Source organism: Microcaecilia unicolor, chromosome 1, assembly GCF_901765095.1.
Source record: "Microcaecilia unicolor chromosome 1, aMicUni1.1, whole genome shotgun sequence".
NCBI classification, from domain to species: domain Eukaryota; kingdom Metazoa; phylum Chordata; class Amphibia; order Gymnophiona; family Siphonopidae; genus Microcaecilia; species Microcaecilia unicolor.
The window spans coordinates 29,760,986-29,833,074 of record NC_044031.1 but is presented as its reverse complement, the minus strand read 5'-3'; the positions used below and the strand labels follow the sequence as shown (position 1 = coordinate 29,833,074).

General features: G+C 43.7%; 1 protein-coding gene and 1 long non-coding RNA gene across 2 annotated transcripts; both read right to left on the bottom strand.

Moving 5' to 3' along the window:
* Window positions 1–14,953: 14,953 nt before the first annotated feature.
* LOC115464267 (gastrula zinc finger protein XlCGF26.1-like) lies at window positions 14,954–66,495 on the bottom strand. The gene is made up of 4 exons (XM_030194666.1): window positions 66,417–66,495; window positions 56,755–56,881; window positions 36,984–37,100; window positions 14,954–17,920 (listed from the first exon to the last, which is right to left on the bottom strand). The coding sequence occupies exons 1-4, from the start codon at window positions 66,459–66,461 to the stop codon at window positions 16,221–16,223; spliced, it is 1,989 nt and encodes a 662-aa protein (XP_030050526.1). The 5' UTR covers window positions 66,462–66,495; the 3' UTR covers window positions 14,954–16,220.
* Window positions 49,838–50,117, bottom strand: LOC115464526. Its single transcript, XR_003941264.1, has 3 exons — window positions 50,106–50,117; window positions 49,996–50,023; window positions 49,838–49,907 (listed from the first exon to the last, which is right to left on the bottom strand). It is a non-coding gene; the product is annotated as an uncharacterized LOC115464526 (long non-coding RNA).
* Window positions 66,496–72,089: the final 5,594 nt, after the last annotated feature.

Genomic DNA, 72,089 nt, shown 5'->3' with positions numbered 1-72,089 from the left:
GGGGTGCTCCCTGCCAGCTCCTCCCCCTCGGCGAATCGACACCCCCCCAACCAGCTCCCGCAACCTACCTTTAAAAAGAATATCGGGAGGCGAGGCACAGCGCCTCGCGCCTGCTGCCCTGCACATAAAAGAAATGTGAACCATTGGGTCTTCCCTCGCTCTATCTGTCCCGCCCTCCGCTGACGCAACTTCCTATTTTCGCAAGGGCGGGACAGACAGAGCGAGAGAAGGCCCAATGGTCCATATTTCTTTTACGTGCAGGGCAGGCGTGAGGCGCTGCGCCTCGCCTCCCAATATTCTTTTTAAAGGTAGGGTGCGGGAGCTGGTCGGGGGGGTGCAACGGCAGACCGCCCCGCCCCGGGTGGCAGCCTCCCCCGCTACGCCACTGCTTGCTAAGCTAGTATTTTATAAAGATTGCTCAGCGCTGAGTGCCCTTGACAGAATATGAACAGCATGGATCATCCCAGTACCTAAGTTTTGGTGCTCGCTCTTGAACCTACACCTAAACATCATACCTGTAGCCACTTTGTTACAAAATGAAGGTTATCAATAGAAATCAAACAAAAGAAAATAAGATGATACCTTTTTTATTGGACATAACTTAATACATTTCTTGATTAGCTTTCGAAGATTGCCCTTCTTCCTCAGATCGGAAATAAGCAAATGTGCTAGCTGACAGTGTATATAAGTGAAAACATTCAAGCATTACTATGACAGTCTGACAGGGTGGGAGGAGGGGGGTGGGTAGGAAGTATGCATGGGGACATCAAAGCATATCATTGATATTCTAACAGGGTGGGTGTGGATAGGTGAGGGGAGGGTGATCAACAGAGACATACAGCTTTATGGTTTATAATGGGCTAGGAACCCCAGATCCTTGTTAAGTCCTTTCTGTTGGGTGTTAAAATATTCAATCATTCTGACTTCAAAGGTCTTACGTCCTTGTATGGTTTTAAAGTTACCTTTCAGGATTCTCACTGTGAAGTCACTGGTACAGTGTCCTGGTCCTGTAAAATGTTGACCAACAGGCGTGGGAACCCTGCTGGCACCAGTATTGTTCATATGATGTCTATGTAAATTGAATCTTGTCTTAAGCATCTGGCCTGTTTCTCCAATATAGCATCCTTCGTTACATTTTTTACACTGAATGATATATACCACAAAATGAAGAAACTGGGTGATTATACTTTATCTCATTGTAAATATAACATTTTATTTTTGAGAGATTAAGTTTGTGTAGACATAATAGCACTCATCTTCCTTTCTTTGGTCCTGTTCTGTTTAGTTTTTGTTTTATTGTTCAACATTAAAAACAATAAAAAGATTTTTACATTTTTTAAGGTAATCAATAGAAATAGAATAAATAAAACAGAGAAAAGAAAAAAAGGTATCATCTTATTTTCTTTTCTATGTTCTATTTCTATTGATCACCTTTGGAAGTGGACTAACACAGCTACCACATCTCTCTACATTTTTTAAAAAATTGCCCCCAGGCAGATCCTTCTCTCCTTGTGTTTGTTCTGCTGCTGCTTTGATAGACACATTCAATGGTTATCATATTCTCTAAATTTTTCAGGTGCTTTACCCCCTCCTCCCCAACCTCTGTGTCCCTCTAAAGTCCAGAATCCAGTCTGCTGAATCCTGTCACTTCGAGCAGAGACAAGTGGATCCACCCCATAATCCAGGAACTGGTTCTCTTATTTCTCTTCCCTGCTTTATCAGGAAACAGGGCACATTGCTGACCCTTGTACACATTTTTCTGTAATACAGATTCTTAAATTGAGTCTGGGATAGTGTGTTCAGGATCAGCTCATCTGGTATAAGTTACATTTCTGTTCTTCAGTAAATGTTTTGTCACTTTTACTTGTAAAGAAGTACAGGAGACATTTGTTACTTTTACTTTTACTGAAGTAACAATTTCACCAATTTTTACTATTTTATTGTTACATCTGATGCTTACAGTTAAAAATAAAAAGTTACAGCAGAAGCAAGATGTAAGTGATGATTCCTCAGTAAACCAAATGAAACAGCAAAGCTTGAAACAGGATTTTGCTATTACAAATCTCGTTATTGTAACCAGTATGAATGAAAAATATATTTATTTAATTACCTGGCCCCTGGGAGCTGTGGAGAAGTTCTCTAGGATGTATTTGGAGGCTGGGGGCATGTCCAAGGTGGGTCCGTTGCAAAATCGCGTTTTCACCATGATTCGCATGGTTCCGGGCTGCCAGAAAAAAGAAAGCAGCTGGTTTTGGCTGCAGGAGGCTGTCCTGGGCTTTCTGGAGACATGCTGGATGCTGGGGAATGCTGATGATGGGTGCACAACATTGAAGGACGCACTGACATCATCAGTGATGTCCGCAGCGCATGCACAGTGCCCTGAATTTGCCTGATGGCTCCGGAGTGGAAATGGAGCATCGGGGAACACTGTGCCACCAATGAAATATTAAACGTATTAAAAGGGGACTTGTTGTGACCCGTGGAAGGGTCGGATTATAAAAATAAAGTTGCTGTTGCACGCAATTGCACATGCGCGAGGCACGTGCCAATGGCGCATTTATAATTAAACTTGCTCCGATACTTCTGGGAAGTGCAGGGGGTGTTTGGAGGCATCCTTGGTTGCTAACAGGGCCGGTCTTAGCAAGTGCGGGGCCCTATGCAGACCAATTTGGTGGGACCCTATCCTAGCCCCGCCCTCACCCCACCATAGCTCCGCCCCCACCCTAGCTCCACCCCATTGAAAAGATTATTCCATTTTTAGAAAATTTTAAGTGTGACTGATGAAGTGACAGGGGAATCCCTAGTAAATTATTTATATTGAGTAACTAGGTTGTTTGTGAGACCACCTGCTGTGTAATAGTCAATTTCTTTGCAACCTATTTGCTCTCTAATGCTCTACCTCTACTAAGTGCTTCAAGAAGTAATTTACAGTAACATAGAAAAGCAAACTGTATGCCATCAAACAGAAGACTGTGAAGCATCAAAACACAGATAAAATTGCATATAACCCTTTCTAGACTCCAAGAAATGGAGCACTTGTCACATTAAGCTAAAAAAACTATCATGCACAAGCTTTGATCTTCTGTAATAGATTCCTTACAACTGATTATATTAACCTGAAAATTAAAATGGCTTACTGGGAAAAGCACGGCACCATAGTTCTGTTACAGAAAGGTTAATCGTTTGTTCTGAGTGATGAAGTTGCCATCACAAGCATAAGTCATAAGTTTCTTTATTTTTTAAGTCGCATTTGCACTGGCACCAGGTGATGGCTCACCTCTGACCATGCTGCAGCTCCTTTTCCCTTCCCGCTCAATGACTCCTGCCCGCCCTTGTGGAAACAGGAAATACCTCATCAGAAGGAGGCGGGACATTGAGCGGAAAGGCAGAAGGGAAAAGCTGGGGTGAGCCGTCGTGCCTGCAACTGTCTGCCAGGGCCATGCCGTCGCTGCAACAGTCGTCCTGGGACTGGGAGGCGGGAGCTGGGCTCAGCGGGGGTGGGGTCACCGGTGGCGGGAGGCGGGAGCAATCATGATGATGCGGTCCAGAGCGAGCGCGGGATCATGATGATGCGGTCCGAGCGAGCAGGGCTCAAAGAGGCAAAGTTGAGGCGCGCCGTGCGGGGCCCTATGTGGCCGCCTTGGTCGCCTCTGCCTAAGACCGGCCCTGGTTGCTAATGTAACATTGAAACAGCGTGAATTCTGGCACATGCGCAGTATCATTATAGGAGACCTGCACTGACACCTGAAAGTTTTAAAAGTATTAAAAATAAAATTTAAAAGTGTTTGCATGCATTTTAATAGTGGAATTCAGGTCCTGGGAGCTTATACTTGCTTGCTATGGGGTTAGATATGCTTAGATTTTATGCAAATTAGTCCGATTTTGTGAAGTTCCAGTTTGGCTATTTGGGGGCCAATTTGAATGGAATTTTTTTATAGAGTAAACATACTGTTTTTAACCTAAAATGTACAATGGACTGTCATGGAAAGCTGATATCAAAAGGAGCTTTCTGATTGGCTGCACTGCTCTAGTAAGGGACCAAACTAGTGAGAGTTGGTGAGAGAGCAACGGAAGATCTTGATGAGAGAAGACCTGCTTCTTGATGTGTCTGTATGTGAGGTCTGAAAGGAAGGAATAATTAATAAAGTTTGAGTGTAATAATAAAAGAGTGAATGAAAATAGTTTAATTGGAAGTACTGAGTTTATGAAGAGGTTTGTAATATTGTCAAGAGGTTTAGATTTCTCTTCTGAGGGAGAAAAGTTGTACTCCACAGGTTTACTCTGAATTAATAATTGATAGTATAAATGTTAAGAATAGTTGGAATACGGGAGGCGTTCCAAGATGGCGGCACGTAGTTGAGTGAGCTCTGATCTCCTCGATTTGATCGCGTCTTAAAAATTAAACTTCTTTGTTTATGCCTCATACTAAACGGAAGGGTACGGTCCGGGGTAAAGCTTCGATGCCCCGGACCTCATCCCCGCAACAGCTTTCGATCGAGCAGTTCATCTCGCGAACTTCTTCCCAAGACACCGTGAGTGTTCCCGCTGTTCCCCATAGCGGGGGAGCTATGGAGGACATGGGATTCGATGTCACTCTTTCTCCTCCGGCGCTTAGACCACCGCCCCACCCAGAAGGACGCCAGAACCAGAGAGGTTCCCTCGAATCCGAAGAGGGTGTCGATGGTGAACCCCTAATCGAAGGGGCTGGAGCGGCGATACCAGACGGGTTGCAAAGGCCTGAGGGCCTGAGCCTAGAAGGAAAGTTTTTGAAATCTGCACCTGGGTCGGTGTCGTTGGAGAACATTTGGAGTGTTCTCCAACAATTAGCGGTGAATGTGGATAAATCTACGCAAGAACTATCTTCTCTTGTAAGTACAATGAATGTCTTTTCTGAATCTCTGACTGGTATAAAAAAGGAGTTTACAGCTCAAACGCTAAAGCTCAATCAAGATGTTAAAAAACTTCAAGACCTATCTTCAGAAATGATAAAAGACAAAACTATAATAGCAAGAAAGATTGATCAAATTGAAAATTATAATCGAAGACTCAATCTGAGGATTCTGAATTTTCCAAGAGAGAAAGGAGTAACACCGTTGGATGCCTTTAAAAAATATTTAACTGAAATTTTGAAATATACCCCAGAAACTTTACCTCCAGTTAACAAAATTTACCATATAATGAATAAGATCTCCTTGGAAGCAGGATCCTTAACTGACAAACCTGTAAATTTAATGGAACAAACAAATTTAAATGTATCTGAACTGTTGGAAGCTACTATATCGGATCAATCAGAAAGAATGACTTTAATGGTTCAATTTGTTTTCTTGCAAGATGTTGAAGCTATAAAAAGGCTATACTTTCGTCGAATAAATGACTTGTTTTATGGCAAAACAGTTCGTATATTTCAGGATGTAACGAAACAAATGCAGGATATTAGGAAATCTTTTTTGAGCATGAGGAAAGAGACCCAGGAATTGGGAGCCTCTTTCTTCTTGAACTACCCAAGCAAATGTGTGGTGAAACATCAAGGTTTAAAATATATATTCTTCCAGCCAGAGCAGTTAAGAGTATTCATTGACTCTAGGAAGTTATGAATATAAATAGCCCTTCAATGGGTTGAAGTAATTGTAATAGGAATTGATATGATATTGTCTCTGACAGATATCTTCTGAGTTTCTGCTTCACTGCCGTCGCTGCGAGGAAAATACAAGCTTTATGTTTAAATCATATTTTATTATTAAACATTCTGTGAGAATAATACAGTTAACATTCGTCTCCAAGTACAACCATTTTCCACAATTTCCATATGCTAATATGTGAGTATTTTTTTGTTTTTCTTTCCCCCCCCCCTCCCCGTACCTATATCTAGTACATTTATATTCTAGTGATCAACTTGGCAGGTAGTATCATATCATAGGTATCCTATCTTCCCTCCTCAAACCCCACCCTCCCCCTTCCCCCATTTCCACCCTACTCCCTTCCTCTTACAGTGTCCTTCCTATTGGTATATGACTTTGTGCTGCCGGTGTCATTGTATTCCAGAACAGACTCCATCGTTGTTGGAATTTAATGCCCATCTATGAATCAAGGTCTTTTGTAGCTATCCGTTCCATACGAAATACATGCTTTAAAAACGTGGGGGGGGGGGGGGCAGGAAGGAACAGAGAGGAAGGCTGTCCAGGAGCTGAGGGAGGGTAGGGAGAATCACTGGACATGGATGGAAGGGGAGAGAAGAGATCGCTGGACATGGAGAGGAGGGGAGGGAAGGGGAGAGAATTGCTGGAGATGGATGGAGGGGAAGGCAGGGGAGCGAGGACAATTTCTGGACATGGATAGATGAATGGAGGGGGCAGGGGAGAGAGCAAATTTGCTGGATATGGGTGGATGGAGGAGAGGGCAGGTGAGAATGGAGAGTTGCTGGACATGGAGGGGAGAGGGCAAGGGAGAAAGGAGAATTGCTGGACCTTGATGGATGGAGGGGGCAGGGGAGAGAGGAAAATTGCTGGATATGGATGGATGGAGGAGAGGGCAGGGGAGAATGGAGAGTTACTGGACATGGATGGATGGAGGGGAGGGCAGGGGAGAGAGAGGAGAATTGCTGGACATGGATTGATGGATGGAGGGGCAGGGGAGAGAGCAAATTTACTGGATATGGGTGGATGGAGGAGAGGGCAGGGGGAAATGGAGAGCTGCTGGACATGGATGGATGAATGGGGGCAGGGGAGAGATGAATTTTGCTGGATATGGGTGGATGGAGGAGAGGGCAGGGGAGAGAGGAGAATTGGTGGACATGGATGGATGAATTGAGGGGGCAGGGGAGAGGAAATTTACTGGATATGGGTGGATGGAGGAGAGGGCAGGGGAGAATAGAGAGTTGCTGGACATGGATGGGTGGAGAGGAGGGAAGTCAGGAAGGAGATGCACATGGATGGAGGGGAGAGAAAAGAGGAGAAATGCTGGACATGGATGGAGTGGAGGGCAGGGAAGAGAGGAGAAATATTGGACAAGGATGGAGGGAAGGAAAGACAAAGGAAGGAGATGCACACGGATGGAGTGGAAGGGAGAGAGAAGAAATGCTGGACGTGGATGGAGGGGAGGGAAGACAGAGGAAGTAGATGCACATGGATGGAGGGGAGTGAGGAGAAATGCTGGATATGGATGGAGGGTAAACTGTTTAATTTAAGGGCTGGATTGGAACACTTTGAGGGCAGATACTGAAACTGGAGGAAGGATAGGGACAGGGCTACAGATGGTAGACAGGACGCATAAGGACACAGGAGGATGGTGGACATGGTGAGTGAAAAAATATCAAATGGAAAGAAGACACTGCATAAAACAGAAGACACTGGGACCAAAGTGAATAGAAAAACTAAATGATCAGACAACAAAGGTAGAGAAAAGTATTTTATTCAGAATTTATTAATTGGAATATGTCAGCTTTTGGAAATGTGCATCTGTGATATTTTGCATGTAAGTTTAAATTTTTCTAGTATTGCTGCATGCTGAGTCTGACTTCTTGAGGTAACTTTCCAGTTCAGTATTTTGCCTTCATATCTGTTGTGTCGTGTGTTTCAAGGTGCAGTATTCAGCTAGCGTGTAGTATTTGTAGTATTTGCAGCCCTTTTTATTTTTTATTTTTTTCACTAGGTTGTGTACTGGTGTTTTAGAGCCCGGTGTAATTATAGTGCTGCCTTTCCACGCATAAGGTTGTAGCCCGTCCTGTCCTTGTAATTAGTGCTGTTATGGTTTGGTAAGGTTGTGAGTGTGTTTTTGTACAAGTTTGTGTATAGTGTTTTGCAGTGGAGAGATTGTGTGTTGGCCTTACTGAGGTGGCACCAGAACATCAGAAAGGGTTTTAGAGCCTAAATCATGACACACTACCTCTTGAAGGATCTACATATAGAGCTTATGCATTTCTAAGGTCTACACTGGCATGGTATGGGAAAGGGGGTGGGAAAATACTACTGGAGAGGAAGAGGGAGTGCTGGGTAAGTAGGAAGGAAGGGAGAAAGAGCTGGCTTTTTTGGGAGTAATCATAATGAAAATGTATGAGATCATACATATTCATTATGGTTATTCCTGAAAAAGCCAGCTCTTTCTCCCTTCCTTCCTCCCTCCATATTAGCATATTCATTTGTGTGTGTGTATATATATATATATATATATATATATATGCAAATTAATATGCTAATATGCCCCGCCCCATCCTTGACCCCCCCCTCCCCCCCCACAAATGAAACAGTCAAACTATGCCCATGGCTCTGACTCCTACCTGCGGTAAACTGCTTGTTTTTTTGTCCGGGTCAGCAAGTCGTCCACTCTAATTACACGCCGCTACTGATGCAGTGCTGTGCTCTGCTGCTCTTTCTCCCATCGGTCGCGCTCTCATTACTCCCAGCGCCCCTGTGCAAGCAGTCCGGCGCCACACAGAAAAATCTATGCCGCAGCTCAGCTGCCAGGTTTCCTCCACTGTAGCTGTCTGCAGGAGAAGATGTTATGGGACCCCCAGACAGACCTCAGCTCTCCTCCACAGCCCCAAACAGGCACAGGAGCTACCACATGGAGCACAGTCTGCAGTGCTCGCTAAATCTGTATCTGCCACCATGTGCACACGAGTTTGGGAAAATCAAGCACAGCTGTCCTGGTAATATGTATAGTGAGTGTAATGCTAGTGGTGGGCTTCTGGGTGGGGGTGGGTTCTTCACTGCCTAGGGGGGAAAGGTATGTTTAATCATTAAAACCCTTTTTCCCCCTAGGCAGTGAAGAGCCCACCCACACCCACAACCCCACCAAGAATAAGTGTTACTATTTGGTGGGTTTCTGGGTGGAGGAGGGCTTAGTGCCCAGGTTAAAATTTTAAAAAGGTTGTATATGATTTTATGTTGGTGGGTTTTTAGGTGGGGATGGTCTCTGTAGTGCCCAAGTTAAAATTATTAAAAAGTTTTACATTTAAAGTGGATGGTGGGGGGGACTCTGCAGTGCTCAGGTCATTAATAAACAAAAGGTCTTATATTTAATGCTGATGTGCCTCAGGATGGGGGAGATGCCAGACTGTGGGGGGATGGGTAAGGGGTAGGACAGGGGTGACACGACTACAGGGAGGGAGGGGAGTGTAGAGAAGAGCAGGGAAGGGCTGGTGCCAGGCTGCGGGGATGGGGGTAGGGTGGAGAAGGGAAGGGCTGATGCTGGGCTATGTGGATGGATGCTGGGCTATGGGGTTGAATGGGATAGTAGGGGGTAAGGTAGAGAAGGGAAGGACTGATGTTGGGCTACAGGGATGGATGGGTGGTAGGAAGGAATGGGTAGGGCTGATGTCAGGCTACAGGGACAGATGGGGGGGGGGGGGGGGCCAAGGAAGAGTAGGGCTGATGCTGAGTTATGGACAATTTAAATGTTTTGGTCCTTTATTCTGTAATTGATGAGGGTTGGTCTGTGTTCTGCATGTGACCGAGGTGAAAGATTCTTCTGGCATGTGACTTGTGAGGAGATCTGTATCAGTCTGACTTGTTTGGCTTTTCCAATGGGACACGTATTGCTGTTGTGTATATTCACTGTTGCCTTTTTAAAGGTGCTGTTATTGATATTTGTGTGTTCAGAATTGGTGGTGTTAAGGTTTGCAACATAGCCTCCGAGTATTTATGCGGTTTATGTTGATGCAGGACACTTGTTGGGCAGACTGTTCATTAGAAATCCTTCATCAAGTGCACTCTAAGGCATTATTTAGGAGTATCCCAAGAAATACTACTCACACCTATATACATAGTGCCCACCCATACTAGCTCTGAGCCCACCCAAAATGTCAGGTCTGGCTAAGCCGCTGGCTTCTACATACTCCAATCGCTGGACCGGGAGAAGGTGGGACTTGGTGTAGTTTATGATGAACCCTAGTAAGTCCAGCACCCAAATGGTTAGGCGAATAGACTCTGTTGCTCCCTCCTGAGATGTACTCTTGACCAGCCAATCATCCAGATAGGAAACATAGACCCTTGGTGAATACCCTGCCAAATGGGAGAACACAATACTGGTAATGGTATTTCCCTATCGGAATCAGAGATACTTCCTGTAACTGGAAGTATCAAAATGTGGGAATAGGCATCCTTTAAGTCCACAGAGCATAGCAATGGGGAGAAGGGTGCCCAGGGAAATCATCCTGAACTTTTTTTTTAACCAGAAATTTGTTCATGGCCCTTAGGACTAGGATGGGATGAAATTCCGTCTTTTTGGGCACAAGGAAGTATCTGGAATAGAATCCCTTCCCTTCTTCCCCTATTGGGTTCACATTGGCCTGTAGAAGGGTGGAGATTTTCTCTACAAATACCTACTTGTGCCAAGAGCTGATGAACGATGATCTCAGTGGGCAATTTGGTGGTCTTTAACACCAATGCAGGGTGTAAGTGAGATGGACTATTTGAAGAACCCACCGGTCGGAGGTTAGAAGGGGCCACCTGTGTTGGAAAATATTCAGCCACCCCCTACCAGTAGGCTGCCTGGGGCAGTTACTTTGAGTGTGGCTATGCTCTCCTGGAGCCAGTCAAAAGCTTGTCCCTTGCTTCAACTGATGAGCTGGCTGGGACTTCTGAGGTCGGGACTGGCAAGGTTGAGAATGCTGGTCCTGGGGGTTCTGGGCAGAGTGAGAAGGCGGTGGAAACCTATGTCTTTGAGAGTAGGGTCACTACCTAGGCCCACTCGAAAACCTTTGAGATGAAGAGGTTGCAGCTGGAGGGTACCGAGAGATTTGGATGGTATCAGAATGTTTCTTTATAAGGTTGTTCCCAAAAATATTGTTTCCTTGGCAAAGCACGTCTGTCAATCTCTCTTGAACCGCTGAACCTGATTACATTGGGTGCATCTTTTGAAGCCACTGGGGGTCTTCTTGGAGATCGAGAAAAGAATCGCAGCCAAATTAACTCCTCAACTGTGACAGTAAAAAGGTACCGCGTTCAAACTGAGGTCGGTGCTCCAGCCTAAACAGGCATAGCAACCCACAAAAAAAGAAAGGAAGCTTTAAGAGCCAAAAACATTACAAAATTTAATGGAAACAAAATAAAATAAAGAGGAAGGGAAAATAACCATGAAAGGAGCAAAAATACCTGCACAGGAAGGAACTGCAAATTAGAGAAAAACATGCACTGGAAGAACACAATGACGCATCCTCCCTGCTCCGCAGAAAAGGAAAACTGAGGGACCCGCACTCACACATTAGACGGAAAGGTACCAGCACATGCATGGTGGGACACTGCTAGAAAATTCTATATTAATCTCGCTAGTCAGCATCAGCACCAAGAAGGCCAGTTGTATTCTCACAGCTGGGTGACATCATCTGACACAGACATCACCCAGCTGTGAGAACACAACTGGCCTTCTTGTCCTTGGAGAAAGATTGTATATCTGTCCAAAAGCCCGGGGGACGATACACAGCATAACATCAATAGAACTAGAAGGTACAACAGAGTCATCATGGAACCGGGAAATTAAAAATTTCCAAACCAGGGCACATTATAAAATCAACTAATTTCTGAGTGGGACATTTTTGCTAACATTTCCTTGTAGATGTTTTGTTTCACTTAGTCATCATAGTTTTCTTTTCTTTCATTCTAAGCTGCTAGAAATTTTGGTAACAAGTGAGCCCTCTGTGATTGTTAGTTAATTCCATGAGAATCCTTAACCAACTTGCCGGGAAAACTTTGAGGCATGTTTTATGTTTGTAAAATTTTCCTAATGTGTTACATTTCCTCACTGGTTCTAAAAATTGTGGGCAAAAGTTCTTAATATTTTTTTTCTTTTTTAAAACATTTCCTTTGATATTTCTGTTATTTCCATTATTCTTAAATACTTACGGAATGTAATGATTAAAGCTGTATAAAAAAATAAACTAACGTCAGATGGAAAAAAATTCTGACCTTTTGCTTTCGTAAGTTTCTTGAAACACGTTTTATTTAAGGTTCTGTTACACATGTAAGTCTCAACTTACACCACTTCATAACACTATAACACATTGACAATAATCTGAAAATTCTAGGTATAATTATAGACAAACATTTAACATTTGATACTCAAGTTTCCTCAGTAATCCCAAAATCTTTCAGGTCTCTTTGGAAACTAAAAAGGATCAGACCCTATTTCTCATCAGAAACATTCAGACTATTGGTACAATCATTAACATTATCCCAATTCGATTATTGTAATGCCATATATGCTGGCTATAAGGAGTACCTGTTAAAAAACCCAAAATCTCTCGTTTTGAAAGTGCCTCCCCTTTATTAATCAAATGACACTTGGTTCCCATCCAAGCGAGAATCACCTTCAAATTATGTACCTTTATCTTTCAAATACTAAATGGCACAGCTCCAGACTATATGGTACCATTACTAAACTTACCTCAAAGAAACACTAAATATGAGGCAAGAAACTATCTCAGACTGCAAAAAAGTGATCTACAAAACAGTCCACTCTGCAGACTTCACTTACTTAGGAACCAAATGGTGGAACTCCCAATAAGAAATATAGAATATACAGGAATATACTAGATTCCGCAAAATCCTCAAATTGTTCCTATTCAAACAAACCGTCACAAAGAGCAACATCTCAAACAACAAATTATCACCTGAATTGGTTATGTACAATTTCTCATTCATAATATATTTTCTAAATATTAATATCCATAGTTATCCCAATATGTTTACGATACTATATTGTAAAATTGGATTCTTACAACAAATTACTTTCATATGCATTATTATTAGACTTCTACAAATCTAAATTTTGTAACTGCCTTTTTAGTAATATGTAAGCCACATTGAACCTGACATACGGTGGGAAAATGTGGGATACAAATGCAATAAATAATTCTTTGTTCTATATCATATACTGTTTATTGTAAGCCACATTGAACGCCAACTTGTTTGGGATAATGTGGGATATAAATGTCACAAATAAATAAAATACCACCCCCTTCTTTCTTTTCTTATTAGGCTACATACATATTGAGGGGCATTTTCAATATCATGTCTAAATCCTATTTTGGACGTTTTACGGAAAAAGGCCAAAAATCCAGTAGTGAATATGGCCATTGGCAAACCAGAAAAACGTCCAAATTTTTGTTTCGAAAATGGCCATTTGCTAGATGTTTTTGTGCTCAATGTGTTTATCTTTTAGGACCATTTTCGGAAGAAAAAAAAACACAAATACAAGCTCTTGGGATGTATGGGGAGCCAGCATTCTTAGTAGACTGGCCACATAGACATCCCAGCAAAGCAGTAGGGCACCCTAGGGGGAATGCAGTGGACATCACAGAGAAGGTCCCAGGTACCCATCTCACTGTTGCACCCTTATATTTATTTGGATTTTGCTCACACCTTTTTTTAGTAGTAGCTGAAGGTGAGTTAAATTCAGGTACACTGGATAGTTCTCTATCCCTGGCGGGCTCACAATCTAATTTTGTACTTGAAGTAATGGAAGGTTAAGTGACTTGCCCAAGACCACAAGGAGTGGTATTGGGATTTGAACCAGCCACTTCTGGATGTCAAGACTGGTGCTGTAACCACTAGGCCACCCCTCCAAAGCCCACCAAAAAAACTACGCTATCCAACTGTACACCACCACAATAAGCCTTTATGGCTGCAGGTGTCACCTATATGTGGGTACAGTTGGTTTTTGGTGGGCTTTGGAGGTCCAGTTAGAGTGGGATATGGGCCTGGGTTCCCTTCTCCACAGTCCACTGCACCAACCACTAGGCTACTTCAGGGACCTGCTTGCTGCTCTAATAGGACAGGCCATTACATCTGAAGTTGTCATAGAAGCTGGTTTGTATCTGTTTCTTTTACATCTTTGGGAGGTTAGGAGGGGGTCAATGACCACTGGGGAAGTAAAGGGAGGGGGGACATGCCTTAATCCTTCCAGTGGTCATCTGGTCCTTTAGGACACCCTTTTGTGACTTAGTTATGATTGAAACAGGTCTAGACCAAACAGTCTAACTTTTAGCCCTGGACGTTTTTGCTTTGTTCCATTATGGCAGAAAAATGTCCAAGTTCCACCCCTTTATGATTTGCACACACGGCAGAGGAAAAGTCTCATATTCGAGTTTTGAAAATTGCAATTTGGATGTTTTTGGACACAGGATGCTGGGCTTGATGGACCTTTGGTCTGTCCCAGTACAGCAACTCTTATGTTCTTATGTTTTCATGTTATAAATGTTCAAATGCCGTTTTTGAGACTGTTTCTCTTTTGAAAATGAGCCTCATTGCCCAAAATACCTGCATAGTGTGAGAATATCGTGTGTTACTTTCCTTTCATATTAGATATTCTATATTCTTATATACACCTTGTATAAGGTTACTCTAATTATTCCAAACACATATATGCCTATTGCTTTCCTGTAATGCTACAAAACTACATATTTCTCATGCAAGTACAGTATTTCTTAAGAGGCGGGTTAACTAATACTTTTGTTTCAGCTTAGGAAACACTTACTGTCCTTATACGCTGTCCATTGTCACCTTTTCCTACATGAATGTAACCTGAAAGTTTGATGTCTTACAGTTTTCATGGACGGAGAAGTTGCTTTTGTGGAGAAGTGATCATGTAGCAAGGTGGAAAGCAGCTGCAAGTAACACTGGAGATGGTGCACAATGAATTCCATAGAATGTCCTTAGTATCTAAATCACACCGTAGTTCGCAGTTCTAATGTCATTTCAGGCCCGATCAGTTCATCAGGATGCTTATATTGTAACAAGTGATCCAGGGCGCATGGATGTTGTTCCTGTGGCCACTACAATGTCTCTGATTTCTTGTAAGGTGGATTAGGTCAGTTCAATATATGGTAGGACTGATCCACTACATCAAGAAAGCCATTTAGATAGCAATATAGCATACAATAATGAGTTTACATAACACAAGTAATGTAATAGAAAGGCATAAAACAAATAAGGAACTATACAGGTTATGGCTTTATTCATTTACTTACTTGGGTAATCTTTCCCTCTCCTGAAACCCAAAGATGCTAAGAACCCAGTTATTAATTCCTCCACCTCTTCTTCCTTTTCAGTTAAGATCTTAGCTTGTCTTTCATCTATTTCACTTTCTTGTGGTTCTAGATTTCCTCCTACAGAGGGTATAGCCCCAGCCACAATTTAACCTATGCATCACAGAACTTAATTTGACCAAGCTTTGCGGTGCAGGCTTGTGATGCCACGTACATTCTCAGAGCTAAAGACTTTTGCCCTGCCTTTGCATCAGATAAGGGTAAATAGCTGTGACCCCGATTTAACCATTTAAGAATCAGTCTGGAAGAATACAGACAACCTTGGATAACGGCTATTGCTTCTGCAGCCCGGTACCCTCTTTTTGGGGATATTTGGAGATGATGTGGGACCTAGAATCACAACAAAGAGCCCCAGCCACACACCAGGGAAATACAGACATAATCAAGAAAGGGCAGAATAAGCAAAAAGAAGAACTTTCTCAAGACATCACCTCAAGGTACCACTTCCTGCTGCTCATCCTACTACTACCGGGAAGAAGGCTCTGCTGCCATCTACAGGTCAGACATTGAAGTTCTGTGATTACATACATCCAGGTATAGTTAATGAGGCAATTGGCAGTAGGCAGCGTGTACTGAAACCATTTGATACCTAGTGATTGTCATTAGGTCTAAGTACCAGTGTTTGAAATACAAGAATTAGTATTAGGAATCTTTCCTGCTGTGTGTTATTCTTTACTATTGCTTTGTAAATGAGCCTTTATTATATGATTCTACTACTGCTACTACTACTTACCATTTCTATATTCTCCTAGTCAATCAGTTTAATTATCAGCAAGTAAGAGATTAATGAACTCAGGGACCTATAAAGGTAGCAGTACATGATCTTCTTCTTATCGGCAAGAGTCCATTGAATTGTAATTGATTCCCTTAACTTTTTCATTAATTTTTGTGGCTTCTCTCTTATTGCAATGGGTCCATGAGCAAGTCCATCACCATCAATGAGTTTAATCTGCTGCAGGGATATTTTCATCCACAGTATCTGCACTATAGCTTACACTATCATTAATCCTAGTGAGCAAGATAACAGTGGGCACATTTTTATCCTGGGTGAAATGTGGCTAGTATTTATTCTTCCTTTTCTTTCCAACCATACTCAAATTTGTAGTTTCACCTTACTTCATAAAGATGTTATACAACAGGGCTACAATAGAAGGTACTTAGCAAGATTTGAGGACAAAACTTATTTTCTCTCTATTAGAAAAGCACAATTACCTTCTACTGCTGCTGAATTTTGTGCTGCACTCCCTTTAACCTCTTTCTCCTCACCTATGTGTGAATTCTGTTTCTCTGACAAACCCATCAAACTGAAATTTTTGCCATGCTCAGTACATGTAATTGGTTTCACTCCTGTATGGATTCTCTCATGTTTTCTTAAGTATGCCCTCTGACTAAAGCTTTTACCACACTCAGTACATGTAAATGGTTTCACTCTTGTGTGTATTATCTGGTGCAAAGTGAGATCTGATTTCTGACTGAACTTTTTCTCACACTCAGTACATGCAAATGGTTTCACTCCTGTATGGATTCTCTCGTGTTTTCTTAAGTATGCCTTCTGACTAAAGCTTTTACCACAGTCAGTGCATGTAAATGGTTTCACTCCGGTGTGTATTATCTGGTGCAAAGTGAGATCTGATTTCTGACTGAACCTTTTCTCACACTCAGTACAAGCAAATGGTTTCACTCCTGTGTGTCTTCTCTGGTGCTTTGAGAGGTTTTCTCTTGAACTAAAATTATTACCACACTCAGAACATGGAAACGGTTTCACTCCTGTGTGGATTCTCTGGTGCTTTCTGAGAGCATCTGGCCGAATGAAGCTTTTGCCACACTCAGTACATGTATATGGTTTCACTCCTGTGTGGATTCTCTGGTGCACTGTGAGGCTTGCCCTCCGACTACAGCTTTTACCACACTCAGTGCATGTAAATGGTTTCACTCCTGTATGGATCCTCTGGTGTATGATTAGTTCACTTTTAAAACTAAAGTTTGTACCGCATTCGGAACATGGAAATGGTTTCACTCCTGTGTGGCTTCTCTGGTGTTTTGTTAGTTCACTTTTAAAACTAAAGTTTTTACCGCATTCAGAACATGGAAATGGTTTCACACCTGTGTGGATTCTCTGGTGTTTTGTTAGTTCACTTTTAAAACTAAAGTTTTCACCACATTCAGAACATGGAAATGGTTTCACTCCTGTGTGGATTCTCTGGTGTTTTGTTAGTTCTATTTTAAAACTAAAGTTTTTACCGCATTCAGAACATGGAAATGCTTTCACTTCAGTGTGGGTTCTCTGATGCCTTAACAGGTATGATTTCAGACTGAAGCTTTTACCACACTCTGTACATGTAAATGGTTTTACTCCCATGCAGATTCTCTGGTGTATTGTGACAGTATCTTTTCGACTAAAGTTTCTACCACACTCCATACATGGAAACAGTTTCACTCCTGTGTGGATTCTCTGGTGCATTCTAAAAGTATCTGGCCGACTGAAGCTTTTACCACACTCCGTACATGGAAACAGTTTCAGTCCTGTGTGGCTTCTCTGGTGCATCGTGACAGCATCTTTTCGACTAAACTTTTTACCGCATTCCATACATGGAAACCGTTTCACTCCTGTGTGGCTTTTCCAGTGTTTTGAGAGATCTTTTTTTGAACTAAAATTTTTACCACACTCAGAACATGGAAATGGTTTCACTCCAGTGTGGCTTCTCTGGTGCCTTAACAGGTTTGACTTCAGACTGAAGCTTTTACCACACTCCATACATGCAAATGGTTTTACTCCTGTGCAGATTCTCTGGTACATTCTGACAGCACCTTTTCGACTAAAATTTTTACTGCACTCCATACGTGGAAACAGTTTCACTCCCGTGTGGATTCTCTGGTGCGCTGTGAAGAGAGAGTGTGAGTGTTAAATAGAAGACTGTTGGGAGGGGTGTTGAGAGAGAGGGAATAGTATGGGGGTTGGGAGCCTGGGGGCATAAGAGGATAATGCTGAAGTAGTGGGGGGTTTTTGGAGGGGGTGCGTAGGGATGTATTTGTTACCCCCAGGATTACCACAACAGGAGGGGAATTCTAGGGGTAACAAGTACATCCCTGTGTATTCCCCCTCCCCCCCCCCCCCCCAAAATGGCTTTCAAGAATGAGATTAGGTGGGGCTGGGGGAGGAGGAGAAAAGGGACAGAGGATGGGGTATTTGAAACAGCTATAGGAATGCAGGGTTGGGTGGAGAGAAAATTGAAGGGCAGAGGGGCTGGAAAGGAGATGAGACAAAAAGAAAAGGGACATGTAGGAAAGAGAGAAGGTGGAAAGTTGGGAAGAAGGAGAGAGAGGTGTGGGAAGCTAACTGGAGAATGAGAGACAAAAGGGCTGGAGAGCAAGAAAAGGATGAGTGACAGAAGGAGTTGGGGTTGGTCAGGGATGAGGACTTAGGAGGCAGTAAGTGTAGCTAGTTGGAAATGGAAGACCAGATCAAGTAAAAGACAGACTGGGGGAGGAGCAGGGCTTTTTTTGAGGGGGTACTTGGAGGTACTGAGTACTGGCACCATTTCCATTGTCTGCTAAAATTGACCCATGGACCCCAAGTTTTTTTTTTATTTTTTTTTTTTATTTTATTTATAAATTTTACAATTACATTCCAAAGCTGAACTTTGTCAAGAAAAAAAAAAAAAAAGCAATTAAACTTAATAAGGAAATATAATTTGAGAGTAAATTCTCATCAAATAAGTGTCATTTTTGTAGTCCTCAACTAAGGGGGAGACTTTAATAAATCTTACAAGAGGATAAGAATATCAGGTAACATATAAATTTAAATCAAGAAAGGCGTTAGGGTTATCACTACAAAAAATAATTAAAGCCCTTACATTGAATCCTGTGGTGGTTTGGGTAACCTTGCATTTAGAAAAGATCGCAATTGCAAAACATCAAAGAAATGATATGTCTTATTTTCATAATACACTATACATTTACAGGGAAATCGAAGCTGAAACTTAGCTCCCAATTGTATAGTCTCTTGCCTCATCATCAAAAACTTTTTTCGACGCTCTTGTGTAGTCCTTGACACATCTGGGAAGATTTGAATTTTCTCTCCCAGAAAAACAACAGATGAAATTTGTCTTAAATATTGCCTCAAGATCGCTTCTTTATCAGTAAGAAATACAAAAGATACTAATAAGGTAGACCTAAATTCTACCTCTTCTTGTGACTGCTCTAATAAGGCTGAGACATCCAAATTTTCTACAGTAGTATTTTCCACACCTTTATCTTTTCCTTTAATATCTCGAGAAGGCAATAAGTAAAGTTTTTGTATGGGAGGAAAATTTGTCTCAGGATATTTAAATACATCTTTTAAGAACTTATGAAACAATTCTCTCAGTGGAATAAATTTAACAAAGGGAAAGTTCAAAAATCTCAAATTTAAGTTTCTAAATCCATTCTCTAAGTTCTCAATCTTCCTGTGCGTCAGGTCTGCATTTTGGAGCAATTTAGAGTCTTGTTCTTTTAATTGTAAGATAGAAGATTCACATTGTTTCAAATTATTCGCTTGGGAAGCCAATTCAGATTGAAGAGTTTCTGTTTTTAAAGTGTTAGTTTGCAAAGTAGAAACTAAGGAAAAACATATTTTATGCAGGGATTCCATTGCCCCCCATAAGGATTCCAACGTCACCTTTGTTGGTTTCTCCAGAGGCTGTAGTTGCACCAAAGGTTCCGACCGTTGGTCCGCCATTTCCTGAACGGACCGGTTTTCTTCCTGAATGTTAATCGGGCTACTGCTGCCTCTGGGGGTGAATGTTTGGCTCGGTTCTTGGCGGGGAGTTCCCGACTGTTGCAGCACAACGCTAAGGGAGTGCTCCTTCCCCGAAACCACAGCTTCCAACTGTAGGGCGGGACTTCCTTTCGCGTCGTCACCTGCTACTCGTGGCAAACAGGGGCTCCTTGGGCTGAGTGACAATTCACTCCCCTGATCGAGGCTCCTCTCCGCCTCAGTCTGCGGGACGCCCGGTGTAGTGAGAGAGACTGTGAAGTCCGTTATCGGAGGTTGCCGTCTAGAAGGGTCCGTAGAGGGTAAGGAGCTACCTCCCCTCGTTTTCCCCTTTCTTTTGGGCATAACGATAGGAAATAAATGGACGAAGTAAAGAAGTTCCTCCGAGATAAGACCGCACGTCTTACCCTGACGCCATCTTGAATACGTCTCAGGAACAACCTTGAATACGTCTCAGGAACAACCCGGACCCCAAGTTTTAATGAAAGAGCTCAGGCTCTTCACACCAATTTTGCCTCGTCATGGATTCTGTGACTGGTTACAGGAGACCTGGCAATTGTGGGGTAGGTCCATCAGTGATCACCCCCTGAAGAGTGACCTAGCATTTGAGTACCGGCACCTTTTTTGCTAGTAAAAACACACTGGGGAGGAGTGAGAGAAAAGAAGAAGTAGGTTGACAAAGGATTGAGAGGCAGATGCACTAAAGCTAAATGAGCCTTTAATGACTCTCCAACGAGGAAAATTTGATCCGTTGCATGCATCAAAGGGCTTTTACCGAGGAAGCCAGCAGCTAACGAAAACGGAATGGAGATGAGCAATTAGTGTGAAAACCCCATTGAAACGACATGCACTAACCTTTTCCGATTGCCTTTATGCAGGAAAAAGGCAGGAAATCTAACGAGAGGTCTGGACCACTCGTTAGGACAGCTCTGTGCCAGGAAAAATCATTAAGTGAAAAAATAAACAAACTTTGAGCCAATCCCAGCGCATTAGCAGAGCTAAAAGCGCTGTGATTGGTCCAAAGGACGTCAGAAAACACATAAATAAATAAAAATAAAAAAAGGATCGGGAGGGGGCAAGGGCGCTCATCAGGAGCGTCCTGTACGGACGGCCTTGCCCCCCCCCGCTGCTCCCCACTTTCCGCCGCTCCCCCCACCCCGAAAAAGCAAAATTCAAGCAGCCCCTGCCCCCCTCCCTTCCTCACTACTCTCTCACCTCAGCTCCGCCTCCCGACATCCTCCGTCCTGTGCCCCGCCCCCTCCCACGTAGGTTACTGACGTCAGACAGGGGCGGGCCCAGCAGGAGAAAGACGCGCCATCGAAGCTGGGCGAAGGCAGGCATCAGCTTTCTTCTTGCCCGTGCAGCGCCTTCGGACAGAGGAGAGAGGCGCTGCACGGGCCCGGTAAGAGGGAGGGGGGCCCGATGGAGGAGGGGAATGGCGGCGACGACCCCAAAAGGGGGTGGGGCACAGGACGGAGGATGTCGGGAGGCGGAGCTGAGGTGAGAGAGTAGTGAGGAAGAGAGGGGGGCAGGGGCTGCTTGAATTTTGCTTTTTCGGGGTGGGGGGAGCGGCGGAAAGTGGGGAGCAGCGGGGGGGGGGGCAAGGCCGTCCGTACAGGACGCTCCTGATGAGCGCCCTTGCCCCCTCCCGACCCTTTTTTTTATTTTTGTTTTGATTTGGGAGCCATGTGCTTGTGATTTGACTGTGTTTTGACTGTTTGTGGCATGCGCAGAGCAGCTAACATAACGCTTGGCTGCTCTGCGCATGATTTGGGGGCCGATTAACGATGTGTATTGTGATTCTTTGATACATTGTACGTTTCAATACCGATCTCAGCATGTGTGACTTTTTTTTTTGGTGCATTTTTCGTTATTTTAAAATCGTTAGGGACTTTAACGATTTAGATTTTTTTACGTTTGGTTGCTGCATCTGCCCCTGAGACTGAGAGATGAAAAGCAAGCATGCAGATAAGAGGGAAAGAAGGTAGACAGAGGATAAGGATAAAGTAGAGGTGAAATCTTGCTAAGGAATGGATAGAAAGACAGAGAAGAAAGACACGGAGAAAAAGATGAAAGGGAAAAATCAAATCTCAGACACAGATGTAAGAAAAGAAAAAAATGGAAAGGAGATTTTCAAAAGGATTTAGGAAACATCCAATAAAAGCCAAGCTGAAAGGAAGCTCAGGACCACCTCACTTTATTTTTCAGTTCTAGTGACTGGTGGTTACGTGATGGCTTGCTAAAGAACATTTCAACTCCTACAGAATACTGCCACTTGATCGATATTTTAGGAAATCAAGATATGATCACGTAACTCCCTCGTTGATACATCTCTACTGGCTGCCTGTTAGAGCTCGAGTACAATTTAAGATATGCTGTTTAGTTTTTACATCATTATCTGAGAGTTTATGCTCCTCCATAAGATTATTAATAATTTGCACCAAATTGTTAAGCATTTACTTTTGTGGGGTTTTTTTCTGTAAAAGGTTTGAGGCTGAAGTTTTTCTATGAGTTATCATTTTTCTATCTATGGAACTCGATGCCGGCTGAAAGCTGTTTAACTGCTTCTTATTTGACTCTTTGGAAATTGAGAAAAGTGTACTTCTTTAGAAAAATTTTATTAACTGAAGATAATCAATAGAAATAAAATAAAACAGAGAAAAGAAAATAAGATTATACCTTTTTTATTGGACTACCTTAATACAATTTTGGATTAGCTTTCGAAGGTAACCCTTCTTCATTATCAGAAATAAGCAAATGTTGATAAATAACAGTATACATAAGATAGATTTTGATATGAAGTTTTGTAGTATCCCGAGTGAATATAGAATCAGCCTCTTGAAATGTTACCACGCTCTGAATCCTTTAGGAGAGAAAGCGGGTTTTCAAGGTCTCAACCCATTCATCTACGCAGACGATGTCACAATATACATGCCAGCCTGAAATGTCATACCCAGCTCAATGACAGCAGTATGCAGGTCCCTGGAGCAGTTTTTAGTGGGTGCAGTGCAATTCAGGCAGGCGGACCCAGGCCCATCCCCCCTTACCTGTTACACTTGTGGTGGTAAATGGGAGCCCTCCAAAACCCACCCAAAACCCACTGTACCCACATCTAGGTGCCCCCCTTCACCCATAATGGCTATGGTAGTGGTTGTGGGGAGTGGGTTTGTGGGGGGGGGGGTTTGGGGGGCTCAGCAACCAAGGGAAGGGAACTATCCTGGAAGCAATTTGTGAAGTCCACTGCAGTGCCCCCTAGGGAGCCCGGTTGGTGTCCTGGCATGTCAAGGGGGCCAGTGCACTACAAATGCTGGCCCCTCCCACGAGCAAATGCCTTGGATTTGGCCAGGGTTGAGATGGCCGCCTTCAGTTTCCATTATCACTGAAAACCAATGCCGGCCATCTCAAACCCGGCTAAATCCAATGTATTTGGCCAGCCCCAACCACACTATCGAAACGAGAGATGGCCACCCATCTTTTTCAATAATTCAGTTGGGACCGCCTCTTTGCGGCGCCGGCCAAATAGATGGCCGCCCATCTAGATGGCCGGCGCCGTTCGATTATGCCCCTCCACATAACCTCTCCTCGACCCCCAGTGTGCCTGAACCTTAATTGACTACAACATCACCATATATTTGTTTCTCTACCGGACTTGGCAAACGCCTTTACAGTACTATGTAAGCCACATTGAGCCTGCAAATATGTGGGATACAAATGTAACAAATAAATAAATAAATAAAGTACACAGACGCAGCTCTGTAGAGCTCCCGAGCCGCTTACTCCAAACTTCTATCGAAATACTGGGTACTTTCTTGTAAAGATCTTGATTATAGATGTCTATAATTAGGTATACTGCACTATTTCCCATCCCCCAAAACTCTTTTTTTCCTATCAGCCACGTGAAGGAATTTCTGGCTGGTCACATGCTCTGATGGGGTCTCATGTTGCTAAGACAATTCAGATACCTGGTATATCCTGTTACAAAAGTGAGTTAGAGGTGTGGCAAGGACCAATTGCAAGCTTCCAGCACATATGAAAGTCCCAATTACAAGTCTCCAGCCCATATGCAGCACCTATGATTGGTCCAGGGTAGAGGAGAGGGGGATGCTCACAACAGCCTATAAAACCCTGCTGCAGACAAAGGAACTCTGAAAAACTAGGCATGCTTGGAGAGAAAGTGTTTCAGATCCATCCAATGGCCTATGGTTTTTCCCAAGGGGGTTTTACTCCCCCCCCCCCCTTGATAGAAACTAATTCTCTATAGCTATGAATCTTTCTTTCATTCATTCTTTCTGTCTCTGCCTTTTCTTTGCTTTCTCTCTGTTTTGTGACCTTTGTATGAGGAACAAACTTTTCTTCCTTCTTTATCTAATTAGTCTAATTACTTATAATTACCAGAGGAACTGATGTTAGATTTTGTAAGTTTGTTATAACTTGAAACTGATGTCTGATGCTGTGCTGGTGGGTGAATAATTACAAAGACTTTTAATTCTCTCTAATTCCTGCATACATTTTTTTCTATAATATTTGATAGAATTCATAAGTGTTTTAGCAAATAGCAAACCAAACGTAGCCTAGAACATAGAATGCCAACTAATGTGGCAAGTGACCGAAAGCTAACTAAAGTCACACCATCTGCATCGAGACCGGGAAAAACAACTTGGCAGCAAACCATGGTGGAATACATGTGATCAACACTATGCAAACATGTGCAGAGGTGACTAGTGTAGTAATCAGGTAAATCTATACAACCACGTTTAAGCACTAGTCAATCATGGGCTATCAAAACTCATGTGGTATTTCACAAGGAGAAAATCCCTCAGAAACCTTTTGGATTTGCACAAATCCTAGGTTTACAATGGCAGGACTTTTATGCCGTTGTTAAGTTTCTATCATCGGGAAAAAACTCCTTTTTTCTTTATTGCTTTTTTATGTATTTAGACTCAATTCAACATTCAAAGTATTTATATTCGCTTCTTATATTCAGGTCAGACTCTATATAATCAGCTCCCTTCACCTACCATACATCTTGCCATGTCAGCAGAAACAGAGATGATACTGTCTACAATTAAAGAAGATATAATGGCCCTACAGAGTACCTTGGCAAAAATTCAGGCAGATCTTGGGTGGATCTGGGTCAAATTTAGGGGCCCTTTTACTAAGGCTGGTGCCAGTGCAACACGTTGAGAAAAAAAATAGGCGCAGGCAGAACTCCATTTGGGGGAGTGGCCTCTCCCCTGGCGCCCCCTAGCTACGCCACTGCGCTTACGCACATCCAACATGCATTAATTTGGAGCTACCGCGTGCCCCGGGCGTTAATCGGCAGTGTACATGCGTTTATGGACACTCCAATTTTTATTTTGCTGCATGTCCATTTTTGACCACAAAAAAGGCCTTTTTTACAGGTGCACTGAAAAATGGACCACCACCCATCCAAAACATGCACCTACACCAGCGCAGGCCATTTTCGGCACGCCTCAGTAAATGGACCGCTTAGAGATGTGTGGAACAGCGGCTATCAGGGCAGTAAGACCGTTGGCTACCCTAAGGCAAGAATCTTCCTCTCAAGGAACTATGATTCAAAAATTACTGAATATAATTGATGGATTTGAAGAACAGAATTGAAGGCATCCCTGAGGGGTCTGAAAAAGAAAATCACTCTACGACTTTTCTAGAGCAATTTTTTCAAAGATCCGTTTACTTCTCCTTCACCCCCCTGGCAGACGTAGTTGTGGATGGGGCCCATAGGGTGCTGAGAGAGCCCCCTCCCACCCGAGTGCGTTCTCACCATATGCTGGCTAAGATTCTGAATTACAAGCGTAAAGAAATATTACTACAGTTGGCGAGGAAGGGAGGGCCCTAGAAATATGGAGAGAGTCCACGGTTTATCAATTTCAAGATTACAGGGCTGAGCCTGTTCAGAATTGGCAGCAGTTTTGTGACACCAAAAAACGTAGACAATGATAGTATACAATTAGCAATGCTTTATCCGGTGAAATTAAAAATCTGGTGGAGAAGAGAACAAATTGTGTTTGAAGATGTGAAGGAAGCACTTCCTGAATGACCCTCCAATTTCAAACTGCCCCGCGGTGAAGGAGGCAGAACAACACTGGGAAAATGCCCCGCACAGAATACCCCTAATTGAGGGGGCCCATTAGAGAGAAATGACCTGAGCACGCGGAAGCATCATGAGTTAGCTTGTTGGACTTGCATGGATTAAAGTTATGGATATAGTGGCATTCGGCATGGAGAATTAATCCGCTGAACCCCAGGTCATCAACTGGGATCAGCTTTGGAGCTGGGACAGATGGCAGTGAAAGTGCTCTGCTCAGCTCAGCTCAGAGATCTCACAACGACTGACTTAGGGCCCCTTTTAGGAGGAGTGGCCTAGTGGTTAGGGTGGTGGACTTTGGTCCTGGGGAACTGAGTTCAATTCCTGGCACAGGCAGCTCCTTGTGACTCTGGGCAAGTCACTTAACCCTCCATTGCCTGCCGCATTGAGCCTGCCATGAGTAAGAAAGCGCGGGGTACAACTGTAACTAAAATAAATAAAAAAGCTGCAGCAAAAGGGGGCCTGTGCTGGCGTTGGCGCGTGTTTTGATGTGCGCCGAGGCCCCCTTTTACCACAGCGGCTAAAAGGCAGGTCTTTCTTTTTTTCAGGAAATGGCCTTGCGGCAAGTGAAGCACTTGAAGTGGTCATTTCAGAGGGAAGGGCGGGGAGCACTTACCACCACCCATTCATTCAGTGGGAGAATGGGCTCCCATGCTAATCCGGCAGTAACTGCATGATTACCGCTAAGTACACACCAGTGCTACAAAAACACACTAGTGCTACAAAAATAAAAATATTTTTGTAGCGCTGGAAATGATGCGCACTGGGGGTGGCCAAAAATAAACCGGATATTCAACGCCGGTCACCAGAAACAGCCCAGCATTGACTATTTGGGCTTAGTGCCAACAGCTCAGCTACTGTCTCTGAAGGAAATGTAGCATGTGCCGCTAGCATGTCCTATCCCATGGCAAACACGCAATTGGCTTGCCTGACTGCCTCAGTCTACCTTGGCCCATGGCTCCAGCATCTACACTGTCCTTGGCTTTCCGGGTGTGTCTAGAGGGATATTCCCTACTTTTTAATAGCATTAGCCCCTGACACAGGGCATGAAGGTAACCAGGCCAATTGAAATCATTTTTGTTTTTGGATATGTGCTGCCCAAACCAGCACTTTAAGAAAGTTTGGGAGCTTCAGGGGGAGCCTGTGGGGAGTATACCCAAACAGGGTGAACAGGCAAGAGGGTTTGGGAGGATGGGGACCCGCACCCCTCATGCAAGGCCTACACGACCGTGCCAAAGCCTCACACAGTGGCACTAAGAAGCGTGGCTGGGGGCTGCGGAGCCAAGCTTCAAGCTCAACCTAGTACACTCCTGAGACTGTGACATGGGTGCAGACGTTGGGCTCCACCACACTGTGCGGCAGCAGCCAGCACAGCAGGGAGCTAGGCCAAGGACAGGAGCACAGTCAGCACAACCTACCACCTGCTGAAGGTACAGAAAAATACTGGATTGTTCCAGGGAGCAGCTCTGCTTACGCTGGTGATGTCACTAGCAGAATTCAGTTTTCTCTACCGCCACCTGCTGGTAGGAAAGGATAACACCCATTGATTCAGAACAGTGGTGCTGACGCTATGAAAACGACTATCTGGTCTTCCAATTCATACCAGCTACACGCCAGCTTGCGCATTATAATTTTAGGTTTGATTTGTTGTGATCAGCATTTGAGTATTTTTTTTTTAATTTGTAGAAGACTTTATTAGATTTGAGAAAGACAGTACAAATTCAAACTAAATGCAGCTAAATACAAAAGTGAGTTGCATTCATACATAAACAAAACCATTTCGCAAGCAGCTCCAAGTCAAATTAACATTCTGTAAAAACTCTCCCAGCTAAAAGATTAGCTAACATGGTACTCCTAATATTCCCCCCCCCCTTTAAACCCCCCTCCCTGCCCCCCTCTCCCACCACTCTCCCCCCCCCCCCCCCCCCCCCCCCGCAGCCCATGACTCAACATGAACAATGTGACACAAAAGGATCCCAAATAGCTTCCCACTTGGACAAAGTTTTATGGCGAATGGCCCAAAGCCTCTCCATCTCAGAAATGTACCACAACTCAATGAAGGAACCTTAGGAGACTTCCAATGAACTGCTAAAGTAACCCTAGCAGCAGACCAGGAGGCTTTCTAGGGAAAAGAAAAAATTCAGACGACCACTGAATAGGCCAAGATATCCAACTCTGGAGCCTATGCTGAACAGCTTTCCAAAAAGCCTGAGCCTTAATACACGACCACCAGAGATGGCCCATAGTCCCCCTCTGTCCACACTCCCTCCAGCACAGTGGTGAAGCCATCGGGAACATGTGAAGGCGGCGAGCAGGGGTCAAATACCACCTGTATAAAACTTTAACAGCATTCTCTTTAAAAGGAATGGAAATAGAAATCCTCGATAGAGCAAGTTCCATGAAATTCCAATCATCATCATCCAATGTCAAATCCAACTCCCAATGCCAACGCATGCGATGGTCCACCAGGGGCTGCATCTTCCTATGCTGGTAAGAATACAAACAAGTAATAAGACCCCCGTTTCCCTTAGAGTTTTCACATAAATCTTCCAAAAAGGAATGTTCCCGTAGAATCTTGGCCCTAATATCAGCAGTAGAGAGAAAATGCTTCGCTTGTATATATGCAAAAGTATCCGCAGGTGAGATCAGGTATGTTCCAACTAATACATTAAAGGGGATAATCGAATCTTCATCAAAAAACTGACCCCAGGTCTTCAGACCAGCCGAGAACCAATTCATAAATGGCCCAGGCTCAAGGCCAGGTGGAAAAAGGGGGTTATTAGTTATTGGACTAAGATTAGAAAAAACCTGATCAGGCTTAATAAATAGGCCATCCCAATAATGAAGAGTGGACAAAATAGAAGGGCACATGTCCCGGCCCTAAGAATGGTCTCTCCGCGGGAGCCACATTAAGGAACGCAGAGGGCATGAGCCTACCAAACTCCATCTTTTTGGGGGACTAGCATGGAACCACTCTATTGCAGCCCGAGCCTGAGCCGCCTTATAATACCAAAACAAATTCTGGACTCCCAAACCACCCTTTTTCTGATCCCTATATAACAAATTTCTCGAGAGACGTGGCTTTTTATTCGCCCAAATGAAACGGAGAAAGCGATCTTGAATACCCAACACAAAGTTACGCAACAAACGAAGAGGGAGGACCTGAAAAAGATACAGCAAGCGAGGCAACACATTCATTTTCAACTAAGCAATCCGACCAAACCATGAGAGATCAATAGAACTCCAAGCCTCCAAGTCCTTGTATATTTCCCGCAGAAGAGAAGGATAATTAGCCAAGAATAAATCCGAAAAATTCTGAGTAAGGAGAATTCCCAAATATTTAATACCTCGAGTTACCCACCTGAAAGAAAAAGTTTGTTGTAAGGCTTGTAGATTTGGACTGGGAATACCGATGGCCATAGCTTCTGACTTAGCCATATTAAGCTTAAATCCCGACACTGCAGAATATTCCGCCAGAAGCATAAGCAAATTAGGCATAGAAATTGACGGTTTGGTTAAGGAAAGTAAGATGTCGTCAGCGAACATAGCAAGCTTGTACTCCTGATCACCCACTACAATGCCCGATATATCAATATTAGACCTAACTGCAATAGCAAGAGCCTCCATAACCAAAGCAAATAACATTGGTGAAAGACGGCAACCCTGCTTCGTCCCCCTAAACAAGAACATCGATGAATTCCCTCCATTAATCCGCATGCACACTCTAGGAGAATTATAAAGTGCTTGAGTCCATTCCCTAAACCCCGATCCAAACCCCCATTCATTCCATAACACCTAAACATAAAAGACCAATGAACGCGATCAAAAGCCTTTTCCACATTAAGACCCAAAAGGCACACTGGAATTTTAGAAGTTTTAGCTACATGAAGCAAATTAACCATTCTACGTACATTATCTTTCGCTTGCCGTTGTGGAACAAACCCGACCTGGTCTGGATGTATTAAATCAGGAAGGACTTTAGCTAATCGATTTGCCAGAACCTTTGCTATAATCTTTACATTCGAATTGAGAATGGAAATGGGACGGTACAAAGCACAGTCCGTCTTGTCTTTACCTGGTTTTGGAATCACAGCTATCCAAGCTTCCAGCATAGACGGCGGGAGAGCCTCCCCCTCTCGAATACCATTAAGAATCTCAGCCAAGAGAGGAGCTAACCCTCCTCTAAACATCCTATAAAAGTCATTCGGTAGGCCATCCAAGCCTGGGGCTTTCCCAATGGGCAAATCCTTAATGACTTTAACAACTTCATCAACCTGAATAGCACCTTCCAGCATACAACGCTGCTCCTCTGTCAAGGAAGGTAAAATTCTGAGAGGATAAGAAGGCCCCAATAGCGTCTTGACGAATTGTAGAATCAGCCGAGTATAATGATTGATAGAAAGACTGAAATCTCTGACGAATCAAAGAGGATTTATACAGCATTGTATTCTTACCATCCCCAATACAAAGAATTGTATGATCAAATCTATGCTGCCTCAACTTAAGGACCAATGAATGGCCCGGTTTGTTATGATTAAAGTACTGAGTAAGCTGTTGCTGACCACGAATAAATTGCAATTAATCTGTATAAATATTATCTAATTTCAGCCAAAGAGCCTGAATCTGCCTCAGGATAGCAATCGAAGGTGAAGACTTATGAATATTCTCCAAATGGGACAATTGAGAAGTACAATTGGCTATCTCCTTTCGCCGGGCCCGAGCCCAACTACTAGCCTATTGTAAGAAATATCCCTGAGAAACTGCCTTCAACGCATCCCACACAATTCCCAGGGACAGTCCAGAGGCCAAGTTTATCTATATATATAAAAGGCACCACCAACGTTCTAATGAAGCCTCACTTCCGTTTTGCATGGTGGTGTAGATATCCGGTTTCACGAATCACAGGCAGGAGTAAGGAGTAGGGAAACATAGCCAGCAAGCTCCGATCTGCTCCTCTCCTGCTAACTCTGCTGCCCGGGTTGCTCCCCTCCCCCCCCCCCCCCCCCCCCCTGCTGTATCGTCAGGGCATGGCTGAGGATCTCAAAGCACAGAACACCCTTCCTCTCTGTTGCGTTGTCGGACAAAGTGAGTGCAGAGACACTCAACCGCTTCCTCCCCCTTACTTCTTCCCTCCCTCCCCTTACATTTAAAACAAAACCAGGGGCTTGCAACTCTGCCTCTCTCTGCTTATTCTCTCCCTCTGCCGGAGAACTAGCATTAAACTGACCTTTTGAGTGGAAATTGGACTCACTCAAACATAGCCAGCAAGCTCCAATCTGCTGCTCTCCTGCTGACTCTGTTGCCCGGCCTGCTCCCCTCCCCCCGCTGTCTCGCCAGAGCATGGCTGAGGATCTCAGAGCACTGAACCCCCTTCCTCTCAGTTGCAGTGTCAGAGAAAATGAGTGCAGGGAAGGTCAACCGCTCCCTCCCTCCCTTTACATTTAAAGCAACACCAGGGACTTGCATCTCTGCCTCTCTCTGCTTATTCTCTCCCTTCGCCGGAGAACTAGCATTAAATAGCCCTTGCAGTGGAAATCGTAAAACTGGTGTACAGAGAAATGGGAGTTACTTGATGCTTTTCTTGACAACTGACCTCTTCTGTATGCCCTATTTTCCAGACTGCTGCTGCTGCCACTTAGATAAAAAGCGCAGGACTCAGACAGGCTTGCCACTTTCAGAAGCCAACAACACTCTTTCTACACATTCACTCTGCAGGGGAGAGGAGAATCGATGGTTGACAAAAGGGGGGGCAGGGGATAGAGGAGAATCGCTGGGTAGCTGGAGGGGGAGCAGGGGAGACAGGAGAATAGCTGGGTGGATGGAGGGGGGCAGGGGAGAGATAACAATCACACACACATTCACTCTCACAGACTCACTCACACCCAAACTCAATCTCTCTCTCTCTCTCTCACACACACACACACACACTGCTGCCAACCACGCAGAGGGGGGGAGAGGCAGGGGGTCCTGAGACCTGAGAGGGGGAGGGGGTCCTGAGGGGACAGGTATCTCTGTCACACACACACTCTCACACTATGTCTCACACTATCACATTCACTCTCTATGTGACACACAGTCACTCACACACACTCTCGGTCTCATACACTCTCTTGGTCTCACAGAGAGTCTGTGTATCGCACACATACTCTCTCACACTCTGTCTCACACACACACACTCTCTCTCTCACACACAGTGTATCTGTGTGAAACACACTCTCTCACACTCACTGTGTCTCACATACTCATTCAAACAAACACACTGTCATCCTCACACACATACTCTCTCACAGACACACTCGCACCCAGACTCATTCTCTGTCACACACACTCGCACATTCACTCGCTCTCTCTCACACACACAGTCACTCCCACACACACTCTCACAAACATACACACTCCGAGACCAAGCTTGCTAGCGCCCGTTGCATGTGTGTCAGAAATGGGCCTTTTCACCCTACACCCCCTCTCCCAAGTCGCCGCCGTTCCCCCCTCTCCCTCCGCCCAGCAACTTTCCCTCCAGTCCTGCCCACACACACACCCAACAGACCTGCCGTGCCGCTCCGATCTCTGCCCGAAGCTGCAGTACCGGACCAACAAAAACAACATCAGCTTCGTGTAAACAGCTCTGCAGCCGCTCCTCTCGCCTCACGTCGCTCCTACAGGGTCCTTCTCCAGGGGCACTGATGTCCAGGCACGAGGACCGGCTGCACAGCCAACTGCCAGTCCTGATAGCCTTCTGCGGTGCCTCGCCTGCTTCGTTAAAACACCTGATGCTGATTTTGGACCGCCGCACCACCTCTGTGGATGGAGACAGTTGCTGGCCGCACTGAGAGGGGGGAGCAGTGACGGCGACGGTGAGGGTGAGCGGGACAGTGGCAGCGCAGACATCGGGGGGGAGGGGAAGCGGTGCTAGCGCACGTTTCATTCCTCTCTGAAATGGGCCTTTCACACTAGTATCTAAATGTTTCTTCAAGAGTGTATGATAGTTAGCTACAATACTATCCTCTCTCAACAGGGAAAACATTCAAGATCCACCTACTATCTCGGTCTTCCTCACAAAAGGACAACAGTTGAACCCAAACTGGGGAATGGTCTGAAATAGTAATGGGGTTAACTCCAGAAAGACAACTACCCTGAGCCAGAGACACATCCATTAACACATAATCAATACGAGAATAGGAATCATGTGAATGTGCGTAAAAGGAATAGTCCCGAACCTTTGGATAATGTAGTCTCCACACATCACACACTGCTAACGTCCTAGCCAAGTCTCCCAGGGCCTTAGAATTTATAACATCAAGGTTCGACCGCCCTCCAGACCTATCCAAAGTCTGGTCAAAAGATGCATTAAAGTCACCTCCCAAGACCAATTTACCATAGGGATCAGATTGAACAACTTTACTAAGCTTTGCAAAAAATTCTCCCTGAGATTCATAGGGCGCGTAAACCGCAACCAAGGAAAAAGCAAAATTATTCAATAGAACCTGCAGACATAGAAATCTACCCACAGGATCCCGCCGTACCTTCACCACTTGAACCTGCAAAGATGAATGAAGTAGGATAGCAACTCCCCGCTTCTTTGATGCGTCAGCAGCAGAAGCACAAAAGGCATTTGGATAATGATGATGGGCCAAGAGCTTCTCATGCTCCCGCTTTAAATGAGTCTCCTGGAGAAAGATAACATGCGCTTTTTGGGACGCTAATTCCTTAAATAGTTTGACGCTTTTGTGGAGAATTCAGACCCTTAACATTATATGTAAAAAAACTTGAAGTCCATACTCATTTAGTCAACAGTCTATAAGCCACTTACAAGCATAACCCAAAGAAAGAAAGCAGAACAGTGGGAGATGAGAGAAAGAAACCCCCCAGACCACCCCACCCCCCCTCTCCAACCCCAACCCTAATCCCTCATCCCCTATCTTTATCCCCCCCCCAACCAAATAACCACCAGACAAAGACCCCCCCCCCCCCCCCAATGCCTCTGTCTGGGAAAACGGAAGGAAGAGCCTACCACAAGCACAGCATCACCTGAACCATCCCCCGTCCACCCCCACCCAAGCCTATTCATCCGCACAATTCCTAAAGCCACCCTAACCCTCAAGCACTGTACCCCTTCCCCATTCACACACAGACACACCAGCCCCACTGGTATGGGATCTTATTCTTGAGCAGTACATCTAATGCGGGCTTCACTGCACACCTTTGATTCAAAGTAAATTGAGATAGATCTTGGAACACCGTGACTCTCACCTCGTTGTATTCCACACTGGTCGGCTGGCGAGCCCGCTGTAACACTCGATCTTTCACAGCATAAGAGCCAAAACAGATTATGATGTCCCAGGGTCGGTTATTAGCTGGTTTACCTAGCGCCCTGTGAGCTCTCTCTATCACAAAGTCCTCTGAGTCCAGCAACTTCCCACAGATCAACCAGGCAATCACAGGCACATCTTCTTTATCACCCGATTCAGGAACCCCACGCAAGCGTAGATTGTTGCACCGCCCTCGATTCTCCAAATCATCCATTTTGTGTTGCATTTCTTCATATGAGGCAATTAAATTCTTAAAATGGGCATCCGTTGTGTTTAGAAGTTCATCCTGGGCCTCAACACGTGTCTCTAGTTCCTCCACGCGGCCGCTAAGTTCCCACAAATCCACACAGAGAACGTTCATACACTCTAACATCTCTTCCTTGGATGCCTTTACCTCGTCTCGTATCTCGGTAAGGCAGGCAGTTAGATTTTTAGGCAACTCCCAAGAGGCTATTCCAGAACACACCTCAGTTGTAGATAACGCCAAGTCAGAATCCGAGCGCAAAATGCGCTTGGAGCAAACATGGCGTCTCGGGGCCCTACCCACCGACCTGCCAGGCTGCCACTAACTCTCCTTGCTTACCACCGACATATCAGCTGATCAGTCAGCCGGAACAACTTAGGAAGTTTAATTACAACTCGAACAGGTTTAAAGCCCAATTTCAAGGCAGATGGAAGCCGATATCGCCATTTAATAGCGGGGGTGCCATGCAGCTATGGACTCAGATGGCCATCAGTGTTTGTGACGTCACTTCCTTTCCATTTGAGTATTATTTTAAGGGGAAATAAAAAAACTGGCTAATTAAAGAACTAAATAAGACATAAGTACATAAGTAGTGCCATACTGGGAAAGACCAAAGGTCCATCTAGCCCAGCATCCTGTCACCGACAGTGGCCAATCCAGGTCAAGGGCACCTGGCACGCTCCCCAAACGTAAAAACATTCCAGACAAGTTATACCTAAAAATGCGGAATTTTTCCAAGTCCATTTAATAGCGGTCTATGGACTTGTCCTTTAGGAATCTATCTAACCCCTTTTTAAACTCCGTCAAGCTAACCGCCCGTACCACGTTCTCCGGCAACGAATTCCAGAGTCTAATTACACGTTGGGTGAAGAAAAATTTTCTCCGATTCGTTTTAAATTTACCACACTGTAGCTTCAACTCATGCCCTCTAGTCCTAGTATTTTTGGATAGCGTGAATCAGACTAAAAGTCCTTCAAGTCCAGAAGCATCTTGTCTCAAACAGTGGTAAATTCGGGCTACCTGGAAGTATCTGGCAGATCCCAGAGGATCACCTCAGGGGAGTATCAGAGGCAGAGTGTGACTGCAGCTTGGAGTGAGGAGAACATTTCACACAAGCAGAAGGGGAATCAGTGCTGTGAAACGTGGAGGGGATGGGCTGCTTCTTCATGATATTGTTTCATACTGTATCATGTAAAAAGCTGTAACTCAGAATAGTATCCTGAGGTCAAATCATTCCAAGCTCTGTAAAAAACAAAAACCTCCTACAACAGTACTTCTTATATGGGCCGTTCCTAGGGCCTCTGTGCCCCCCCTGCAGACTATCAGTTGGCGCCCCCTCCCGTGAAAATGATCGCTCACCATTTGCTACACTGACAGGAATTGTCAGCAATATTCTTAGAAACAAATTGCTATACATTGCAAAATAAGATAGCAGATGTAAATTCTCAAAGTGGACATATTCCAAACACTAAAATGAAAATACAATGATTTTTTTCTACCTTTGTTGTCTAGTGACTTGATCATGCTGGCCCAGTACCTGATTCTGCTGCTATCTGTCCTCTTAACTCCGTTTCCAGGGCTTCCTTTCCATTTATTTCTTTACTTTCCTCCTTTCTTCTTCATTTCTTGCCTTACATCCCTAAGTAAAAGCTGGGTCCTCTGCAGACTGTCCAGTGGATCCAGCTTCTGCCTATTTTCTCCATCCATGTGCAGGTTTCGTCCCTTTTCCCTCATCTCATCTCCTGCCTCTCTCTTCCCTCCCCTCCATCCATGCCCAGCATTTCTTCTCTCTCCCTTTCCCTCCATCCATGTCCCTCTCTGCCCTTCCCTCCTCCATCCATATCCAGCAATTCTCCTCTCTCCCCTCCCCTCCATTTCCAGCAATTTCTCCTCTCTCCCTGGGCCCTGCCCTCCCATCCATGTCCACCCTTGTCCCTCTCTGCCCTTCCCTCCTCCATCCATATCCAGCAATTCTCCTCTCTCCCCTGCCCTCCCATGTCCACCTGCCCGCCATCTGAGTCTGGTTTCTTGTATTTAATTTAAATTTACCTCCATCATGGCAGCAGCTGCGCAGCGTCAGTGAAAGCGCTGCCGACATCTCCAGCCTTCCATTCCTGCTCGTGCATTCCCTCAGTGTCCCGCCTTCTTCTGACATCATTTCCTTGTGAGGGCGGGACACTGAGGGAACGAACGAGCGCGAAGGGAAGGCTGGAGACGTCGGCAGCACTTTCACTGACGCTGCTCAGCTGCTACGACGTCGGAGGTACATTTAAATAAAAGGGCTGCTGTCGGGGTCCGGGAGCTACGGTAAGCGGCGAGGGTAAGCATGGCGCAGCAACGGCGCCCTCCAGAGGTCGGCGCCCCCCTGCGGTGCTTACCCCACTTACTGTGTTGGCATGGCCCTGATTATTTAGTATTACTCACCTGTATGCTGTAATGTTTTCCCTTACTCAGCAGAATATTAATTATTACTCACCTGTGCTGTGAAATATCTACTACTCTGCACAGTTTTTGCTGTTATTACTCACCTGGGCATGTGCGAGTAACTCCTCTCTCTCCCGACTCCTTTGGATCCCAGACACGTGGCTCTTCCTCTTGTTTAATCCTTGCTAATGCTTCAGGATTGATGCTTTCATGGTCAGTGCCTACAAATTACAAAGGAAATTGAGGTGTATTTCCTTACATTCAGAGAAAAATATACAACAGTAATTCTCAGAGTGTGCAGTGATAGGAATATCCATGTACCCATCCTTGTGATAAACTGCCATTACAGACTGGAATTACAGTCTCAACCAGTCAAAAAAGTAACCCAATTAGGCAATTTCCTGGACTTCCTCTCATGGCCGAATGGGGGTATGAGGCACTTCAGCAGTACTCCTCACCCAACCTTACTAGAACCACAGAATTCAGCAGCACTGAAGTATAAACAGACAAATTTAATTAAAAATAAGACATGACCAGGACAAAAAGAAAAAACTAAAATAATCATGGGTTTCTATATAGAAAAGCAGAAAACAAAGTTTTCTGTCTCTAAGACACAAACCTCCCTCCTCCCCAGACATAGTGATGAAGATAAAGTGAACGTGCTAAACAATTATTTCTCTTCGGTGTTCATGGAGGAAAATCCTAGAGAAGGACCGCAGTCGGCTGCCGAGGGAACACCTGGGAATGGAGTGGATACTGCACCGTTTACGGAAGAAAGAGTTTATAAACAGGTGATGAATCTGAAGGTGGACAAAGCTATGGTGCCGGATGGGATACATCCTAGGATACTGAGGAAGCTCTGGGAGGTCCTGGTGGGACCTCTTAAAGATTTAATAGATCTTTAGCGACAGGAGAGGTTCTGCAAGATTGGAGACGAGAGGATGTGGTCCCTCTTCACAAAAGTGGAGACAGAGAAGAAGTGGGAAACTACAGACCGGTAAGTCTCACTTCAGTGGTAGGAAAAACAATGGAGTCGCTGCTGAAAGAAAGAATAGTTAACTTTCTAGAAGCCGACGGGTTACAAGACCCGAGGCAACATGGCTTTACCAAAGGAAAATCCTACAAAATGAATCTTATTGACTTCTTTGACTGGGTGACCAAAGAACTGGATGAAGGATGTGCGCTACATGTAATCCACTTGGACTTCAGCAAAGCCTTTGATATGGTCCCCCACAGAAGACTCGTGAATAAGCTGAAAGGGTTGAACTTAGGACCGAAAGTAGTGAACTGGATAAGAAACTGGTTGACCGACAGGTGGCAGAGGGTGGTGGTAAATGGAGTCCGCTCGGAGGAAAGGAAGGTGAGCTGTGGAGTTCCTCAGGGCTCGGTGCTGGGGACTATTCTGTTTAATATATTTGTGGGAGATATCGCTGAAGGGTTGGAAGGAAAGGTTTGCCTTTTTGCGGATGACACGAAGATATTCAATAGAGTGGATACCCTGGAGGGAGTAGAAACGATGAGAAGGGATCTCCAAAAGTTAGAAGAATGGTCGAGGGTCTGGCAGTTAATATTTAATCCAAGTATACTATAGCTTTCAATTTGTAAATGAAGATCCACTGTTCCAGCTCTATAGCAATTTTTGACTCAGCGGTCTGGGCACAGGAGCGGAACCCCTGATGCAGCTTCAGCGGAACGAGGACTCCCTGTTGGGTGATGATGTGGAGTTGATTTGGAGGTGATTTTGAACAGTGCGGCGCTGGAAGAAGTGGAGACATCGAAGACAGTAGTTGGATCTCCAGATAAGTGTTGATCTCCAGATAGGTGCTGGGAGCTGTTTCCCCTTAAAATATCTATTTCTGAGTAGCGTCTAATGTGTGACTAGACTGTGTTGATACATCCTGTGTCTGTAATATATGCACAAGTTTGTCACTTGGACTTTTTTGTGTATACTCAAGCATTAAGGAACTGTGGAGTTTTTTTTGGCATGATGATGGGGTACTGGGCCCATGCCTTATAGCTGATGATACAGGCTGGCTGGGTGGTACTATTGAAGCCTTTTTTCTCCACCTGGGTTGCACTGGGAAGTCTGAGTCGCATCGGGTGCATTTATCTACAATTGTAGAGTTGCAGCTTTAGAGCTTGAACAGTGGATCTTCACAGTTAATATTTAATGCCAAGAAGAGCAGAGTGATGCACTTGGGATGCAGAAACCCAAAAGAGAGATACCGAATAGGAGGGGAGAGATTAGTAAGCTCGACTCAAGAGTGCCCTCCGCTCCCACCCACCCCCCCTCACTCTCTCCTCAATCACTGGCTGACTACTTCCGCGACAAGGTGCAGAAGATCAACCTCGAATTCACTACCAAGCCACCTCTTCCTCTTCACCCTTTAACCCACTCCCTCAACCAACCAACCCAGGCCTCCTTCTCCTCTTTTCCTGATATCACCGAGGAGGAAACCGCCCACCTTCTTTTCTCCTCGAAATGCACCACCTGTACCTCTGATCCCATCCCCACTAACTTACTAAACACCATCTCTCCTACTGTCACCCCCCCCCCCCCAATCTGTCATATCCTCAACCTCTCTCTCTCCACTGCAACTGTCCCTGACTCCTTCAAGCATGCTGTAATCACACCACTCCTCAAAAAACCATCACTAGACCCTACCTGCCCTTCCAACTACCGCCCCATCTCCCTCCTACCCTTCCTCTCCAAGATACCTGAACGCGCCATTCACAGCCGCTGCCTTGATTTTCTCTCCTCTCATGCCATCCTCAATCCACTTCAATCCGGTTTTCGCCCTCTACACTCGACAGAAACGGCACTCACTAAAGTCTGTAATGACCTGTTCCTTGCCAAATCCAAAGGTCACTACTCCATTCTCATCCTCCTCGACCTATCCGCCGCTTTTGACACTGTCAATCATAATTTACTTCTTGCTACACTATCCTCATTTGGGTTCCAGGGCTCTGTCCTCTCCTGGTTCTCCTCTTATCTCTCCCACCATACCTTCAGAGTACATTCTCATGGATCTTCCTCCACCCCCATCCCGCTCTCTGTTGGAGCTCCTCAGGGATCTGTCCTTGGACCCCTTCTTTTTTCAATCTACACCTCTTCCCTGGGCTCGCTGATCTCATCTCATGGTTTCCAATATCATCTTTATGCTGATGACACCCAGCTTTATCTCTCCACACCAGACATCACTGCGGAAACCCAGGCCAAAGTATCAGCCTGCTTATCTGACATTGCTGCCTGGATGTCAAACCGCCACCTGAAACTGAACATGGCCAAGACCGAGCTTCTTGTCTTTCCACCCAAACCCACTTCTCCTCTCCATCCACTCTCTATCTCAGTTGATAACACCCTCATCCTCCCCATCTCATCTGCCTGCAACCTCTGAGTCATCTTCGACTCCTCCCTCTCCTTCTCTGCCTATATCCGGCAGACAACCAAGACCTGTCGCTTCTTTCTCTATAACATCAGCAAAATATGCCCTTTCCTCTCTGAGCACACCACCCGAACTCTCATCCACTCTCTCATTACCTCTCGCCTTGACTACTGCAACCTACTCCTCACTGGCCTCCCAATTAACCATCTATCCCCCCTTCAATCCATTCAGAACTCTGCTGCGCATCTTATCTTCCACCTAGACCGATATGCTCATATCACCCCTCTCCTCAAGTCACTTCACTGGCTTCCGATCAGGTACCGCATACAGTTCAAGCTTCTCCTACTAACCTACAAATGCACTCAATCTGCAGCCCCTCACTACCTCTCTACCTCATCTCCCCTTACGCTCCTACCCGTAATCTCCGCTCACAGGACAAATCCCTCCTCTCAGTACCCTTCTCCACCACCGCCAACTGCAGACTCCGCCCTTTCTGTCTCGCCTCACCCTATGCGTGGAATAAACTCCTTGAGCCCATACGCCAAGCCCCCTCCCTACCCATCTTCAAATCCTTGCTCAAAGCCCACCTCTTCAATGTCGCTTTTGGCACCTAACCATTGTACCTCTATCCAGGAAATCTAGACTGCCTCAATCTTGATTGACTGCACTTTTTGTCCTTTAGATTGTAAGCTCCTTTGAGCAGGGACTGTCCTTCTTTGTTAATTGTACAGCGCTGCGCAACCCTGGTAGTGCTTTAGAAATGTTAAATAGTAGTAGTAGAGAGACCTTGGGGTGTTGGTGTCTGAGGATCTAAAGGTGAAGAAACAATACGACAAGGTGACGGCCGTGGCCAGGATGCTAGGCTGCATAGAGACGGGCATATCCAGCAGAAGAAAGAAGGTGTTGATGCCCCTTTACAAGTCGTTGGTGAGGCCCCACTTGGAGTATTGTGTTCAGTTTTGGAGGCCGTATCTTGCTAAAGATAAAAAGACTGGAAGCAGTGCAAAGAAAAGCTACAAAAATAGTATGGGATTTGCGTTGCAAACCATATGAGGAGAGACTTGCCGACCTGAACATGTATACCTTGGAGGAAAGGAGAAACAGGGGTGACAAGATACAGATGTTCAAATATTTGAAAGGTATTAATCTGCAAATGAACCTTTTTCGGAGACGGGAAGGCGGTAGAACTAGAGGACATGAATTGAGGTTGAAGGGGGGCAGACTCAGGACTAATGTCAGGAAGTATTTTTTCACGGAGAGGGCGGTGGATATGTGGAATGCCCTCCTGCGGGAGGTGGTGGAGATGAAAACGGTAATGGAATTCAAACATGCGTGGGATAAACACATAGGAATCCTGTTTAGAAGGAATGGTTCCGCGGAATCTTAGCAGAGATTGGGTGGTAACACCGGTAATTGGGAAACAAAACAGGAACTGGGCAGACTTCAACGGTCTACGCCCTGATCGTGACTGAATTGATAGGGATGGGTTGGAGTGTAAATTTTAAGGGGCTTCGACGTTAGCTTCAGAACTTAGTACAAGAACAGTGGCTGGGCAAATTTATACGGTCTGTGCCCTGAGAATGGCAAGGACAAATCAAACTCGGGTATACGTATAAAGTATCACATATCATGTAAAATGAGTTTATCTTATTGGGCAGACATTTACTATGTTACCTCTGAATGCAGAAGAAAGAAATGAAGACATCAAAATTCACCACAGTATCAGATCTAGATTTAACAGGGATGGATTCACCTAATCTAGCTATCTAATTCCTATTTCTGCTCTCATTTACCCTAGTATCTCTACCAGTGCACTAACACCATCTTCCATAAAGAACAAAAATTATACACATTGCAGTTTCCATGGCATGAGGCTGGTTGGCACTGATTTCGGGAGGGAGGGAGCACTTCTCTGTGTATACCAGCAGATGTCTCCCCTGCAGCAAGAAACAGAGGAATCAACCACAAAGAAAGTACACTATCAAATCAGCATGAGCTTTTCACATTTTCTAGTTTATTTTTACAAACCTGCCAAAAACACTACAAGCCATGAGAGATATCTTCAGCCCAGCCTTTAGTTCTTAAAAGTCTGTTCCACTTTTCTCGCCAAGTTTTAATTTTGTTTGATTTTTTCTTTGCCTAGAAATACATAGTTACTACATAAATACAAAATTGTGAGATCTTGGTACTGGACTAACTTACTACATTGTTGACAGGCTTTTGCAGGAGCTAAACCCCCTTCCTCAGGACAGGAAAGAATAAGCAAAAGAACAGAAGACCAGAATATATAAATGAATCTTTGCCGGAGGAGGTGGTAACAGCGGTTAGCGAATCTGGGTTTAAGAAAGGTTTGGCCAAATTCCTGGAGGAATTGAGACAGACATGGGAAGCAACTGCTTGCCCTGGGATTTGTAGAATGGAATGCTGCTACTCTTTAGGGTTCCAGAATCTTCCTATTCTTCAGGGTTCTGCATGGATTATTGCCACAGTTTGGGTTTCTGCCAGGTACTTGTGACCTGGCTTGGCAACTGTTTGGAAAACAGGATACTGGGCTAGATGGACCATTGGTCTGACCCAGTATGGCTACTCTTATGTTCTTAACAGCTTCTAGTAAAAAGTATGTCATTTTTAAGGAAAAGAAGAAGATATTTCTCATCACCACAGCAGAGGTAGGAAAATACATCACAGACCTAAAACTTTCCAGTCCTCCCTCCCCTTACAGTCCAGTTTGGGATGAGCTTGGCACCAAAGTATGAAGAATGGAGCGAATGGAGTGAACAGAACCAGAACTGGTGAAGGACACAGCAGTGTCTCAACACACAGAGCTCCTTACCAAAGGACAAGAGGACACAGAGAAGTGAAATCCACCAGACAGAAAAGAGAAACAAGACGAAATCCAGCAGATTAAAAGAACATAAGCAGAAGGAGACAATCCAGGTCACAAGTGCCTGTCTGGCTGGGCTTGTGCAACGGTATTGGGTGCCATAGGCCAATCTTGAGTCTTGTGCTCCCTTCAATTACATTTCAGGCCCATCATCCAACAACAATCCTACAAAAATACACAACTGGATATCTTAGTGTTAGTTAAGTATTAAACTTTGCTGACTCCCCCCCCCCCCCAAAAAAAAAGAAGCTGTCACCCTAGGCGGCCACTCTGTCTTGCCTATGGGTTGAGCTGGTTCTGGAATTGCAATCCCAAAAAGTATATAGGGTGGGTGTGGAAATGCTTAATTGCTTAAAAAAAAGCTGCACGTAGCTTGTATGTGTGTATGAAAGCCATAGCATGCTTTGCGATTGGCTGTTCTGCGCATGCTCAGCTGACCGACTGGCTTCCCTTCTACCGAGCTGCTCGCTGTTTTTGCAAGCAGCTCATTTGCATGCGATTTGCTTTGTGAATTGCTTGGTATTTCCAACTCTGTAATTTTGACTGAAGTGGAAACATCAGGCGGTTCTTTCCGAGGACCTTTGTGCATCTCCCCCTATATCAGCTGGCAAAGTCACTGGATTCATTTAAATGCCAGCACTATAATATAATTTAATCCTTATATTCAGCACCGTTATTCACTTAGGTAGCTGCTCTGAATTTAACTGTGGAGTGGCAGTTTACAAAGAATGTTCAAATTGGAATTCAAAACGTCCAAATCGGGATTTCTGAAGTTCCACTAGTAGTATACAAAAAGATCTGTGGATGTAGACCCTGTTCTAAAATACATGATGAAATGAATGTTCGACAATATAATGAAGAGTCCAGTAATGACAGAAAAATATATATGGTCACTGTTAAATAATAAAACATGAGGAAAAAGACCTCAAAACACCCATTATTAGGAAAGGTATGGTAAACAGGTGTGAGGATGTTATAATACCATTATATCGCTCCATGGTGCGACCGCACCTTGAGTATTGTGTTCAATTCTGATCGCCACATCTCAAGAAAGATATAGTAGAATTGGAAAAGGTGCAGCGAAGGGCGACTAAAATGATACCGGGATGGGACAAGTTCCCTATGAAGAAAGACTAAGGAGGCTAGGGCTTTTCAGCTTGGAGAAAAAGACGACTGAGGGGAAACATGATAGAGGTATATAAAATAATGAGTGGAGTGGAACAGGTGGATGTGAAGCGTCTGTTCACGCTTTCCAAAAATACTAGGACTAGGGGGCATGCGATGAAACTACAGTGTAGTAAATTTAAAACAAATCGGAGAAAAATTTTCTTCACCCAACGCGTAATTAAACTCTGGAATTCATTGCCATAGAACGTGGTTAGCTTAGCAGAGTTTAAAAAGGGGCTAGACGGTTTCCTAAAGGACAAGTCCATAAACCACTACTAAATGGACTTGGGAAAAATCCACAATTCCGGGAATAACATGTATAGAATGTTTGTACGTTTGGGAAGCTCGCCAGGTGCCCTTGGCCTGGATTGGCCGTTGTCGTGGACAGGATGCTGGGCTCGATGGACCTTTGGTCTTTTCCTAGTGTGGCATTACTTCAGTACTTATGTACTAACATGGTGAAGGCGGTTAGCTTGGCAGAGTTTAAAAAGGGGTTAGACGGTTTCCTAAAGGACAAATCCATAAACTGCTACTAAATGGACTTAGGAAAAATCCACAATTCCAGGAATAACATGTATAGAACGTTTGTATGTTTGGGAAGCTCGCCAGGTGCCCTTGGCCTGGATTGGCCGCTGTCGTGGACAGGATGCTGGGCTCAATGGACCTTTGGTCTTTTCCCAGTGTGGCATTACTTATGTACTTATGATTTCTGCGTCTTCTGCTGGGGTTGTATCATTCATCATTAGCCTAAAGAACCTCTTGATATTTTAATTTAATTTATTTATTACTTTTTTTTAATCCCTTTGTTTATTAAAAAAAAAATAATTTTAAATTTCTGTTCAAAAAACAGCTCCCATTTCACAGCACAACAATTCAGCTATATTCTTGTTTCATAGAACTGTATTCATAGCATATGTGGAACAAGAGAAGTCTTACAGATGGAGGAATTGAGAAAATGGGGCAGGTACCTGTAGCAGCACGACTGGGACTTTCTCCAGGGGGTTGTGCAACCAGCAGTTACAATGTTAGCACAATAGAACATTTTAACTGACAGTGTAGGGTATAAGCAAAGATGGAATATATAGATAGGAAAGAGAGTAAGAGGAGTTAGAAAATAAGGAAATAATTTAAAGAAAAGTGCACGTGGTCAGAGAGATGGTTAAATATTATCCCAGAGAGAGAGAGAGAGAGAGAGAGAGAGAGAGAGAGAGAGAGTGTGTGTGTGTGTTCGTTCCATGTTTCACCTGCTTCCTGAAGTACAGATAGTCTTTTTTTTTTTTCCACGGAGTCTTTAGGGCAGTGCGTTCCAGTGTGTAGGGGCTACTCCGGAGAAGGCTCATTTGCCAGTATCACGTTGTGTAATGTCTTTTGGAGGGGCTGTGGTTAGTGTAACCAATATAAAATATATATCTACTATAATAAAACTCACCCTCAACGTTCTGAAGACAACGTTCTGAAGTCACTCAGTAAATCCCTGAAGGGTTCATGGATTCATGGTGGTGAAGCCACAACACTGACCATGTCTCTCTGCCCCGCCCTCGCATGACGGACCAATCAGAAAAAACACCCTCAACATTCTGAAACACAAAGGACCATCACAACACCGTTCCCAGGCAACACTAGCAACGTAAGACGGACCAATCAGAGGAAACTACGTGACAATAAGGGAGAAGCATTCCCCAGCAGAATGGCTCATTATCTGTGCAGCACGGAGAGCACAGAACCACCGCTGGAACGAGAGAAGAATATTCCTGCGGTGGGTATGTGCAAAAATAGACCCCGGGGGGGGGGGGAGAAATTTTTAAATGCCTAATGCCAGTACTGAAGAGTGCCAGAGGGCCTACAGCACAGACTATATTTGGGATCGCTTGACATGGAGTCAAAGGAGCCGGAAAACAACGTGCCCGTCACCATCTGGGACGTGGGCGAACAGGACAAGCTGCGGCCCAGCTGGAAGGATTACCCGCGACCCAGCCAGCAGCAAACAGCTACCAAGGAAGGGGGAGGAGTACTCCTTCCCTGCCTAGGAATCGCTGGAGACTGGCTGCCAAACTAACGAAACAACCGCACACCGACGCACCACCTCCATCATTCGAAAGGCATCCACTCTTTCTTCAACAGAAATGCAAACTAATAATACAAAACAAACAAAGAATACATGGTTTCTCAGGCGGCTGCAGGTAACTCCCCACCCCCTTCCTCTTCCCCTTTTGCCGAAGCGGCCAAGGACGTGCCCAACCATCCCCAGCCTCAGGCAAGCTGTCTCCCACCTCGGGGATTCCCCGAGCACCCGGAAAAAGACGGCGCTGATTCCTGCAGCGCATAAATGTTCCAGGATTCCCCTGCAGCCGGCCTGAATTGGACCAAACATACCGGATCACCCCCTCGACGGCCCAAGACCGTGCTCTTCTCCCTTCCGCCAACTAAAAACAACCATCCCCGTCCTCAGGCAAGCCGTCACCCACCTCCTGGATGCCCAGAACCCCAGCCCAATGGAAAAAGATGGCGCTGTTTCCAGCATTCCCCTACAGCAGCCCTGAAAAGGCCAAAAAATACCGACAGACAAAGAACGTGCTCCTCTACCTTCCGCCCATCTAAAACAACACTGCTGCCTCAGCACAACACAAAAAAAAAAACCTGGAAAAAAAACTCAGCAAAGGCTGACCCCCCTACAACCACATTTACATTTCACCAACAGAAAGACCCCCCTCCACAAACCTCCTTGACAGACAAAACCACACACACACAATACAACAGAAACACACCCTCAAAGCCACACACCAATCAAACCCACTTTGCCAGCACAGCACAGCACATACAACCCCCAAGCAAAAAACAAAACAAAAAAAGACACACATCAACAACCTGCACACACACCGCACCTTCACACACACACACACACACACACACACACACACACACACACACAAAAAAGCCGCATGCTAGCGCCCGTTTCATTGGTTTCAGAAACGGGCCTTTTTTACTAGTATATATATATATTTTAAATAATTTACCTGACCCCTGTGAGCTCTAGGGGTTTGTTTGGGTCCTGGGGCGGGACCACCATGGGATCGTTCTTTCGGCGCAAACCCCAGGGTTTCCGGACCGCCGCTGGAGAAGGGGATGCTGACATTGTGGGCAGGAAAAGCCCTGGACTCCCTGAGGCCTGCAGGGGCCTAGGGAACGCTGGCTGTGTGGGTGCGGTGTTGAGAGGCGTGCTGATATCATCAATGGCATCAGCAGCGCATGCGCAGCAGAATAAGTGTGGCCGAGGTCTCCAGTGGTGGACCACTAATGCTGTGCCACTAATGTTTTTTTATTAAAAATGCAAGGGAGAACTTGTTTTGACCCCAAAAAGGGTCTTATTAATAAAATATTAATTTTGGCTGAAATCGTGCATGCGCATGCATGCGCGAATTGTGCGCTTGTGGTGCACTTTTAATTAATTTCAGCCCAGTGGGTGCTGGGAGATGAGGGGGGTTACTGGAGGCGTCCTTGGTTGTCAGGGTAACCCCAAAATGGCGCAAATTCCGGCACATGCTCAGTGAGGTCCATGGAGACCTGCACTGACACTTACCCTCTAAAAAGTGTTAAAAATAAATTTAAAAGTTTGTGGAAAAGTTTTAATGGCAGTATTTAGATGTGAGAAGCAGATATATGTGTGCTGTGGATTTACTTGAGCTCACGCTTTAAGCAAATGAGTTAGTTTCCAGGAAATTCTAATTAGGGTATTTGGGAGTTAAAATTAATGCAGATTTTTATATGGCTCTAACTTGATTCATTATTTTACAATCCAAAAATGGAGGGTTTCAAGGTTTATTTTGTATATAAAATAGATATTTGGAATATTAGAGTGAGCTGTAGGGTTGCTAAGAGCACTCTGATTGGCTGCTTTGGTAACTAAGGGAGACTGAACAGTTAGTTGGAAGCAGAGCAATGGACAGCCGGAGAAGATCCAGAAGTGCTGCTGGAGTGCAGTCTAACTGAGAGAGATTTTGTGTGTGAATTGGTGCTAAGTCATCTAGACTACTGCAATACCATTTATGCCAGATGCAAAGAACAAATCATTAAGAAGCTTCAAACCGCTCAAAACACAGCAGCCAGACTCATATTTGGGAAAGCGAAATACGAAAGCGCCAAGAGAAACCCCTAAGAGAAAAACTACACTGGCTCCCACTAAATGAACGAATTGCGTTCAAAGTTTGCACCCTGGTCCACAAAATCGTTCATGGAGAAGCTCCGACCTATATGTCAGACCTTATAGACTTGCCTATTAGGAATGCATACAGATCATCACGCACATTGCTCAATCTCCATTATCCTAACTGTAAAGGGCTAAAATATAAATCCACATATGCAACCAGTTTCTCATACATCTGCACGCAGCTATGGAACGCACTACCGAAGGCCATAAAAACAACGCAAGACCTAACCATCTTCCGAAGACTACTGAAAACAGATCTATTCAAGAAGGCATACCATAAACATCCATCTTAAATACTAAATAATAACACTATACACGATCTACACAAAACCGAACTCACATGACGGATTAACCTCTTTGATATTAATGATCAAGAATACCACTTTAAACCTTATGTTGAATAGGGTCTCTCTATAGTCGATGACCTAATGTTTGTTACAATCCAATTTATTACTCAGGAACCTTCATGCAATACCATAATTTATTCTTCTTTACCATGTATGCATGCACATGGTGTATATATATACCGTGATCTGTTCCATATATGTTATGTTCCATGTATGTATGCACCTTAACGCAATACTATTTATAATTCTGTTACCTGGAAATGGCAACCGCCATTACGGCAAATGTAAGCCACATTGAGCCTGCAAATTGGTGGGAAAATGTGGGATACAAATGCTACAAATAAATAAATAAAAAGTATTTGTAGTTGAAATAATAATAAAAGTTGTCTGAAAGTGAGAGAGAGAGAGTGTACATTTCCAAGGAAAATTTAAGGTAATTCAGAGCAGTTTATCTGATTAGTTCTGAATTGATAGCGGACTTAAAGGTAATTTTATTTCTGTGATAGGGGAGTTTTTGTCACAGACAAATCCATATATAAGTTTTGTTTAAATTACAAGAGAATTTTCTGATCAGTGAAGGAGAGGGAGTGAGACCTCTTGACGGTACCTTTGGTTTTATTAATTAAGGAGGTTCTCTGTTTATTAAAAGAGTCCCTCTGTAAAGCAATCTGAGAAGATTTAAAGACATTTCTTAGACTAAATTTGCATGAAAGAAGACAAGAGAAACTGAAGCATCATCTCTCTATAGTTAAAGTGATTTATACTTATAGTTAAAGTGAGGGAAAGAACGTTCAAGATTAATTTAGGATACTCAGACAAGATTTGTTTTCCCAAAATAAGGGAAGTTTTATTTTATTTTAGTAAGAAAAGAAAACAATCCAGTTAAGGCATCCTATGTCAGGCAGGCACACAAACAGAGATACACACATTTAAGGGAGGAAGTCTCTTTCCCTTTATTTGTAATTTATAGTAAGGATTTCAGGAAGAAGATTCTGCTGGCAAGTCATCCAAGACAGATGAGGAAACCAAGATCAAGAGAGCTGGAAGAACAAAGTTAAGTAAAGAAGAATTAAAGGACCTTAAGAACATTCAGACATTAAAAGAAAACTGAACTTTCCTGATACTTACCTGTAATTTACAACACAGAACTTGAACCCTAACAGAAAAAAACATTTAATGAATTAAAAGGTTCTAGCTGAACCTGGTTTCAGAATAGTTGTTCAAATTGTTATACTTACTTTATTCCACACCCTGTAAAAGAAAAGGTATAGAGGTTATTAGAAGACAAATATTAAATTCCTTCTATTTAGAAGTTCTTATGGTTGAATAATTTGCACAACATCATATTTACTTGAATGTTAATTCTTGACTTGATTACCTGTAAAAGAAGAAAAGGTATTAGAATGTTATACACTGGATCCAGTAAGTAGTTTTAAAATGTTTTCACCTATTTATTGAATAACTTAATTTTAAGGACAATTTTAATTAGTAATATTTTCAATTTATCAGTGCAATATTTTACCAAGCACTTTAAACTTACCTTGTGTGATGATCTTGTAACATCATTTGATTCTCAAAATCACTTCATCACAATAAATAAACATACATTTTGTCCACCTGGTGTCACCTAAAAGGGTGGAGTATTTTCTTTTGTACTACCCCTCTGCCGGGAATTGAATCCAGAGTGAGGTAACTCGACGGACTCAACTACATTTAAAAGGTAATTAAATAGGTCTGAATTCATTTTCCAGGAGGGGCTACAGAAGTGGCGCAGTCTGTGGCAGGATATTGGGGTTTCTTTCAAGTTCCCAAAAAAGATTTAAGTGTAATTCTGTTATAAAAGTGAGAATTCTGTGTGTAACTAAAATTTAATTTACAGCAAGTGAGTACTGGAAGGTTAATTTGGGTGGAGGAAGGTTTGATTTATAATAGAACCCTGAGAGTCTGATAAAAGATAATAAGTGATCAAGATGGAAGATATGCAGGAGAGAATCAGAGAACTAGAAAGGCAATTGGAAGACCTGAGAGGACAACAGAGACAGATACAACATCTGAGTCAGTCTCAACATGTGATTACACCTCCACAAGTAATAAATACCATAGTGATTCCCAAAGAGAAGAATATTCAAGATTTCTCAGATTTCCCTACTAAACCTGCTGACTTAAAAGTTGAAGAATGGATTGGGAACACTGAAGCCAGTTTAGAAGTGATACACATCCCAACTGAAGACCAGTTGGAGGTGGTCAGGAGCATATAAGAGGACAAGCTTGAGATGCAGTGTAATATTCCTTACCTAGGCGGGGGTGCACAATAGACATGCTATTTGAAGTGCTTTTGCAACTGTATGGAGACAAATTGCACATAGGTTTAAGAATTAAAGAATTTTATGAAAGGCATCAGAGACATGGAGAAACAGTAAGGGACTATGCATATCAGTTGCAAGAAAAAAATGTATGCAAAAATAAATCGTGAACCAGATAGAAATGGGGATCCTGATACCACGCTTAAAGAACAATTTGTATTTGGTCTAAAAGATTACATCTTACGCAAAATGATGGATAAGAAAATGGAAGAACGTCCTAGAATGATGTTCAGTGACTTGTTGCATGCTGCAATAAGATGGTCCGAAGAGGAAAACAATTTTGCCAAAATGGGAATGTTCACGAAGTCAAAGATATGAATCCACTCATAGAGAGGTAGAAATAAGCACTTCCAGAGCTGTAGAGGGAGATTTTTCTTTGTTAAAGGATATATCCTGAAGATTGGGACAAATGGAGAGAGTTCAACAGAGTATATTAGAACAAAGGAACCATGACAAGAGAGACACACAGGGAAAAATTTTTAACTGAAAAAAATAATGAAAAGCAACATCAGAATTTCCGAGAAAATATTTGGTCACAACATGCGACTGGGAATGGAGGTGGTGATATAATGTGCTACCGGTGTCATCAGCCAGAGCACATAGCTAGAAATTGCCTCTCAGAAAGAAGAAATGAATATTTTACTTCTTTAAATAAAGAAAGAAAAACCGGAAGAAGACAGACCTAGTACGAGTACATCCTTCCAAATTAGGTAAAGGTCTTATATAATCCATCTACCAAATTTGTTCAAGTAATTTTCCCCTTTTATAATTGCTCCTTAGACATGTGGGGAACAGATTGCCTAATCTGGTATTAACCGTGACAAGAAAATGGCTTGGAGCTGTGCATGTTTCGTTTTCCTACTTGCTCGCTAAACCGGCTAGAACTAGTTTAAAAACCATGTTGCTGGCTCGTTAGGTTTAGTGTATCTGGACCCCAATCAGGCAATTTCCTGGACTTCCTGTCATGGCCAAATGGGGGTATGAGGCACTTCAGCAGTACTCCTCACCCAATCCTACTAGAACCTCAGAATTCAGCAGCACTGAAGTATAAACGCACAAATTTAATTTAAAAAAAAGACATGACCAGGACAAAAAGAAACAAAACTAAATCAATCAAGGGTTTCTATATAGACAAGCAGAAAATAAAGTCTTCTATCTCTAAAACACAAACCTCCCTCCTCCCCAGACATCTCCAGCACCTCTGAATGCAGAAGAAAGAAATGAAGACACAGGGCCGTGCAAACCCGGTAAGCCGGGTAAGCACGGCAGGGGGGTGCCTGCCTTCAAGGGCGCTGCGCCATCCGAACCAATTGTATTAAAAAAAAAACATACCGTGTTGGCGCATCGGCGCATGCGCTACTGCAGCCTTCCCGCGCGCCTTCTCTTTGGCACAAGAGACTCTGGAAGCGAGAAAAGCTTGTTCTTGATACAGTCTGCTTCAAGTGCAACAGCTTTCATAAACACTGGCTTTTTGTACGAAAAAGCAATTTTCAGAAGCCATGCACCCAGATAAAAGGATTTGGTAAAATGGCCCAGCCTCCGTGCAGCTACCCCCACAGAATGGCACAGCAAGCCAGTTCGGGGGAGCGCCTCTGTCTAATTGATTCCCCAAGCCTTGATGTCCAAGAAGAAGTGAATAAGCTTATTAAGGCAGCCTCAGTATAGGTATGTATTATTTGCTTCTCCCTTGAATATAGACGCAGATGTCAGAGTGGCATAATTCACTTATTTTCTCCATGCTGAGGGGTTGTTTTTAAAGAGGGCTTTTCTGCCTTTCCTTCCAAAACTTGACAGTTTGTATCTTCAATCATTTCTTTATTCCCCCCCCCCCCCCCAAAAAAAAAAAATGATTTATTGCAAGAGTTATGTATGAAATTCATATTTCATTCTGTTTGATTTTGAAACCCTCCCTTTTTTATTCTGCTTTTACCTGATACTCCTTGTTTGCTAGAAGTTTTTATTATACTAGATATGTATATAAGTTTTTTAAAATATTTTTTATGTATACACACCTTTTTTATGTATATGCATTTATTAGTTGTGATTATACTTTTTAGACTCCTGAGGCAGGTACTATTGCCAAAACACAGTGCCATGTTGAGTCAACTTTAATAAAGGACCCCTTGACCATCTTTAAATCCCGATTGAAAGCCCACCTCTTTAACATTGCTTTTGACTTGTAACCACTGTATCCACTCGCCTCCACCTACCCTCCTCTCCTCTTTCCTCTACACATTAATTGATTTGTTTGCTTTATTTTTTGTCTACTAGATTGTAAGCTCTTTGAGCAGGGACTGTCTTTCTTCTATGTTTGTGCAGCGCTGCGTATGCTTTGTAGCGCTATAGAAATGCTAAATAGTAGTAGTAGTAGTATAAAAGGGAATTATGTCAAAGTCCCTTCAACTAGTACTGTTCCCCTGTTGCAGTACTAGCTGACACTATCCATTTCTGTTCTTATTTCATAGCTTCTAGAACTATTTAGCTTTCACAATTCAGCAGGGAGCATGTTTACATATAATCCATTTTCTCTGAAAAACTTAGTTGCCTCTGAGTATACACCCTCCTCTGTAGGCACATTTAGGTTTCCTTTTATAAATCAAAATGCAGAATCTTTACTGTCTGTAGCAACCTCTGAACTGTGCTGCTGGACAGCCTTTAAATTTCTTATGCTGTTTTGACTGTAGATGGGGGGGGGGGGGGGGCTACGATTGTAAACAACCTGGTGGATTATTACCTTGAATCAAATTCAGAGCAAGCAGTGCGCCTCCTGTCCACTCTGCAAGAGCCACATGATAAGGTAACTTGCTGTCTTTATACCCTTATTTTTAAGGAAAATAAGAAGATGTTCCTCATCACCACAGCAGAGGTAGGAAAATACATCACAGGCCTAAAACTTTCCAGCCCTCCCTCCCCTCACAGTCACTTTGGGATGATCTTGGCACCAAAGTATGGAGAATGGAGTAGCGGCATATTAACATTTATGTTATGAAATGGCAGAATAGACGTTTGTATGCTGGAACAGAAATAGTTGTGTCAGCCATTTTAGAAATATTGACAATCTCAACGTGTAATTAAACTCTGGAATTCTTTGCCAGAGAATGTAGTAAAAGCAGTTAGCTTAGTGGGGTTTAAAAAAAGGTTTGAATGGCACCCTAAAGGAAAAGTCCATAGCCCATTATTACAATGGACTGCGTTTTAATCCAGTAGACAATGGTATTAAAAGACAAATTCATTTCTAATGATGTAAACACTTACATTCAGCAATAATGAATGCTACAGAATTTAGGCATGAAGGTTAACGTGTTAAGTGATAACAGACTTGAGCCAGTCTAAACAGAATTTTAAAGTCACAGTATTCCTAGTTCTAACTAAACATGTATGTCATGTCACTACGAAATGTAGCCTTATTTAAATATTTAAGTTAAAATCAATTAGTATAACATTTGAGTTATGTGTCTAGCACACAAGCTGTACAGGGCTGGATGTGTGGGTCGTCAGTATCTAAGGGGGGAATTGAACCCAGTTCCCCTTGCTCTCAGGCTGTGAGATATTGTGCAATTTGGGCCACTTTCCAAATTGCACAATATCTCACATTATACCATTGTGCGGTTTATATTCCCACCACCAAACTTTTCACAGAATGCACCCCAGCCCCATGGTCCAGTGAGCTGGGTGCAACAGTGGCCAAGGATGCCGACACTCTGCAGCTGGAGACGGATGAGGAGGATATTGGAGACCTGGGCATGAAGGCATGGGAGCACAAGGCTGATCTTGAGCAGGAGCCACCACCAGGACAGGAAGAACTGCATGAGGATGAGGATTGTCTTGCTATGAGGGAGAGATTATTAGAGCTTTGGCAAAACAGAGAATTGAACAGAAGGTCATGCTCATGGAAGAGGTCACCGGAATGCAGGAGGAGCCAGCAGCAGTAAGGGAGCGGAAGAGGAAAACATGTGGTCAATCTTTATGTTAATTGGTATCAGTTAATTGTACTGCATAATGGGAGTAGGGTAGGAGAGGGGAGAGGGTGCATGGGGGTGGGGAACTGACAGCTATGTGCTTGTTAGTAAGAAATATCTCACCATTATTACAGAAAGTGAATCTGGAAGAGATGATCCCAGACCTCCTGGCCTTCCTGTCTTGCTCTTTGAGGTTGAGATCATCTCGGGGTCCCTGGCATTCCACCTCATCCCTCTTCTCTCTGACCTGTTCCTTGGCTTCTGACATATGACAGGTTAACACCAAATTCTGCAGCATGCAGCAGACAATGAAAATGTCACAGACCTTGGATGGCCTATATCCCCAGAGCGGTCAAGACATCTGAAGCAAGACTTTAGCAGTCCAAATGCCCGTTCAATCACTCTCCGCGTTGCAGCTTGTGTCCTATTACATCATTGCTCCTCTGGCCTCTGGGGGTTCACTATTGGGGTCACGAGCCAGCTTCTCAGCGGATAGCCACAGACCCTGTGATCTGGGAAAAGGTGTTAACGGTTGAATTTTGGAAATGTGCAACATAGAGCTTTTGTTGATCTGAAGGGTCCCCTATGTTGTGTGGCCAAGTGAGATCATTGAACCTTTCCTTTCACATATTGGTGGAAGTGGTTGGGAATTTTTTAGACTGGGCTGGTGTCTCAGACGTCAAGAGAACTTCCTTGTTTGTATCTGCAGACTGTAGTTAGTCTTGCCCTACTGAAATATACAGTTCTGACACCACTATTAAAACTTTAGAACACACGCTGAAAATGTGTCATGCATAAATCGCGCTTAGCAGTCTACTATTGTATGCGCCAGAAGTTAGGCCTGCTTTGAGCCGGCCTATGCATAAGTGGCCACTTTAGGCAAGGTTGTGCATGATTCTATAACAGCGCTCGTACATTCTAAACACGCCCCCTGATCACATGCCTTTTTCGAATGTGTGACTGCTAAAATTAGCACCAACTATTAGAGAATACGCATAGAGAGATAAGCGCGTATGTTCCAATTATTGCGATTTAGTGTTAATTGGTTCTTGCCAATTATCGGTGCTGATTAGCTTCTTAAACAATTAAGTTGTGTGTGTAATATGGCCACACACTCAGATTAGCATCCATAATTTAAGGCACCATTTATAGAATTTACCCCTTATTGCATTTTGCCAATAGTTTTAAATCAAATCAACATCCCTAGTGCCAGACAGTGTCACAAGCGGAAGAAAGGCTGATGGGAACACAACATCACACTTTTGGTTAGGTTGAAAGACTGCTTCATTGTGATCAGTTGCTGCCAGGTCCTATTAGTACCCCCTGACTTTCAGCCCTGCTCCATGAACTGGAAGAGGTTACTCTCCGATTTAAAGGGGTAAGCACACACAAAGATGGTCTAATGGCTCTTCAGTCCTGGTTCTCACAGTGCTATCTTCAGACAGAGCACGGTTGAGACAGGCTCTGAGTACAGCGGGAAGTTTCTGGACCGGAAAAATGTATCAAATTACTTTTATTAAATCAGTCCTTGTGTCTGCTAAAAATGCAGACAATACAGTCCTTACCTAGTGAGATCAGAGTCTCATAATTCTCCTTCATCACCTCCCTGTAAAGCTCCTTCTGGCCTTCATCCAAATACTCCCACTGCTCCTGGGAGAAGTGAACAGTGATATCCTCAAACGTCACTGGCTCCTGAAACACAAACCAGAAACAACTCAGTGACATGTGGAAGAGCTCAGAACACATTATATTTGATGATATCTGTAGGGCATAGTTATCAAAGTGGGCTACTATTAAGATGTGTTATTTTACCATGAACTCAAGCTATTTTAGTACAAGTCCCATTGTATGCAATGAGACCTACTTAGTAATAACTGGGGTTAACAGTAAATTAACATGTCCTAACTATAGCCCACGTTAACATCCCTCCAATGTGTATTGTGAATTGCAGAGAGATTTATGATTAGCTGTATAAAAATATTTTAAATATAGGCCAGCTATGTTCCCAACTTCATATCATGAAAAAAAGGATTCGAGGACCCCTCCAAAAAAATACCACACTTGTTCCCTAGGGATGTATAGAGCCAAAAGCAAGTTTGATTTGTACTGCATTTTAACAAATGTTTCCCAATTTTGGGACATTTCTTCAGGTTCTTTTTACTTATTCACCTTTTGATACAACTTTTTAAAGATTGCACGTGGATTCATTTATAGGTATATGTACAACCAAGAGAATTGCGGGCACTTCTAGCGTTCTCTCCCTTGTGGCCATAGACTCAGTTTCTTCCATGTACTCCAGGGTTTTCAACTCTAATTATGAAAAGATTCTCTATAAGCAAAAAACACAAAATGTCAAATGTCACTACCTGGAGAAATCAGTCTGTAATAAAAGCAGAGCAGTGGCTCTGAAGTCCAATTGAAGTAACCAAAATAAATTTCTCTTTGCTACATTTGCACAGCCTGAGATTAATGGAGACACCTATCTGAAATGCACTAACGGCAGAGTTTGTTCAAGTGAATGGTTCCCCTGAAGCAGCGTGAGCGAAACAGGGCCTCTGTCGGGAATCCAGATTTGGAGTGTGCAGCAGAGAAACCCAAGTAACTGTTTCTTCTGCCAATGTTTTCTAGTTTTCAAGTTACTGGAAGTTAGGATTGCCTTTGGTTGTTTTGGACACCGCATGCATTGACTCATTAGAAGCTAAGAGGTCCTTTTACTAAGCTGCGGTAAAAAGGGCCCTGCGGTAGCGGAGGGGGCTGTTTTTGCCGTGTGCCAGGCCTGCAGTGGGTAAAAAGCCCCTAAAAAAGACATGGCTATGTGGTAAGATTATTCTTTCCGCATGGCCATGTGGGGAGGGGGGGGGGGCACTTACCGCCACTTAAGGGCTCCCGCGGTAACCGGGCAGATTACCACAGGGTTAGTGCCGTGCAAGATAATACGGAATTATTTTCCGTAGTGCCAGAAATGGCGCGCATTCAAGGCAAAACTACCGCTGGTGGATGCGTTGGGCCGGAAATAGTTCCGGGTTGTTACGAGGCAACTCTTTAGTAAAAGGGCCCCTAAGTATTTTTTGTTGGTTTTGCACCTTTAGAAGGCTTTTGAAAATGTAAGATTTGATTCAGTGACTGAGCACGTGGGGTGTCAGTGGAGTTTTTCTGACCAGTGATGTTTCTCCTTGAGTAAGCCATTTGTCGATATTCTGAAAAGATTTTAATATCAAGGGTTCACTGAGGTCTTTTGACCATATTTTTTCCACTCCTGTTTCTTTTTCTTTGATTATATCTGTCGACCTCAATGTTTTTTTGGTGGTATGAACTATTTTGCATTCAGCTCCTACTTGGTTACTGATTTGCAACCTATTTCCTCTCATGCACAAAAGTCTCTTTTCCTTTCCAGTTCTAAAAGCAAAGGTATTGGAATATTATCTCAGAAAATAAGTTTCTCTGTATCAGATCTCACAGGAAGTATTTGCAGTAATTCTTTAGGGCACCTTTGCTTCTCTAAAGTTACTGTTAATAGTCATTCGTGCCCCTAACATGGCACAAGGCTTCTAGTGTGCGCATTTAAAAGGATCAGCTATCTGGTTTTTCTGATAATCTTATTGGGAGGTGGCTGGAATTCTTGCTTGATCCCTGTACTGGATAGATCAGCGTTTTTCAATCAGTGTGCCATTGCACATTGGTTTGCTGCAGGAGTTAAGGGTCATTTATCAGTAGGGCCAGCTTAATTTGTGCCACAATGGAGTGTATCTTTTAAAAGTTTCCTTCTCTCTAGTGGTCAGTGCCAGCAAGCAGCAATTCATACAGCGTGCTTGTTGCGTCGGCCCAGGAGCCTTCTCTTTGATGTAACTTCCTGCTTCCACATAAGCAGGAAGTTACATCAGAGGGAAGGCTCCAGGGTTGGCACGAACAGCCTGTATGAATCGCTGCTTGCTGCCGCCAACCGCTGGAAACAAGTAAATGTTTAAAAGGAAATGGGGGAGGGGGGGTCAGCGATAAGGGACGATACCTTGTTGCTGGCTGGAGACGGAATAGGAGGGAGAGATACTGGACTTTTCGTGAGGATGGAGGGGGTGGAAGAGAAGGTAAATGCTGGACTATTTAGTGGGAGGAGAAGGTAAAATGCTGGATCATGTGAGGGAGTGCAGGTGGGGGGAGGGAAAATTCTGGACCACGTGTGGGTGGGGTAGAAGGTAAAATGCTGGACAATTTGTTGAGGTGTGCCTTGACAATTTTAGCGACATGTACGTGTGCAGTGAGACGGAAAAGGTTGAAAATCTCTGGGATAGGTCCTCAGGGTTTGAGTCCCGCTTTCCTGTATCATCTGAATCGCTGAGCTGGATCACTTTGCAGGATGTGTGGACATCTGCATAACCCTCAGCAAGAGATCACACCATCCTAAAGAAGAACTGACCATCAGTTATGCTCTACGAGCTTTCGGGATACATTCACTCTTACACTGTATTCGTAAATATCTTCAGGAATATCAATTTCAGTTGTTGGTTCAGGCTTTGTTGCTGAGCTCTTTAGATTACTGTAATGTAATATATTTAGGTAGTTCTCAAATATTGTTGCGAAAGTTACAAACATAGTGACAGCAGATAAAGACCTGAACGGCCCATCCAGTCTGTCACATTCATTATCGATTGATGATTAAACCAACAATGAATGTGATATTATATACTTTATCACGAGTCTTTCTTTGGCGTTTCTGGGACATAGACCGTAGAAGTCCACCCGGCTCTGTCATGTTCCACCTACTGGAGTTGCCGTGAAAGACCGCTCCAGCCTATCCGAATCCATCTTGTCATTTGCGGGACCCAGACTGTAAAAGTCTGTCCAGCCCTGTATTCGGTTCCAGCTACTGAAGTTGATTTGAAGCAGGGTCCAGAGCCCGAGGTGAGGGGGCACATTCTAGCCTCCCCCGGCATTACCGACCCCCCCCCCCCCCCGCCGCCACCAACTTTGACGACCCCCCCCTCCCGCCGCCAACCCTCCTCTACCATCGCCTACCGTTGTTGGCGGGGGACCCCAATCCCCGCCAGCCGAGGTCTTCTTCTTCCCATGAAGGCTTCGTTCTGTTTCTGACATCCTGCACGTTGTACTTGCAGGATGTCAGACTCACAGAAACAGAACGAAGCCTTGCAGGTCAGCCAGGCTTCATTCTGTTTCTGTGAGTCTGACGTCCTGTCAGAAACAGAACGAAGCCTTCGCGGGAAGAAGAGGACCTTGGCTGGCAGGGATTGGGGTTCCCCGCCAGCAAAGGTAGCCCACGGCGACGGCAGGGGAGGGTTGAAAGGGTCATCGGCAGGGGGGTTCAGGGCCAAATCTACGGGGGCCCAGGCCCCCTGGCCCCATGTAGCTACGCCTCTGCTTTGAAGCACTTTCCAGCCTATCCTAAACTGGATTGCCATGTACAGACACAGACCTACAAAGTCTGCCTGGCACCGGCCTTAGTTCTTCACAGCCAGAGTTGCCGTCCAAGCGTCACTCACACATTCACCCACCTGCAGCCATTTAATGGTTTTTTTAAAAAACTTTTTTATATTATGTTTGTTTTCCATCCGCGTTGAGATTGATGTTTTCTTTAAAACGCTCTGATCATTTGTCAGCTTATTATTCTAAAGTTCACTGGGTGACAGTGACTGCTAGGGTTTTTTTTTAAACTGCCGTGTTTAATGCACAAGGTTTGTCATGGTTTTGCCCCTTTTTATCTGTTAAGATGCTTTGCCCAATCAATGAACGGCAAAGTAAGGAAGATAGTTCTCCTAACAGGCTGTCAATTAGGTAAAGAAGTTTCTTCTTTGATTGTACATAATTTGATGTCTGCACTTTTTAGATGCTTACTTCAGACATTTGTTTCAGAATTATGAAAGGAAATGAATATATTTGGGCGTTTTTTACTAAGGTGTGTTCACGGTTTTAGCGAGCTCTAAAATTGTGGGAACACTAAACGGTAAAGACGCCCATAGGAATCCATTGGCGTCTCTAAGGTTTAGCGCACGCCAAAAACGTAAAAAAAGACCCTCTTAGTTTTTAATTGATTGTCCAGTCTCTTTTTATGTAACCCGCATAGAACTGTGAGGTTTTGCGAGCTAAAATCAAAGGGTCCTGTTTACTAAGCTGTGCCCTGTGTTACTAAGCTGTGCCCTATGGGCATCTACACGGTTAGCGTGTGCTAATTTTTAGCTCTCACTAAAAACGATAGCGCACCTTAGTAAACAGGGTCCAAAGTGTGTTATATTACTACTACTACTATTTAGCATTTCTATAGCACTACAAGGCATACGCAGCGCTGCACAAACATAGAAGAAAGACAGTCCCTGCTCAAAGAGCTTACAATCTAATAGACAAAAAATAAATAAAGTAAGCAAATCAAATCAATTAATGTGAACGGGAAGGAAGAGAGGAGGGTAGGTGGAGGCGAGTGGTTACAAGTGGTTACGAGTCAAAAGCAATGTTAAAGAGGTGGGCTTTCAGTCTAGATTTAAAGGTGGCCAAGGATGGGGAAAGACGTAGGGGCAATTCCTGATTTATCTGGGCATAAGGGATGTAATTTGGCTGAGCTGTATTAGGAGGTGACCTTCTAGGAGACTTGGAGATTATGACAGTCTCTAGAGTTTCTTATCTTATAGGAGAGGAGGAGGAACTTGAACAGTGCCTAGAAATGGACAGAGAATAGAACGGCCAATCCCACGGCTTCCCTACCCCCTGACCTTCAAAGAAGTCAACATGCCATATCCCACTGCCATTCCTACATAAGAAAGTAGCTCTAGTCTTTCAACTGGTTTAATTTGGAGTTATAGACTGCATTAAAGAAACTGTTGTATTTAGAAGGAATATTTGGTTCAAAAGGAGAAAACTTAAGATTGTAGCAGGAGGAAATGTCCTATTGTGGATTAAAAACTGGTTGAAGGATAGGAAACAGAGAGTGGGGTTAAATGGGCAGTATTCACAATGGAGAAGGGTAGTTAGTGGGGTTCCTCAGGGGTCTGTGCTAGGACCGCTGCTTTTTAACATATTTATAAATGATTTAGAGATGGGAGTAACTAGCAAGGTAATTAAATTTGCTGATGACACAAAGTTATTCAAAGTCGTTAACTCGCGACAGGATTGTGAAAAATTACAGAAAGACCTTACGAGACTGGGAGACTGGGCGGCTAAATGGCAGATGACGTTTAATGTGAGCAAGTGCAAGGTGATGCATGTGGGAAAAAAGAACCCAAATTATAGCTATGTCATGCAAGGTTCCACGTTAGGAGTTACGGACCAAGAAAGGGATCTGAGTGTCGTCGATAATATACTGAAACCTTCTGCTCAGTGTGCTGCTGCAGCTAGGAAAGCAAATAGCATGTTGGGTTTCATTAGGAAAGGTATGGAAAACAGGTGTGAGAATGTTATAATGCCATTGTATCGCTCCATGGTGCGACCGCACTTTGAGTACTGTGTTCAATTCTGGTCGCCGCATCTCAAGAAAGATATAGTAGAACTGGAAAAGGTGCAGCGAAGGGCGACTAAAATGATAGCGGGGATGGGACGACTTCCCTATGAAGAAAGACTAAGGAGGCTAGGGCTTTTCAGCTTGGAGAAGAGACGGCTGAGGGGAGACATGATAGAGATATATAAAATAATGAGTGGAGTGGAACAGGTGGATGTGAAGCGTCTGTTCACGCTTTCCAAAAATACTAGGACTAGGGGGCATGCGATGAAACTACAGTGTAGTAAATTTAAAACAAATCGGAGAAATTTTTCTTCACCCAACGCATAATTAAACTCTGGAATTCGTTGCCAGAGAATGTGGTTAGCTTAGCAGAGTTTAAAAAGGGGCTAGACGGTTTCCTAAAGGACAAGTCCATAAACCACTACTAAATGGACTTGGGAAAAATCCACAATTCTAGGAATAACATGTATAGAATGTTTGTACGTTTGGGAAGCTCTCCAGGTGCCCTTGGCCTGGATTGGCCGCTGTCGTGGACAGGATGCTGGGCTCGATGGACCTTTGGTCTTTTCCCAGTGTGGCATTACTTATGTATTAACATGATTTTTGTATCAAATTATCTCTGTGTCCTTCCTAGAGAACATGTTTAATAATGGTATGTGGCTCAATCACGGTGAGACTTATAGTACCACCCACCCTACCCCATTCCACTCACCCCTGAGCTTCCTATTCATATATTAATAACCCAATAAACATACACAACACTCCTCAGTCGCATGCAGGTAATAGTGTTGCATTAGCGCACTGTGATGCTCAAGAAAACAAGATATGAGGTGGTACCAAAAACAACGAAGGTAGCTCAAGAGAAAAGACACCCCCAAAGCACTGATAAAAAGCTCAAAAAAATTAATTCATGGCAAACTGGCTAACTGCCACATACTCATATAGAAACAAGACGGCAGATATGAGCCATTTCGGCAGATAAAGGCCAAATGGCCCATCCAGTCTGCCCATCCTCAGTAAACACCCTCCTTTTCCTAAGAGATCCCACGTGCCTGTCCCATGCTTTCTTAAATTCTGATACAGCCCTGTCTCCACGACATCCACCACCCTTTCTGTGAAATAGTTTTTTCTTAGATTCCTCCTATTTCCTCTAAACTTCATCCTATGCCCTCTCATTCGAGTTTTCCTTAATTTGAAAAAGGCTCGCCTCCTGTACATTAATGCCACTGAAGTATTTAAATGTCTCCATCGTATCCCCTCTCTCCCACCTTTCTTGAGATTCATAAGCCTGTCCCTATACGTTTTATGAGAGAGACAGCTTATCAATTTTGCAGCCGCCCTCTGAACCGACTCCATCCTGTTTACCTCTTTCTGTAGGTGCGGTCTCAATATCAGCCTATCAGCCAATACTCAGCACAAGAGAGGAACAAAAACACAACTGCAATTGGCCAATCAGAGGCACTGTTACCAACCCAGGAAACGCCACTGTCATGAGGGTATGTTTTAGAAGCAGGTGATGCATAGCAGCTTTGGATTGGCCGCCATTTTGAACACGCTCCGTGACTGTTAAGCAGTGAAGGGAATGTAAGTATGAGGCAGTAAGCCAGTTTGCCATGAATTAATTTCTACGCCTGATGATGTGAACTACCTTTGCTCATACTTACACGGCTTTGTGATAAACATGACAGTCGATATGGGTGAATTGTGAAAAACACAGCAATAATGTTGAGTTTTCCCCTGATAAAGCTGTTGGTGAAACGGAGATTCCCGTTGGTATTCAGGAAAGTGCTGCTTGTTTCATTTTGAGTGAACTGAGAATATACCTTCAGTATGATTTAAGTGGTGTTACAAGGTAGCCCAGTTGCAAATGTTTAATCACGATAGTGATATAAGTGTAACAGCAGTAGTAGAAGCAATATGGTAGTATACTAGTAAATTAGACAATAAAAAAATTATATAAGCTGGATGGCGAGTGAAGTCGTAGCTGGTGGCCACATGAGGTCCTTTTCTCAATGTAGTGAAAGGCATCAAAGGTTTTGATTCCACACATGGTTTGTAGTAAGAACTACAGAAGTAAGAATCTGAAGTGGAGAGACACAGGGCTAGAGGGGGGAAGGAGGAATAAATGTAGCTGAATGTACATAAAAAGGCAGATAAGAGAAATGGAGAAAAAAAGTTGAAACCAGGGGCGTAGCCAGACCTCGGCGGGAGGGGGGTCCAGAGCCCAAGGTGAGGGGGCACAGTTTAGTCCACTGACCCACCCCCACCACTTTTACGCCCCCCCCCCTCGTCGCCACCAGGTACCTTTGCTGGCAGGGATCCCCAGCCCCCGCTAGCTGAATTCTTCCTTCACTGATCTGTTTCTTTGAGTCCTGACTCCTGATGTCCTGCATGCACGTCCTGCATGTTATGTGCACGCAGGATGTCAGGAATCAGGACTCACAACTCACAGAAACAGATCAGCAAAGGCGCCGGAGATCGGCGCTGAAGACAACTTCGGCTAGCAGGGGTTGGGGACCCCCGCCAGCAAAGGTACCTGGCGGCGGAGGGAGGGGGGATCGAAAGTGGAGGGGGAGAGTCAGCAGTGGGGGGGGGGTCAAAAGTAGAGGGGGCCAGGGCTAAATCTGTGGGGGGCCCATGAACCCGTGGTCCCACCTAGCTACGCCCCTGGTTGAAACAGAAGGATTGATGTTAAAGAGGGATGGAAAAAAAAAAAAAAGACAGGGGCGAGAAGACACAGAAAACAGATACGAGATCCTTAAGGAGGACTTAAGCAAAAACAAAAGGAAGTGACCAAAAAGGACCAAGACCAACCCAACTGGAAAAAATAAAATGATCAAAGGTATAAAAAAAATTTTTTGGCAATTTTTAGAGATTCAAGAAGGTTTAACTTTGAAAAATGTGCATTATTTATATTTTGATCTGTACAGGAGGAAATACATTTCTATTTCTCTATGTTCCGTGTTCCACTTCTAAGAGTCTGGGGCATCTTGAGGTTTCCATTTAATTCTTTGTCTGCATATTTGTTCCTAGGTGACTGTCTACACCTTTCACGTACGAGGTATAAGTGAGGTGAGGAAAAGAGAAATAGAAAGAGAGAGAGAGAGAGAAAGAGTCAGGAGAAGGACTGAAAGGATAGAGAGAGAGCGGGAAGGTAGAGAAGGTGGAAGATGGGAGAGATAGACATAGGAAAAGGCATGAGAAGGTGAAGAGAAGAGATGAAAAAAAAAGCAAAAGAGGGAGGGAGGGTAAGGGGGAAAGAGGGATAAAATGGAAGCAGGAATCGCTGAGCAAAGGGGGGAGGAAAGATGAGTGGAAAAGGACAGAAGTAGAGAGAAGGAAGGCAGAAGAGAGGGGAAAGAAGTAAAAAGGGAGAAGTGGAGGAAGAAATGAGGGAAGAGGTGAAGGATGAGGGCATTATGGAGAGTTGGGGAGGAAGAATGTGTGTGGAAAGATGAGGAGTGATGAGTGTGAGCAGGAGGGAGAGAACTGAATGGAAGAATATAGGTGGGGTGGGATAAAGCTAATTCCTCCCCCACCTCCCCCTAAAACAAAGTTGGCAAATTAAGCCTATGATGGAAAGCGAATCTAAGAGATCAGAAGAAACAGAAACTGGGTGTCATAAAGCAGAGAATTAGGTAGAAGAAACTCAGGGGCTGCAGAGAATAAAGAGCAGAACTTTGTTTTCTGGAGCCCCAGGAACTGATTGAGCAGTGCCAGGCTCATTTCTTCTCCTGCTTGTGTATCAGAAGCTGCCTGCCATTGCATCCCCTGCTGCCCACCTCCTACCTGCTGAGCACAAAGCCCTGCAGCCATTCTTCTGCCCTTCTCCATAGCACGATTGCCTTGGCTCCCTCTCGCCGGCTTTGCTGAGTCAGTCAGTGCAAGGGCGCGGCTCAGCTGTTCTCTCCCAAGGAGGTTTAATAGACAGGAGCTGAAGTGACGTCAGAACGCTGAAACCAATTAGGTCTGTCTAAGTTTCCCCTTCCCAGCGCAGCCGTCATCCCCATTAACTCGAAACAAAGCAAGCAAACCTATAAGCTGCTTCATCCACCTTGTCATTCTTTATTGTTGGTAGCATTTTTCTTTTATCTCACTTATATTTTCAAACATGCTTGTGCACCACACGGATGTACAAAGAGGAAGTATAATAACGGAATAACTTTTCATAGGTAGAGTAGTAATTTGTTATAAATCTTTATAGTGGCCTAGTGGTTAGGGTGGTGGACTCTGGTCCTGAGGAACTCCTTGTGACTCTGGGCAAGTCACTTAATCCTCCATTGCCCCAGGTACAAATAAGTACCTGTATATGTAAGCCACATTGAGCCTGCCATGAGTGGGGAAAGTGCGGGGTACAAATGTAACAAAAATAAAAATCAGTGGTTAGTCGGAGTGGCTGGTTACAGGGACACCTACCTAGCACGTGTTATATTCATGAAGAGATTTTTTTTTTCTCCTGGTAATGGGCCACTAATACAGACATAATGTTAATCAGGTGCTCAACATTCAGAGTTTCTATATATTTATATATTTGTGACATTCATATCCCACGTTTAACATGTATTAGGTTGAAATCAGGGAGCATCTGAAAGTTTTTTTTCTGTGCCTAGATCAAAACAGAAAGATGGTTTGTGGGAACTTGCTCCTTCTGTTTTGAAGAATGTAGTGGTATATTATAAAAATGCACTTAATATTGTTTATTACTATTATTTACTACTGGTTGATAAGTTAACCAAGTCAACTTCATGCTTTGTAATATAATTTTTAATAGCATTTTCTCAGTTATTACCCAAATACAAATAAAATTATCATGTTACTTATACGACCTTGTCTGCCTTTTATGGTAGTTAGAATAACCTGGTCCTGGAGTTAACCAAGGCAGTCAGATTACCTGGGAACAAATATGCAAAGAATTAAATGGAAACCCCAAGATGCCCCAGACTCTTGATCTGTATGAAGCTTATAAACCAGCATGTTTTGCTTTTAATAAAGATGATTAAAACATAAAAAATACGTTTTGGGTGTTACTGAATTCTATTATTCTGTCTCTCTGTATTTCCAGTTTTGGCACAGTATGGCTATCACAAGAACAAAGTATAAGAAAGCCAATGGACTAAATTAGGGGCTTACAGCCCATTTACTTATATTTCAACAAATGAGAGATCTGTTTACAGAAAATAGTTTTATTATTTTGACTTAGAAACCACTTGTCCCTGAAACATGCTCAAACAACAGAATAATCCATTTGTGTATCTAAAAGGTAAACTTCTACAAAACAGATGAAGATGTGATTCCATGTGCCTCAGTGAAAGGAGAGTTTAATTCTACTTCCATTTAATTTGAATATATTCCATCATCTTTATAACACCAGGCTTCCCAAGGCAGATTACAACACCGGAGTCTGCAAACGCCTCTCCGGTACTATGTAAGCCACATTGAGCCTACAAATAGGTGGGGAAATGTGAGATACAAATGTAACAAATAAATAAACAAAGAACATTTAAGATGAACCCAGCAGGAAACAGGATATTCTCACTGAAATTTGGCCATCTGTATTGTATACAGTGTAACATAATATAGTAACATAGTAAATGATGGCAGATCTGTGTATTTATTTAGTTTTTAGTGTAGAAAAATGAGCACATAATACAGAGTTTAAAATTGCTGTTTCTACCAGCTATAATATTTTTTAAGCTGTTCTAGTGATATTCAATTGTTATTTCACGATATTTATATCTACATATGGGAAGCTATCAAATAAATTAAAAAGTAAAAAACAAAACACACACACACACACACACACACAAAACCTTTTGTCCTCCACTTTTTAAGGCACTGCCAATGATTGAAACAGCTTTAGACTTGTTACAGATGGACCAACAAAACAATAAAAAAAACGATAATGTGGATGCAGCAGCTCATAGGTTTGCTTGCTTTGTTTTGAATGAACAGGGATGACGGCTGCACTTGGAAGGTGAAACTAAGACTATACTAATTGGCTTCCTTGCTTACTGTGGACTAGATAGGCTCACTTCCACTCCTGTTTATTAAACCTACTTGTTCATGACAAAGAGACTGAGAAAAGGAAGGGCAGTGGGAAGTCTAGGGACAGATCAGAGAGAAGAGAAGCTGGAGAGAGGGAGGTTGGGGGAGAGACACTTCTGACTGCTGCCATCTACTGGACCCTCCCAGCACTGAGGGCAGAGGACCTGATCCTGCAGCCCATTGGCTGGCTGTGTCTGACAGAAGGGTTGCCTGGGGAAGAGGGAGGTGTTGAATCCCAGAGATGGATATCAAGGAGGTTATCAAACCACAGGAGTGGACGAGTAGCCTAGTGGCCAGTGCAGCAGACCTTGGTCTTGAGGAACTGGGTTCAATTCCCACTGCAGCTCTCTATAACCCCAAGCAAGTCAGGCAACCCTCCACCACCCCAGATACAAAACAAGTACCTGTAAATAATACATAAACCACTTTGAATATAGTTGCAAAAAAAAAACAAAAACACATACACAAAGGCAGTATATCAAATCCCATTCCCTTCCTTGATAGATACTGCCTAGGGGGAAAAGGCACAATTCAGATCACTTTATTGGCATGGACAATTTTACATGTGTTGCCAAAGTACAGTAATACATTTGCAGTTAAGGTAAAAAACAAAACAAAACACCTAGGCTATTCCAAAAGATTCTAAGGGTAGTCTACAAGATGTGTCCAAGTACCAACCCACAGCACCTATTCCCTTTTTTTTTGTTAAGATTATGGAGGGGTTTAGCTGCAGAAATATCTGGAGCCATTTTAAATTTTACATCCTGCTCAGTCTGTATTTCTTAAATATTACAGCACTGAGACAGTATTGGCAGCATTAATGGCCAAAGCAAGGATGTTACTTAGCAGAGGACAGTGTTGAACTAAGATAAGTGGTTGGCTGTTCGTTTTGATATGGAGATGCTGGGTTAAGACTACTTACAGCAATGCTTTAATAAGTGTCTTATTTAATTTAGTAGAGACTCTTGTACTATTGTTGAAGTTCACTTTGGTGTATCAAATTATAGGAATAAAAATTCACACAGCTATTGGAGTATTTTAAGGAGATAAGTGATGTATAGAACAGTCATGTGAGATATTTTCAGCTTGGTTCATTCAGACTCTTCTACACTCCTCTAACAAATTAATTATATCCCTAGTACTAATGTGGATGAACTTGAGATTGGTTTCTGTTTGACTTTAGTATTTACATTTACCTCTCCCTAGTGTGGATTCTTCTAGTTTTCAAGCATATAAAAAGGCATCATTGAAACTATTATGGGAAGGCGGTAGAACTAGAGGGCACGATACGAGATTGAAGGGGGGCAGACTCAAGAAAAACGTCAGGAAGTATTTTTTCACGGAGAGAGTGGTGGATGCTTGGAATGCTCTCCCACTGGAGGTGGTGGAGAGGAAAACGGTAACGGAATTCAAACATGCGTGGGATAAACATAAAGGAATCCTGTTCCGAGGGAATGGATCCTCAGAAGCTTAGCTGAGATTAGGTGGCAGAGCCGGTGGTGGGAGGCGGGGCTGGTGGTTGGGAGGCGAGGATATTGCTGGGCAGACTTATACGGTCTGTGCCAGAGCTGGTGGTTGGGAGGCAGGGATAGTTCTGGGCAGACTTATACGGTCTGTGCCCTGAAAATGACAGATACAAATCAAGGTAAGGTATACACAAAAAGTAGCAGTGGAGTGGCCACTCCACAAAAAGGAGTGGAGGAGTGGCCTAGTGGTTAGGGTGGTGGACTTTGGTCCTGGGGAACTGAGTTTGATTCCCGGCACAGGCAGCTCCTTGTGACTCTGGGCAAGTCACTTAACCCTCCATTACCTGCCACATTGAGCCTGCCATGAGTGGGAAAAATGTAACAAAAATAAATAAATAGCACATACGAGTTTATCTTGTTGGGCAGACTGGATGGACTGTGCAGGTTGTTTTCTGCCGTCATCTACTATGTTTATGTTTAGTATAGGAGACGAAAAATAACTTGTGATTTTTTTTCATTATAAGTAATTTCTGTAAGCTGTTACAGCTCCAGTACACCCAAAATAGCAAAAATCAAATTAGCACACAATTCAGGAATTAGAAAAACAGTCTTGACAAATCTGAAACACGATGGGCTTCTTTTACTATGCCACGCTAGCGATTCCCTCGTGGCAAATGTGACTATGGGCTTTGAATATTTGCCATGTGGGAATTGCTAGTGCAGCTTAGTAAAAGGAGCCCAATGTGTTATCAAAATCTCAGAACCTAACAAAAAGATCCCTATTCAGACACTGGCCTACATTCACATATGCAGAACAGAGATAGCCTCTCTTCAAATACAGGTAAAAATGAACCTGAAGTCCCAAGAAGCCAGCCTCTGCATGCAGCACAATACCATCTTTAGAGGAGGTCCTCAGCTGGGGAGGCTTGGGATCCCTACCAGCTATACAGCAAGGGTCAGAACTGGTGTTAGACATGCTAGGGCCCCCTCCCTGATCCCCTCTCTTCCCTGCCTTCCCTCCAATTTCCCCACCTGCCATTACTGTCACACCAACAGACCCTCACCAAATACAGAACAAGGGATCACATATCAGAAATAAAAATATTTCGTAAAAAATTGAACTCAGAACCCCAAAAAGTTAAACTTAGCATGTACTTCAACACTGGAGAAATAAAACAGAAATGCATTTCCTTTCTCCTGAACACGATACAAACACATTTGCTATGTAGATTTCCCAAAGCCAACATATTCCATTTAAAACATTCAAAATACATTGCTTTTTTCTACCTTTGTGGTCTGGACATTGTATTTTTTCCATCATGTTGGTTGCAGTTTCTTTTCTGCTTTCCTGTCTGTCGTCTTCTAATTCTCTTTCAAGTGGCCGTTGTCCTCATTGCTTTCCATCTGCGTAGAGAGTTTAGGTGGTTTTCTGTATTTAGATGACCTTTCCCTCTGCCATCAAGTTTATTCTGGGGGTGACTTTCTGAATTCCCTTGTTTCCTTTTGTCACCCCCGCCTTCTAGTTTAAATGTCTAGAAACATACTGTCTGAATTTCTCCCCAAGGATCCTTTTTCCCGTCACCGAAAGATGTAGCCCATCATTACAGTACAGCCTGTTATTTTTCCACGTATTACCCCACGCCCCTAGGTGACTATACCTTTACACCAAGACTCAAGCCACTTATTGAACTCCACTGTTTTGCGTAGTCTCTGTTAAGAGATATACTGACTGGCCAGAAAGTGCGACATCCACTAGGCACAGTACAAATCAGTGCTATCTCCACCTGCTGGTAGATGAACACAACTACTACTACTACTTAACATTTCTAGAGCGCTACTAGAGTTACGCAGCGCTGTACAGTTTAACAGAAAGGACAGTCCCTGCTCAAAGGAGCTTACAATCTAAAGGACGAAATGTCAACCCACATGTCTCTGGATTCATCTGCCGCGG

Bases quoted from the DNA above. Each gene is read 5' to 3' on its own strand.
- LOC115464267 (XM_030194666.1), bottom strand. From the start codon at position 66,461: ATGGAGAAGGGCAGAAGAATGGCTGCAGGGCTTTGTGCTCAGCAG. The intron at 56,882-66,416 runs GTAGGAGGTGGG...TTTGTGTTTCAG, and splicing joins CAGGGCTTTGTGCTCAGCAG to GAGCCAGTGACGTTTGAGGA. The intron at 37,101-56,754 runs GTAAGGACTGTA...TGTAATTTGTAG, and splicing joins TGAGACTCTGATCTCACTAG to GCACTGACCATGAAAGCATC.